The 72,089-nt window shown below is 34.0% G+C and overlaps 6 protein-coding genes and 1 pseudogene across 8 annotated transcripts; 3 read left to right on the top strand and 4 right to left on the bottom strand.

The window, feature by feature from the left end:
• The first annotated feature begins 8,748 nt into the window (after positions 1-8,748).
• On the top strand, positions 8,749-16,050 carry LOC136205753 (Golgi apparatus membrane protein-like protein ECHIDNA). Its single transcript, XM_065996502.1, has 6 exons — positions 8,749-8,929; positions 10,303-10,359; positions 10,451-10,654; positions 10,798-10,857; positions 12,033-12,159; positions 15,625-16,050. Exons 1-6 carry the CDS (start codon positions 8,915-8,917, stop codon positions 15,711-15,713), a joined length of 552 nt encoding a protein of 183 aa, XP_065852574.1. The 5' UTR covers positions 8,749-8,914; the 3' UTR covers positions 15,714-16,050.
• Positions 16,051-16,226: 176 nt separating this feature from the next.
• On the bottom strand, positions 16,227-22,572 carry LOC136205751 (psbP domain-containing protein 1, chloroplastic). 3 transcript variants are annotated; one of them, XM_065996499.1, is made up of 3 exons: positions 22,338-22,572; positions 20,308-20,748; positions 16,227-16,618 (listed from the first exon to the last, which is right to left on the bottom strand). In XM_065996499.1, exons 1-3 carry the CDS (start codon positions 22,491-22,493, stop codon positions 16,397-16,399), a joined length of 819 nt encoding a protein of 272 aa, XP_065852571.1. In that variant the 5' UTR covers positions 22,494-22,572; the 3' UTR covers positions 16,227-16,396. The 3 variants fall into 3 exon arrangements, with proteins under 3 accessions (XP_065852571.1, XP_065852573.1, XP_065852572.1); XM_065996501.1 differs by having other exon boundaries at positions 20,308-20,741; XM_065996500.1 differs by having other exon boundaries at positions 20,308-20,732.
• Positions 22,573-32,563: 9,991 nt separating this feature from the next.
• On the top strand, positions 32,564-37,898 carry LOC136205747 (alkaline/neutral invertase A, mitochondrial-like). The gene is made up of 6 exons (XM_065996494.1): positions 32,564-33,663; positions 34,218-34,377; positions 35,073-35,284; positions 35,662-36,155; positions 36,345-36,393; positions 37,332-37,898. The coding sequence occupies exons 1-6, from the start codon at positions 32,845-32,847 to the stop codon at positions 37,656-37,658; spliced, it is 2,061 nt and encodes a 686-aa protein (XP_065852566.1). The 5' UTR covers positions 32,564-32,844; the 3' UTR covers positions 37,659-37,898.
• Positions 37,899-39,676: 1,778 nt separating this feature from the next.
• On the top strand, positions 39,677-43,998 carry LOC136205748 (putative pentatricopeptide repeat-containing protein At1g56570). Its single transcript, XM_065996495.1, has 2 exons — positions 39,677-40,390; positions 41,617-43,998. The coding sequence occupies exons 1-2, from the start codon at positions 39,779-39,781 to the stop codon at positions 42,826-42,828; spliced, it is 1,824 nt and encodes a 607-aa protein (XP_065852567.1). The 5' UTR covers positions 39,677-39,778; the 3' UTR covers positions 42,829-43,998.
• Positions 43,999-44,144: 146 nt separating this feature from the next.
• Positions 44,145-46,068, bottom strand: LOC136206722 (uncharacterized). Its single transcript, XM_065997867.1, has 2 exons — positions 45,190-46,068; positions 44,145-45,035 (listed from the first exon to the last, which is right to left on the bottom strand). Exon 1 carries the CDS (start codon positions 45,947-45,949, stop codon positions 45,212-45,214), a length of 738 nt encoding a protein of 245 aa, XP_065853939.1. The 5' UTR covers positions 45,950-46,068; the 3' UTR covers positions 44,145-45,035; positions 45,190-45,211.
• Positions 46,069-46,977: 909 nt separating this feature from the next.
• Positions 46,978-50,335, bottom strand: LOC136205818 (ADP-ribosylation factor). The gene is made up of 7 exons (XM_065996614.1): positions 50,252-50,335; positions 49,563-49,723; positions 49,392-49,462; positions 47,925-48,044; positions 47,680-47,798; positions 47,504-47,585; positions 46,978-47,211 (listed from the first exon to the last, which is right to left on the bottom strand). Exons 2-7 carry the CDS (start codon positions 49,708-49,710, stop codon positions 47,206-47,208), a joined length of 546 nt encoding a protein of 181 aa, XP_065852686.1. The 5' UTR covers positions 49,711-49,723; positions 50,252-50,335; the 3' UTR covers positions 46,978-47,205.
• A 4,754-nt stretch (positions 50,336-55,089) lies between these two features.
• Positions 55,090-55,960, bottom strand: LOC136207253 (uncharacterized; annotated as a pseudogene).
• Positions 55,961-72,089: the final 16,129 nt, after the last annotated feature.

The following is a 72,089-nucleotide window of genomic DNA, read 5'->3' as shown; positions in this document are numbered from 1 at the left end:
TTAGTAAGGTCCAATGGTCATTGGTGCAATTTACCCCAATTATGTCAATACATTTTCTTAACTCAAATGTTGCAAAAATGGCTAATCTGAAACAATCTCAACCCAATTTAGGTGATGTTCTTTATTAATTAATTTCAACTAGTCGAAACCCGTGTGATGCACGGGATATGAACTTTTTATATAATTTAGATAAATAAATTAATTAACATATTTACTTTTAAGTAATTTTATACCATGCTATGAATTTTTTTTTATATAATGTAAATTTGAAATTAATATTTATTTTTTATTCATCATTCAAATTAAATTAAATTAATTTTGAAAATAATTGATTAACTTTTTATAGAATTTTAATTAAAGGTGAATGATTTATTTATTTTTACAAAATTCAATGATTTGTACTTTTTAATAATTTTAATACGTTTTCATATTTTTTTATAACTGGAATTCTGTGAAATAATAATAATAATAAAATAGAAGATTAATTAAGAAATATATTAGAATATAATGAAAAACCAAAAATTGAATTAAACTACAATTAAAATTAAATATTATATTTACGATACAAAAGAATTACAATCTATGTTAAACAAAAATTGAATTAAACTACAATTAAAATTAAATATTATATCTACGATACAAAAGAATTACAATCTATGTTAAAATGGAAGCAAAATCAATATAGTATGCTATAAACTATTACAATCAATATTTTTCTAATGTTGCACATGAAGAAACTTTATCAATTCAATATGTTACATATAAAAAAAATAAAATTCATAAGAATTAGTCACAAATCCATCTTGATGGTAATCATTTTGCTTGATGGAATTTCATGATCATCAAGTATTCAAATTTAATTATTCATTCCGCTAGAATAGCCCAATATATCTAATTGAATCAGCTTAAGGTGATGATTTCTCCTATTTTAATCTCTTAATATCTCATCAAGACATTCAATCAATTTGTTCTTCATTCTTTCACTATATAGAATATCAGTCAAGCTCGCAGATATCACTTATTCGACGTCATTAATATTTTCTAATAATTATATATTATTGAATTTCATAAGCAAGAAAAACAAACAAAAGAATAGAAAACAAAAATGAAGGGACAAAAAAGATAATTAGGAGAGAACTATCTTCCTCTCCTTTTTTGAAAATAAGAGAGAATGTCAAGATATAAGCATATAAAGAGGAGAGTGGAAATATTTTTTGCCCATTAATTAAATTTTTTATTTTTTCTTAATGAAGTATTAAGTCCATAAATTAATTTTAATTAAATAGAATTAAATCGCAATTGTAACCACTCAGTACAAAAAAAACGTTTTATAATTAATATGTGAAATTAATTCTATTAATTAGAATGATTATGCTCAACATTTGGGAATTTGAAGAGATTCAAGTAATAATATTTTTTAATTAATATTTTTCAGCAACTTATCTTATGATCATGTTTCATTTTCATCTGTTAAAAACTCTTGAAATACTAATAATTTTGTACAAACAATATAATAGTTAAAAACTATATAGCCAATGTTGCAAAAGCAATTATCTCAATATCCCATAATTAATGTACATTTTTAGAATTTTGAGCATCAAATTTTATTTTTATTTACTTTCATTTTGAATTTGTATTTAGCATAATCCAAATTCTTCAAGAATAAACATCTTATCAAGTATATTAGACGCTTACAATCTCTTTGTCTAGAGAACTGGGAAAAAATAACTTCTTGATAATAATAATAATATAACATAATTTATAATTGAAATTAACTTCATTGTAAGTATTATATTTTAATATCTCTTTAATATTTTATTCATATGTCTCAAATTTCAATGAACAACTATTATGTGAAACTGTATATCTATTTGTACCAAAATGCATGAAAATAAAAAATACAATCCATATCAGTTAGATAAACTCAAACTAAAAATATGAGTGGATTTCAATAGGTTCCGAATTAGAAAAATAACATAACTTCAATTAAAGCTAAAAATTGAGTTCATATAAAGCCGAAAATCTAAATTTTAGTTAGAGTTAACAATCGAAACGATAACTCCTAGCAACATATACTAAAAAAGAATGCAAATATATAAAATCTTTATTTTTCTCATTTAAAAAAAAAGACAAATAAAAAAGAAAATATGGATAAGGTAGCGAGAGGTATGGAACCTGGGTAACAACAGAAATGGAATTTCATCTCTGAAAGATGAAACTATAACAACTATTGTTTAATAAAAATAAAACAACAACACAATTGAGAACAAAAATAACTACAACATATAAAAAAAATCGAATAATTACCTTGAGAAACAGAAGAATTTCTTGTAATTTTTGACACTTTTGTGTTTCCCGATTTTAGTTGTTCATGCACCTTCTATTTCTATCGGATTTCTTCAATTGGAGATATCAGTTTGAAAAAAAGACAATTAAAAAAGAAAACATGGATAAGGTAGCGAGCGGTATAGAACCTGGATAACGACAGAAATGGATTTGAAAGATGAAACTATAACAACTATTGTTTAATAAAAATAAAACAACAATACAATTGAGAACAAAATAACTACAACACATGAAAAAAATTGAATAATTACCTTCAGAAATATAATACTATTTATCATACTTTATATAGAAGTTTATTTGTGACTTTTGGATTTCCCTTGCTTTGTGTTTTTTCATCTTCATGTAACTCTTACTTTCTTTTATTATTTTAATTAATGGGCTAGTAATTGTTTAATATATTATAAATATAAATCTATTATTTTTAATTAATTAAATCTTTTTAATTTTGATTTTTTACTACGTTGACAACTCATCAAAAATGCCTCTAAAACACTTCTTCTCATTTCTCTCTGCTTCCGCTATTATATATAGTATAGATATCAATCAGTTCAGTTTAGTAATCAGTTTAGTTCAGTAATTTATTACTTATTATAATTATAATTTTTTTTCATTATTATTATTAGGGAGAATTACAAAATTAGCACCTTTTAGGGGGTTAGTTTTCTTTTCTAACTCCTTTTGAAAAACTCACCAAAACTAACACATTTCAACAAGTAACTTCCAAGTTTACCCTCATCTTCTTCCTTAACATAACTGTGTCTTTGTCTTTCCTCCTCTATCTCTTTCTCACGCTTTCTCTCTCTAAAGAACAGAATAATCTACAGAACGACTTGAATACTACAACAATCAATCCAACCCACAGTTTATATAACAAAATTTCTACAATCATATAAGTTTTTCATTGGGTTTTAGTTTTATTGAAAAGATTTAAAGCTTAGTCCATTCATCGTTATGGTGAACGGCGAACGGAAGAGGAGGAAGAAGTGACCATTTTTTTTCCAGCAATCTCGTCCCAATATATATTGTTTCTCTTCCCTTTTCATGTTTTTCCTGGTCGTGCGAATCCAAAAAACAGTGGCATTGTTATCTGAAAATGGATTTGAGTTGGAATATCAATTTCAGATTTTTTCCCCGACAGTGTCGATATCTGTAGATATTTGTCGATATCCGTAAATATCTGTAGATATCTGTCGATATGTGTAGATATGTGTAGATATGTGTAGATATGTGTTGTAGATATTTGTAGATATGTGTTGTCGATATCTGCAGATATCGACACATATCGACAAATATCTACAACACATATCTACAGATATCTACACATATCGACACATATCGACACATATCTACAAATATCGACAGATATCTACACATATCTACAAATATCTACACATATCTACAAATATCTACAAATATCTACACATATCTACAAATATCTACACATATCTACAAATATCGACAGATATCTACACATATCTACAAATATCTACAAATATCGACAAATATCTACAGATATCGACACTGTCGGGGAAAAAATCTGAAATTGATATTCCAACTAAAATCCATTTTCAGATAACAATGCCACTGTTTTTTGGATTCGCACGACCAGGAAAAACATGAAAAAGGAAGAGAAACAATATATATTGGGACGAAATTGCCGAAAAAAAATGGTCGCTTCTTCCTCCTCTTCCGTTCGCCGTTCACCATAACGATGAATGGACTAAGCTTTAAATATTTTCAATAAAACTAAAACCCAATGAAAAACTTATATGATTGTAGAAATTTTGTTATATAAACTGTGGGTTGGATTGATTGTTGTAGTATTCAAGTCGTTCTGTAGATTATTCTGTTCTTTAGAGAGAGAAAGCGTGAGAAAGAGATAGAGGAGGAAAGACAAAGACATAGTTATGTTAAGGAAGAAGATAAGGGTAAACTTGGAAGTTACTTGTTGAAATGTGTTAGTTTTGGTGAGTTTTTCAAAAGGAGTTAGAAAAGAAAACTAACACCTTAAACTGTGCTAGTTTTGTAATTGTCCCTTATTATTATCACTATTATTAGAACCATTATTAATTTTATCAAATTTTTATTTTAATTATTGCTATTTTTAAAAAATTATATTACTATTTCAGTTTCAATAGAATTTAATTCAATTCAGTTTTTTTCAGTTATAAAGAACAGAGTCTTAACCTTTTAAAACCTTGTTCTTGAATGGCGTAAATTGTATTAGCCCATTGTTCGTGAGTTCCATTTTTTTATGGGGTAGTTACATTTAGGGTTGTAAATGAACAGAGCCGCTCATGAGCGGCTCGGTGATCGGCTCGATAAAAGCTTGGCTCAACTCGGCTCGATTTGTAAACGAGCCGCTCCTAAACACGATTTACTGGCTCGGTTCGTAAATGAGCCAAGCTTGAGCAGGCTAAAGCTCGGCTCAAAAGCTCGCGAGCAGGCTCGATTAGAACATTTATGAACAAATTTTAGTTTTGTAGAAAACTATATAGTTTTGTGTTAGTTCACAAATATCTAAACTTAATATTATTTCATTTTCTATTAGATGAGTTCGTTCACAAACATAATAAATGAGTAATAGACGAACTATTTGTAAGCATCTTGTTTATTTATTCACGAACTTTGCTTGTGAGCTTGTTTATGTACACAATTAAAGAGTTATTTGCGAGCAAACTTTACAAATATAATTAACAATTTACTCACAAACAATTCATGGTTAGATAATTTTTTTAACGAACCAAGTCCAAAAGAGGATTTTGGGCTCGAAGCTCGGCACAAGCTCGTTGAGCAAGCCAAAGCTCAGCTCGGATTCGGCTCGTTAATTTTATAGCAAGCTCGGCTCTGGCTCGAGCTCGTTAATTTTATAGCGAGCCGAGTTTGAACAGGCCAAAGCTCGGCTCGGCTCGGCTCGATTACAGCCCTAGTTACATTTATGACCTACTAATTATAGGATAAAGTTTCAAAAAAAATTATAAAATAAAAAGTTTCAATATTCATTAGATTAGGGACTGGATGATTACTAAATTGTTTTTATCCGATATAGTCACTAAAATAATAAATTTGTATCAATAAAATCATGGGAGAATTACAAAACTAACACTTTTCAAGGGGGTAGTTTACATTTCTAGCTCCTTTTAAAAAACTAACCAAAATTAACACATTTCAACAAGTAACTTCCAAGTTTGCCCTCATCATTCCTAAACAGAACTTCATCTCTCTAATGTATCAAACGATGCGATAGGAAGAGGGGGTAGAACGAGAAGTGACGGCGGCACACTCAAAGGGGTGGAGAAGTGAAAGGCGGCGATAGGAAGAGGAGGAGAAGCGAACGGCGAGGAGAAAGAAGAAGAAGCGAATGGCGGCGATAGGAAGAGGAGGAGAAGAAGGCGAACGGCGAACGAAAGAGGAGGAAGAAGGCGACCCTTTTTCCGGCAATCTCGTCCCAATATATATTGTTTCTCTTCCTTTTTCATGTTTTTTCTGGTTGTGCGAACCCCAAAAACAGTGGCATTGTTATCTGAAAATGCATTTTGGTTGGAATATCAGTTTCAGATTTTTTCCCCGACAATGTCGATATCTGTAGATATTTGTCGATATTTGTAGATATTTATAGATATCTGTAGATATTTATCGATATCTGTAGATATTTGTCGATATCGACAAATATTGTAGATATCTGTAGATATGTGTTGTCGATATCTACAAATATCTACAGATATCTACAGTGTCGATATCTGTCAGATATCGATACTGTCGGGGAAAAATGTCTGAAACTGATATTCCAACCAAAATGTATTTTCAGACAATAATGCCATTGTTTTTGGGGTTCACACAATCAGTAAAAATATGGAAAATGAAGAGAAACAATATACATTGGGTTGTAGAGAAACAACTTGCTAGATCTTAACGATGAATGGACTAAACTTTAAATCTTTTCAATGAATCTAAAAACCAATGAAAAACTTATATGATTGTAGAAATTTTGTTGTATGAACTGTGGGTTGGATTGATTGTTGTAGTATTCATAGTCGTTCTGTAGATTGTTCTGTTTTTTAGAGAGAGAACGCGAGAAAGAGAGAGGGAGAGGGAAAGACAAAGACACACGGTTATGTTAAGAAAGAAGATGAAGGTAAACTTGGAAGTTACTTGTTGAAATGTGTTAGTTTTGATTAGTTTTTTAAAATGAGCTAGAAATGTAAACTGCCCCTTAAAAAGGGTTAGTTTTGTAATTCTCCCTGAAAATCATTATAATAGGATATAACTATTCAAACCATAGAAAACTTGTTACAACTACTATATCAACAACATTTATAATGTCTGTCACATATTGCCATAAAAATTTAAATTAAAATAATAAAAAATGAATTAGATCAATTTGAAATACGAGTTATCTTCATAAATTTTTTTAATTATCATGTATTACCATGTGGTTGTCACGTTACAACAAATGTTAAACATATTATGAAATATTGTTGATATATAAGTCATGTCAGCTTTTTGGTAGTTTAGATCATCCGGGTGACTTTATTTGGTAAAAACTCACTTTAGTGATCACCGGTACACACAGCTCTTATTTTAGTGACCATATAAATGTTTACCCATATACAATATAGCTCTACTAACATTATTATTCTTAAATTTCATTTTTTTTATATAAATTTTGTTGAAACTTATATTAATGTAACATTAAATTCCAATAAAAAATTAACTAAATGATGAGTTAGTAATATGGATAAAAAAGTTCATCAAAAAAAAATATGGATAAAAACAGAAGTCAATACTATAATATAATCAAATTTATACAAGTTATCATTTTGTTAGTTTTTATAAAGATTTTTGTTTATTTAAAAAAAATAAACAAATTTTTTGTTTACTTTAATATTATGGTAACATAATTTTTTTAAAAATTATATAAGCATAGATTTTTTTTTTTTCTTAATATGTAAAATTTGGGGGAGTGCATGAAACCATGATCAATGATATTAGTCACATTTGACAAAAGGTTATTAATTTTTTTTTAAATTAAAATATATATATATATATATATATATATATATTTAGATAGATACTATGTTACTTTGTTTTTAATAAAATAATAATTATTTTGTTTTTTTCATTGGACAATGACTTTGCTTTTTTTCACTATTGGATTAATTTTCTATCTTATCATTTAACAATGAAAAAAACAAAGTAATGGTTAAATAGCTTACACCATTAATTTATTTAATATAGGGTTAAGGTGTAAAAATACTCATAACGTTTTGGACCAAGAGCAATTTTACCCCTAACGTCTAAAATGGTGCAATTTTACCCCTAACGTTGGAAGCCAAGAGCAATTTTACCCCTAACGTTAATAAATTGGGTCAATTTGAGAAATAATTCATCAAACTGTCTTCTCGGTCATGAATCTTGTCATCTACATTTCATACATGTGTCATTTTTATCAGTAACAAATCATAAATATACGTTGGAATGTGAAATAAATAAATAAATAAATAAATATACTGTCTTTTTTGTACGAATTAGACAAAATAAATTCAAAAAATTCACCAAATTTATAAATATTAATCTCAAATTCTATTATTAAATTATAAAAAACATGAAATCCTTTTTTCAGAACGAATTGTTATGCAATTTGTGCTGAATAAGAAACAAAAATATATGTGTTTTATAATAGTGTCTGAAATTGACCCACTTTATTAACGTTGGGGGTAAAATTGCTCTTGACTTCCAACGTTAGGGGCAAAATTGCACCATTTTAGACGTTAGGGGTAAAATTGCTCCTGACTCAAAACGTTAGGGGTATTTTTACACCTTAACCCTTTAATATAAGTATAGAAACACATGAATTTTCACATGCACCTGCAAGTGAATTTGCTCATTCACTGTTAGATATAGACTTATTAAATCTAAGCCTCAGGATGCTTTGAATCTCCACCTTAGGATTCTAATAAGGCTAGATCCAACGGTGAATGAGCAAATTCTACATGCTCATTAAGATGCATGTGATCAAGACTGATAGAAACAATAGATATGTAGAATGTGAGTCATCCTATAATAAAAAAATTTGTACACTATTATCCTTATTAGAAATTTTTGCTCAATTTTACTTTATTTATGCAAAAACTTAAAAAAAAAAAAAAAGGAGCTAATGAAATTCTTGAAAACCTTAGAGAAAAAATTGCTGGAATATTGTTGGTATTTTACCTTATCCTTATTTTTAAAGCCCAAAAAGTATAATAGTTATTCTACTTAGGCAAATGTGCAAGAGATAGGAAAAGAAAAGGGAAAACTGATATTTCATAAAGTAGGAGGGGCTCTTCCATAAATATGAGAAACTATCAAATATTAGATTTTGGATCTACGAGGAATATAAGCCCATTTCCTGAGCGAGAAAATAGAATAGCCTTTCTGCTTCTTCCTTGTCTCTCTCAATCGAACGAAACAAAGCTCAGAAGAGGAGGAAGAAGACGAAGAAAAGGAAGCTTCATTTTAGCGTCTTCACATAAACAGCAGAACAAGGAGTTTTCGAAATCGTGATATATTGCTGATTCTTCCTCTAATGGATCCAAACCAGGTGAGTTGACTCGGCCTCATTCTCTCGCTGTGTTAAAATTGTCAATTAGCGACGTTAGAATCATTGGTTTATCTGACTTCTTGTTAGGTCTATATGAAACTGCTTACAGTTCTTTTGTTTATAGATCCGCTGCGTAGTGAATGATTCAAGCTTTCGTTGTGAAAATTAGCTAATTGTATCTTCATTTGATGTTCCGTTTTAGAAACCGGGAGAGGGAGAGAAGAAAAAAATGCCTCGTATTGCATTTGGATTCAATCGGGATCCATTTATGTAGTGAGAAAATATAGATATTCCCTTTGGGGATTGGGGCGTGAATTTCAAATTATGCATTTCTGGTTAAGTATTAATTGGTTGTTTAAGTGTGAAAAGTGTTCTGGTAATGCTGAGGTGAGATTTCTCAGCTATGGCTTTGCCATTTGGCATTTGCCAATTAAGGATCCTTGTATCAGGGGCTTAATTGACCAGTTTTGGAGTCTGTTTCATAAAGTGGTTGAACTTCATTTTCTTTCAAAAAAAAAATCACTGAACTTCATATTTGATTTCAATAGTTATTCCGGCCAGCCAACTTGTGTATAAAAACTCACTGGATTATTGACGTGACACATACAGACTAAGCGCTATATTGGACAAGGATATCTTAAAACAATAGCTTAGGATGTGCTCCATTGTCATGTGGCTGCCACATCAGCAGTAAAAGTCGGATACTCAATAGTCAATAATTGGCTTTAGTCAGTAGTATTATGTGCTAGGTGGGGCATGTCAACCTTCCTGTGAACTTTTCTAGACAAATTGACTGGACTGGAATGACCTTATTGAAATTAATTGTAGAGCTCAATGATATTATTGAAAGAAAATGAAGTTTAGTTACCTTTGTGAAACAGACCTTAAACTTGAGTAATGGGCGGTTCATTTTATTCGGTATCAGGGGAAAATGTTTTCTCTTCCCTTTTTGGAATATGGTTAATGTCCAAAATGATAGGTGCTCATTTAGAGTTTATGATTTAGAAATGTTGACAACATGGTATCTCTAGTTTAGAAATGTAAGTACATTGTTTTACAAGTTGTTATTGGTAAGGAAGGATTCTGCTATCAACTGTATCTTATGATGGAAGAGAAGCTCAAGAACTTTAATTTCTATTAGAGCGTTTAAAATTCATCAAATAATCTAATGCTTAATGTTAAAAAATTTAACATTCCTCTTGTAAGTATGATATAATAAGGAGACAAAGCCATGAAGCTTCCTATTCTTTAGACTATGGAGCTTCTTCTGTCCATTTTTCTTAATTATTAGTTCTATGAAGTAGGAGTGTTGTTCTAATGAGGACATTCATATAGATTCCTCTTCTCAAATTTTATTACTGTGATTTTGACAGCCTCCTGGAGAGAATTATGCCAACCCAAGGACATGCTTCTTTCATGTTATCTTCAAGGTATGTCACTGTCACATCCAATTGTCTTCATAAATTTTAGCTTTATGATCACACTTCATTTTTGTGATCTTGTCTTTCTTGTATGTGACAGGCTGCAGCTTTGGCATTTTACATACTTTCTGCTCTGTTCATTAATAATTTTGTCATCCTTTTTGTGGTGACTGTTCTTCTTGCTGCTCTTGATTTTTGGGTGGTCAAGAATGTGAGTGGCAGGATTTTAGTTGGACTTAGGTGGTGGAATGAGATAAATGATTTGGGTGAGAGTGTGTGGAAATTTGAATCCCTTGACCAAGAGGTAAGTATTATCATACATACATTCTTCCTCCTTTCATGAAATTGTAGATTTTTCTGAAGTGTCTGTTCAATTGCTTTTATGATTTTTTTTTTTTTTTTGCACGCCTTGAATCTCATACATGCTTATCTTGTTTTCTGTACTAGTCATTGGCTCGTCTGAACAAGAAAGATTCATGGTTATTTTGGTGGACTCTTTATATAACGGTAAGTAAGTGGAATTTTTATATTCCAGGTTATTGTTACTTTATCCTTGGCATATAGTGTTTTTAAAAGAGTTGGATATTTTTATGATTTTGAATAACTGAAGAAAGAACAGCATTGTAGTTATCAAAGAGGCGTGTCTCTGGCACGAAAGGCCCTAGGCGCAATATTATAAAGCAAATTTTTAAGGTTCCAAGTTAAAAAAGGATTGTTAATCTCAACCTTTCCCTATCTATATCATCTAAGGTTGAAATTAAATTAGGACAAAAACAAATAAATAGAAGAGGAAAGAAGTTTTGAATGGAAGAAATATCGGAAAGTTTGATGAGTGATGAATATGGAATATGGATACTTTAGTCTTGATGAAATATTAGTTATTTAACTTAGGATTTGGTTGAACTTTAGTCTATTGATTTAGAATTTATTATTATGATTTATGATCATGGAAAGGTTAGTAATTAATTAGAATTTATTTCATGCTAAAGTTCATGATTAAGATTATGGATAATTGGATATAACTTAGTATTTGACTATTTGTTGCATTTTAGAAATGTTAACTGTTGTTATTTATGATTTTGTTTATTATGTTTGCATACTTTATTATCCAAGTGGATAATTGCCATTTTTGTATGAGATCCTCATTGAAGCATCTGAAGACACACATAATCGTAGTGAATGTGAGGGTGTTATATATGGGCAGTGCTTTGTTTGATTATAGTTTATCTGATTTTGATATATGATCTATTAGTTTTCATTTTTTTGTAAATATAGCCATGCCCCTGAACTATAGCCTATTAACATTATGGCCCCAAAACATTTTTTGATATAAAAATCTTTGAACTTCACATTATTGTAATATTAAAGTCCAAATCAACAAAAATCCGTAAAAAAAATTAACAAAAAGATGACCTGGTCAAGTTTGACTACATCATTAACTCTCTTTTTTATCCATATCACCAAATATTATTGTCAAATACCTATTTTACCCTCATCATTTCATTAACTTTTTAACGGATTTTTGTTGATTAGGACTTCAATGTTATAGTAATCTAAAATTTAAATTTTTTATATCAATAAATGAAGTTTAAGGGCCAGGGCCATAATGTTAGTAGCGTTATAGTTCTGCAATTTGCCCTTTCACCTTCTACATATAATGTTGTTGTCCATCAAATCAACAGGCCGTTGCATGGATTATTCTTGGAATTTTCTCGCTGATCCGGTTTCAAGCAGATTACTGCCTCATTATTGGAGTTTGTTTGACTCTCAGTGTTGCAAACATCATTGGCTTCACTAAATGCCGCAAAGGTGAGACAGAAAATCTATTTGAATTCTTGCATAGGTATTATTTGCTTGAGTATGGCCTTTAGCATTGATCTTCTTCATGCTTGTTAAAGATATTTACTATTTTGTTAAAACCAGCAGCAGTATGAGGAAGAAACAAAAATAATTGCCCATTGACCATGTAGATCTATATCCGGAAAACAGCATTGGTAGAGGGAAAAAATGCCTTCGAATCCATTCCTTTCTCTTTGTTTTTCGATTTTACCCTAAAAGTGTATTATGGGGAGTGTCTAGTCAAATCTTATAAAGTAGATAAAGTTGAGCTAGTTTTTTTTTAACTTAACAGTTGGTATGAGATTTCAATATATTGGATGAAATAGGATAAGTGCCTGTGGCAGCAACTCCTATAGGTGCCAATTATGTACATGACCTGCCAATATGACTGTCAGGACTAAGTTCTGACAGAAGAATTCCAGAATTAGAATAGGAAGAAAAGAATAGAGGTGAGGTCAGGAAGAAGAAGGAAGAGATTTAGGAGGAGAATGTTTCATAATTAATTGCATAAAAACTAATACAGAGATGCTTCTCTTAAATAGAGAAGAAGATAAAAACAGTTACAAAAGCAGGACCACTACAGGAAAGGTGGCCACCACTTCCTTGCCCACTTCCTTGCCCTAACTGCTACACACACATCTCCTAATAGAGCTTTTCTTTAGGGAAAACAAATAACAATAAAAAGCAATCCCATGTGACAGAATTAATTAACAAAAGTAAAATTACTAGGTCCTTCTACTTAATTCGGCGTCTGTATGTGACAATTAAACTCTCTCAACACGAATAAGTGGTTAGTATTTTATTATATAAGTAATGGGTCATTTTTGGGCTGACCCGAAACTAACACGGAAACTTTTGTATCAGGTAATGTTTGACTTGCTAACCCAAAATCGACACAAATATTTAAAACTATTATTATATGATCCTTTATTTTTACATGTTACCTTTAACAAAGGTAGTAAAAGTATATTTAACCTATGAGCACAACACGAACCTCCCATATTTTTACATGTCATCATTAATAAAGGTAGTAAAAATAGCGGTTTGTTAAATAGGTTTTAGGTCGGTCAGAGTTAACCTGCTAACACAAAACTTATGTGAATATTTAATATTATTATTATATCCTCTCATAGTTTTATATGTCATGCTTAATACAACAACAACAACAACAAAGCCTTAGTCCCGAAATGATTTGGGGTCGGCTAACATGAACCATCATATAAAACCGTGAAATCAAGTCGTGTCAGCGACACAAATTCGCTCCCTCCACTCCGTCCTATCCACTGCCATATTTTCCTCAATTCCCAGTAAACTCATATCACTCTCGATCACCCTCCTCCAAGTTTGCTTAGGTCTTCCCCTACCCCTCACCACTACATCCCTTTGCCACTCTTCGGTCCTCCTAACCTGCGCATCAAGCGCTCTACGTCTCACATGGCCAAACCACCTTAGTCCGTTTTCTCTCATTTTATTCTCAATAGATGTAACCCCTACTTTTGTCCTAATTATTTCATTACTCACCCGATCCTTTCTCGTATGACCACACATCCATCTCAACATACGCATCTCCGCCACCGACATCTTATGGATGTGACAGTGTTTCACTGCCCAACACTCCGTACCGTATAACAATGTTGGTCTGATTGCCGTGCGGTAAAATTTTCCCTTCAATCTATTAGGCATGTCGGGGTCACAAAGGAAACCCGTAGCACTCTTCCACTTCGACCAACCAGATTTAATCCTATGAGCAACATCTCCATCTACTTCTCCATCCGTTTGGATAATAGATCCTAAATACTGGAAGCAATCCGAGGCCTGAACAACTCTCCCATCTAGGGTGATTGTCCCTACCTCCCTACTCCTATGGCCGTTAAACTTACACTCCAAATATTCTGTCTTACTTCGGCTCAACTTAAAGCCTCTAGATTCTAGAGTTTGTCTCCATAGTTCCAACTTCCTCTCCACTCCTTCTTTCGTCTCATCAACCAACACAATATCATCTGCAAACAACATGCACCATGGTATACCATCTTGAAGTGAACTTGTTAGTTCATCCATAACGATGGCAAAAAGAAATGGGCTTAGTGCGGAACCTTGATGCACTCCAATCGTAATAGGGAACTCTTCAGTCTTCCCAACACTAGTACGTACACTCGTGCATGCTCCTCATACATGTCCTTTATGATGTCAATATATTTCCGCGAAATGCCTTTCCTTATCAAGGCCCACCAAAGTACTTCCCTTGGTACCTTATCATATGCTTTCTCCAAGTCAATGAAAACCATATGCAAGTCTTTCTTCTTATTTCGATAGTGCTCCATTAATTGTCTTATTAGATGGATGGCTTCCATAATTGATCTTCCCGGCATAAAGCCAAACTGGTTTTCCGAGATCTTCACCGTCCTTCTTAGCCTTTGTTCGATAGTGCTCCATTAATTGTCTCATGCTTAATAATGGTAGTAAAATTATATGTGACTCGCAAACATGACATGGATCCGATTGGATTGATTTGATTATAACCCAATTTCTTTTGGTTCGATTAGGGTTACTTATTGAGCACTAACCCAATAGTCGACATGACACTAACACAGCCTATTTACACAAATTGCCACCCCTAGCAAGTCCTATTCAGTGCTCAATAATGTGCTGTTCCTGCATGAAAAACACCTTCTGTAGTATACCTCTGTTATTCTATTGAACTGCTTCACACCTATGTTGCACATAAACGGACACCGGAAAATGTTATTAAAAAAAATATAGCTAGGAAACGGTATTAGCAGGGGAACGGAAACAGGCACGAAACGCTAGTGACATAGCTTCACGCTTATCATCTACCAATTAAAGTAGAGTCAAGAGTGCATGTTCTGCAATTAATTTGAATTGAAAAATCTATTGGAAATATGAAGAATTGCATGTAAGCACGTACGATATATCTAAATCGTTCATATTTATAGTAAGGCTGAATACATACACATGCCTCTCCAAGTTGGTCATAATAGTCCACTGCCCCCCTCCCCTGATCTTTAAAAATGACCGAGTAACTCCTTACACTTGCTTAATGTGATCTATTAGCTCCCTGAACTTGCTTAATAGACCTATTAGTCTTCCAAACTTACTTAAAGTGATACGCCCTTGAACTTGTATAAATCTCCACTTGCTCTGTCACCTAGGACTTAGGTAGTTAATGATATCATTTAAAGTAACTTCAAGCGGTAATCGATCCTTTTTAAAGCTGAAGGGGTCTTAGACTTTTCTAGACAAGTTTGGGAGCTAAGAATGTATTAGGTCTTATAGTAACGTTGAGAATATTCCCGATGTTGTTGCCTCATTCCGAGGTATCGATGACATTGTCTCATGATCCGTATTCAAATTCCGTTTTCCTTAAGTTGATTCTGACCATGTGAAAAAATAAAAATGGAATTGTGTTCTCTGCAGATGCTAAGAAGCAGCTTCAACAGTTCGCATCACAGACTATTGCAAATCAATTCTCATCAACCCTTCAGTCGGCATTCAGCGTCGTATGAGTCATACGAACTCTGAATTGAAGCTCTGGTTTTGTGCGTAAAACATCGAAAAGTGGTTCTTATGCTTGAATTGCTGAAAGTGACAAGTCATAGATGATTTTGTATGATCTTACTTTACTTGTATGGTTACGAGGATAAATGATGCCTAGGATAATAATAATTTTCCACTTTCATTGTGCAGTACATTTGACAATTAACAATCACGGTACACATTTTTTTGTTTTCTGTAAGCATATATATTCATTGTATAGGAAGGCAGGAGTTACAGCTTGTCTAATTTTTGACACGATACGATAATATGATAAATGATTTTACAACGACAATCCATTTGACACTATTGTTACTATTGTTATTTTTGTTTTACTTATATCATATATAATATGATTATGATACAACAATCTATTTCTAGTGTTATTAATAGTTTTTTTCAATAAAAAAAATTGTCTTTTGCAAATAGAGAAAAACTCAAACATGCATTTGCAAACTTTTAAATTCCAAAAACGACTTTGAATATGCAAACTCATAAGATTTTTATTATTATTATTATTATTATTGTGAATGCATATTTAATGAGAATTAAATCTAAAACTGCAAATATAAGAAAGTGAGAAAGAGTAATCGCAAAACACGCAATCCTAACATACAAAACGAAACGCAAGATGAAACGATGAGAACTCAACAACTCAAGCAGTCACTTTGTTGACTCTGAAAGAATCCATAACATCTCGAAGATCATTCTCCTCTTCCACAAATACATTTTCCGGTGTTTGTAGTCTCAACTCATATAGCCTATTGTTTTCAACTCCGAGAACTGATAAATACCGTCTATTCCATTCGAGTCGGACTACTCTGTCTTTCGGCATCACCGCCATCTCATTGTTATTTGCATACGACTTTATGTTCACCTGATATCAAAACAACATAGGGGTATCATTACTTTTTGTCACTTAACACAATCTGTTCGACACAATTATCATTCTTGTTACATTTATATCTTATATAATTATGTGAAATATATGGATCATATAACACGAATATGACAAATAACCGTTGTAACAACTCTATAAAATTTTCAATCCCAAATACATCCATAATCCTTAATTCTAATTTCAAGAGAAAAATGTCAACTTTTGGTCTCTGTATTGTAGAATAAAAAAAAATTATCTAAAAAGACAAACATTATGGAACGGATGAAGTATTTACTAAACTATGGATAAAATACATCCATAGCTCCTGAACTATAGTATTATTATCATTGTGGTCACTAAACTCCATTTTTTTGATATAAAATTCTTGAACTGGACGTTGTTGTAACATTATCGTCCAAATCAACGAAAGTCCATTAAAAAGTTCACAAAATGATGATCTGAACAACTTTGATTACATCATCAGGGCCGGCCCTGGGCTATGAAATGAGAGGCGCCCGCCCAGGGCCCATAATATTAAGAGGCCCAAAAAAATATTTTATATTGTAGATATATAGAACCGAGATGCATAGATAACACAAAAAGTAATTGGTTCAGTTGGTATAAGCAAGAGGCTTGTATTTTTAATTAAGCCTTGTGTGGTTGGAGGTTCGAACCTCCTCCTCATTTTTATTATTATCAAATATTTTTTCCCTTCCCACCCCATTTTATCACTATCATTTTTTATTTTTTTTATTAAATCAAAATTATCAATTTATTTATGTATTCAATAAGAAAAATAACCATTTAATCTTTTCTAAAAAAAAATTTATTATCTATTTCAAATTTTTTTCTTAAATTTATTTGTCAATATATTGAATATGAAAAATAATATATTTACAGCAAAAAGCATAATTAAACTCTGAACTTTGGCTGTTTTAAGGATTAAGCCCCTAATCATTTATTTTTCCACATTGAATTCTTGATCATTGATTCTATTATGGATTAGGCCCTTATTTAACTTTAGAATCGCCAAATCGATCTTCTCATCTACTAAACTCGACGAAAAAGTTAAATAAAGACCAAATCCATAACAAAATCAATGATAAAGGATTCAATGTAAAAAAATAATCGATCAGCAGTTTGATCCTTAAAACAGGTAAAGTTCAGGGGCTTAATTATGCTTTCTGCCAATATTTATTTACTTCTTTCAACATGACATGGATACTTGTTATTTTAGTACATAAATAATTCTAGTTAGTATACTCACTACTAGTGCACTACCAATTTAGCTTTTATGTAGAAAATATTACAATTTTAAATAACATTTTACGAGTTGGTGCAATTTCAAGTCTAGTTGATTAAAAATGAGTTCTTTTCATTAACATGAAATGTGCAAATTCAAACCATATTGGGTGACTAGAACAATGGAGGTTGGAGCGAGGATAGAACAAGAAATTACATATAAAAAACCTCATTTTTGTCAATTAAGTTCGAAACTGTACCAATTGATAAACGTTAGGTTTAAAATTGCACTATTTTATGCATGAATGATGATTGTTCTCTCCTAATAACCATATGACTAAATTTGTACTTTATCTTTGTAATAATAAAAAAAATCATCTGGCCTACAAATTAAAAAAAAAGTAGAACGTACATATGGGGGCCCAAATTATCATCTCGCCCCGGGCCTCTAAAAGGTCAGGAACAGCACTGTACATCATTAAATCTTTCTTTATCTATATCACTATAAACTAATGATCTTTCATATATGAGAATAAAATAGCTGTATGGCCATAAGTTATGGTGACACCGACACGAATGAAAAAAGAGAGTCGGTAATATGGTCAAAGTTGTCCAAATCGGCATTTCACTTAATATCTTATAGATTTTTGTCAATTTAGACTTTAATGCAAAGTTCGAAGATTTTAACCTTTTCTTTTTCGAAATATTTAGCTCTTTAGTTAATATGGCCCTTCAACTTGATATTGACTAAGGTGCTGTTTGATAAAACTGAAAATTAAGTGCTGAAAAAATAAGTACTGAATTTTAAGTGCTGAATATTATAAGTGCTGAAAATATTGAATGATTTAATTTTTAAAAAAGTTTGAGTTGATAATGTTTAACTTAAAATGATAAGTTAAATATTTTGACTTATCAAAATAAGTGGTTTTTAACTTAATTAACTAATTTAAGTGGTGGAAAAATAACCATTATCAAACGCACTTAAATTAAATAAGTGCTTAACATTTTAATTTAAGCAATTAAGTGCTTTATCAAACAAGGCCTAAGATCAAGTTCCGATGTCATCCGTGTTATTTTAAACTAATTTAAGTTGAAGAGTATTGATACATAAAATCCACATGGACCCAAGTTTAAAAACCGATTGTGTTTCTGAACTTTGAAAACTACCAATTAACTTCTCAAATTTGTTTAAATTGCCTTATTGATCCTTTGGACTTGCTTAAAATAATCTATTGATTTTTTGGACTGATTTAAAACGATGTGCACTTCAACGTATTCAAATCTCTACTTGCTCTACTACATAGAACTTAAAGAAGTTAATCATGGCAGTTAAGCAAGTTCAGAGGAAACCAATCCATCGTTTTTAAAATTGTGACATAGAATGCGTCGTGACTCACGTGGCTACCACGTTTCTACGATGTCGACCATAAAAGTCAAACATGTCGACCATAAAAGTCAAACATGTCCGATATTAACACTTAATTGGCATATTTCAACAAAAGTTCGTGCCACATCAATATTCTGGTGTGTTTTGTACACAAATTGATTGGAATGATATTATTAAAATCAAATGTGAAGTTCATTGAGTTTATTAAAAACAAAATGAAATTCATTAACTTTTATGAAACGCGATAAAGTACAAAACTAGCCCTATGGTTATTTGGGACTCCACGTATAAAACCGTGTAATATTAGTATTAGCATTTTATAGATATAGTAATTTTAGACTCCATTAACGACAGATCTAACAGAAACTCATCCTACACCACCTAATTAAGCTCCACTAGCATCCACGCATAACCAAAGTGCTAATATTACACGGTTCTATACGTGGAGTCAAAATTTGATTTTTACTATATCTTCCGTCAATAGAGTCTAAAATTCCTCGATCTATAAAAAATTAGTGCGAACATTGCACACGTCAAATTTGTTCTCCTCCATAACCATATAGTACTAAATTTGAACCTAATCCATTTACCAAAAAGACCTCAAACTTCAATGGTTGTTGACGGATTTTACCCAACAAAATAGCAGAGGGATAATAAAGTATCAAAATAGCCTCAAGGTTTTTAGGAAAGTGCCAATTTAGCACAGCGTACACAGCACCATTTTAGCATCAAAGTTTGTGAAATTATGTAATTATAGCCCTAGATAACGAAACTTGTGGTTAAATTAGTACCATTTCACAAACATTGAGGCGTCAAGTTCCGTCACCTAGTGGAACGTACAAAATAGCATCATTTTAGCATCAACATTTGTGAAACTATGCAATTATATCCCTAGATAACGAAACTTGTGGTTAAATTTGTACCATTTCACAAACATTGAGGCGTCAAGTTCCATCACCTAGCGTTATAATTGCACTAACATTGAGACTAAAATGATGTTATTTTGTGGGCTAAAATTAACACTTATCCAAGTAGCAAATAGAAATTGTTGACTAACCTCAACTTGGTAATAGAGTTTACCATCATCAGCAACTCTAGAAGAAGTAGAAACAACATTAGATTCACGCCTAACTCCAAGTCTTGTGGACATGAACTCTGTCAAATACTGTTTCAACACTTTCTTCCCAGCTTCTTGGGGAGGTCCCAAATCTTGCACACTCTTATAATTAGATGATGAAGGAGAAGACATCTCAACAGAAATATTCTCATCAAGAATAAAAGGGTCTCTGAAGAATATATCAGCACCTGCACCTTTCACTTGAATCCAGTTTTTTGGGTACTTAAAAGAATATCCATCAAATGTATCAATGTATTCTCTCAATCCAATAACTGATTGAGCCAGTGAAGTGTTTTGATTTCCAATTTCTGAGATTATAGAAGTGGATAAGATTAGCCCCATTCCCATTGCCATTCTTCTTGGAACTGCAAAAGCTTTAGTCTTTGTATATGATCAAACAGATTTTCATTAGATGTAAGTATTGGGTGTGTAATAAAGGGTTAATTTGGGGACTAAATTTGAATTTGTGAAATTAATTTGGACAAAATGAAGTTTAAGTAATAATTTTAGGAATTGCAATTTCTGACACGGTAACACAATTTATAAGGGGATAAAAGGGCGGCCCGGTCGCATTACGCGTCCCCGCTGAGCGAGGGTCCGGGGAGGGGTCCCACCACAAGGGTGTATTGGGGGCAAGCCTTCCCTTGCCAATTTAATTGACAAGAGGCTGCCCCTAAGACTCGAACCCGTGACCAATTTAATCTCAACGTACAAAATAGCATGTGAAATGATACCGATTTAACCTAGAATAATGAAAATTGATGCCTCAATGTTTGTGAAATGGTGCCAATTTAGCCTCAAGTTCCGTCATCCAATACTAAATTGATATCATTTCACAAAAATTGAGATTAAAATGACGTTATTTTATACATTGGGCTAAATTGACACATCCCTGAAAAACCTTGAACCCACTTTAGTACTTTTTACCATTTACAAAGATAATTTAATGACATTATAACATGATTTATAGTAATAATTTGATGGTTTTATACATCACGAATCTCCTAAAATTGGCTTAGAAAAATCGATTAATCCCCTAAATTTTAAGAATATCTCATTAATCATTATTAGCCATGTAAACTTGTTTATAGTAACATAATTAACCCGTAAATGCTACATCGCATAATAAGGGGGGATATGTTTAACATGATTATCATTTTTATTGCATTTATATAATATATAATCGTATAAAATCTATAGATAATATAATATGATCATAAGATAAAATACATCCATAGTCCCTGAACTATAGAATTACTAATATTATGCCCCCGAACTTCATTTTGTGACATGAAATAAAAATCCTTAAAATGTGTATATACTAATATCAAAATACAATTAAAAAATCAGTTAAAGTCTAAATAAAAAAGATATTCATTAAAATTAACTAAATGATGACTTGAATAAATTTGATTATATCATTCGTTTTCTTTTCTTTCTTTTTTTATCTGTAACACCAAATTTATGGACAAATTTAACTACATTATTCACTCTCTCTTTTTTATCAATACCATTGTAATTACAGTCAAATATCTATTTCCATGTCATCATTTGGTTGATTAAGGAATAAGATGCAAAAAATTTAAAAGTTAGGTCTATTTGATAAATAATTCATCAAACATTGTCTTCCAAGTATAAATTTTAGCATCTTCACAGCATACATCATTTTGAATGTTAGTATATAATGTTTTCATGTCACAAAATGAAATTTAGATGCTAGTAGAATAGTAGAACTATATTGCAGGTGCTACTGAATGTATTTTACTCGACGACTATGACACTAAAAACCTGAATTAATGGCCTTGTAACTTGACATTTAGCGACAAATTAGTCCAAATGTAACTACAAATGCTAGCCAGATTGAATATCCAAATTGACCCTTCATCCAATTTCATCATATATAAGCAATAGGTACATAACACGGCCACATTTTTAAATCAAATGGATATTAAAAGTGGATTTGAAATTACCGGCTGATTTTTACAGGATACGGAGGAGCAGCGAGTGGAATCGGTGGAGATCGGAATTGAGCAGCCGAGCCATCTAGGTTGACTGGAAGGAGGCGATGGAGAAGAAGAAAGGTGAAGTAGAGTTGGAATTGAGTCTTGAATTGTCGCCATTTTCATAGTTTTGAAAAGTGGAGGTCGAAGTTGCAGAGAATTTGGGGAAGAAGATAGAGAGATAAGAGATAGAAAGAAGATTGTGATTCTGTTGCATCTGAGGAGTTTATAGGCTGGGTTTAATGGGCCCTTTTGGATAATTAGCATTAGGCCCTTTGGGCTTTTTATGATCCATAAACGTTAGAGGAAATTACATGCATCATCACATATGATTTTAATGAGGAAATTACATAAAGGTTTTAACATTTATTTATATTACCACAATTAAAATTGGTTTGAGTGGTTAGAGATCATATCATTTAAATTAGGTCTAATACACAAATAACTCCTTGAACTTGTTCAAATATTGCAACTGTCCCCTCCATCTTTCAATTGTAACAATTTATCCCTTAAACTTGTCCAATTGTAAAACATAACCCCAAATTGAGAATTTTTTTGCCCCGTACTTGAAGCAACTGTAAAAACGTTTCCCCAGATTCGTATCACGCCAAAGACCTGATTATCACACTCCACGAGCATTGCAGCTTTTGTATTTTACATGTTTCTTCAATTGCAATCTATATCAGCAATTTGGGGTTATGTTTTACAATTGGACAAATTTGAGTGGTAAGTTGTTACAACTGAAAGTTTAGGGGGACAGTTGCAATATTTGAACAAGTTCATGAGGTTATTTGTGTATTAGGCTTTTAAATTATACCTTGAGTTCGAGTTCTAGTTTACATTAAAAACTTTAATTAGAAAAAGATCTATCTAAAGGGTGTTTGTTGACTCTCGAACCAAAAAATCGAATAAACTATAAAAAAAACATTTATTTATATTTATCAGAAACTTTTTTTCTCCATGATTTTAAATCTTAATATATTATAAATTTATAAATTTATTTTTACTTTTATCAAATTTTTTGTAAGAAAAAATTTATAAAAATGTGATAGTTTGATAAAAAAAAATTTATAATAATGCTAATATTTCATTAAGTAGTAAAATTGCAAGTACAGGATGAAATCAGTAAGGAATAAAACCTCACATACATCTAGGCTAAGCCTATTATATAATCCACTAGGGCAAGAAAGTGACTACTAAAAGCAAAAAGAGCTATTAAAGGCACATCAAACATAAACAACAGTTGAAACATATAATCAGTGTTGTAAAAATCGGTCAAGTCGGCGACTAATCGGCCGATATATCGGTGATTTTTACAATACCAACCGATTTTATATAACTGGTCGGCATAAGTCGGGAGCCCGATTTTCTTCCGCCTAGGCGGTTCAAATCGGATTAAGTTAGAGAAGTCGGGTTAGGCAGGAAAAATCGGTCTAGGCAGAAAAAATCAGCTGAAACAGGTTAAAATCGGCTGAAATTGGTTAAAATCGATCCAATTTATAAATTACAATTAGTAAAAAATAATACAAGTAATTAGTATAGTATTAACTAATAACTATTTTATTATTTATTTAAAATAAATATTTATATTTTTCTATTATATAATATTTATTATTATTATTTTTAGATAGTATAATTTACATTTTAAATGTGTTTATATAATATTTATTTAATATAAATCTAAAAAATAGAAAAATACAAATCCGATTAATCACCGATTAATCTTCGACTAATCCCCGATTAATCTTTGGAGGTCTTGTCCGCCCGACTAGCGCCTAGCGACTTTTACAACACTGTATATAATGATCGTAACTCCAAATTCGTCGTACAGCAACTGCAGACCAATCTTCAACATTTGAATCATTCCGAATCTTCGGATTTAAGTCCTTTCATTTGCAACCACATAGATCCAGTGATCTGCGAATAAAATCTACCGTTCTTGTCCTTGCTAAAATAGAAAATGTTATAAAAACAAAGATTTTAGCCCGCAAATGTAGTTCAAACGGATCCAGAGATCCGATAAAATATATAGGATCCAACTAAAAGTCAATACAAACAAAAAAAACAACTATGAAAACGAAAAATAAAAAACGGTGAGAGAAGGAAGAAGGAACAACAGTAAAAAGGAAGGGAGCCAAAGAAAAAGGGTTCGGCGGTTTGGGATGGGGCAAAGGAAAAAGAAAGAGATGAAAAGGTGGGAGACGGTGGTGGATGAAGGAAGGAGATCTAAATCCTCGAGAGAAGGCAGCGCTTCTCTCACCTACTTGATAAATTTAGGGTGTTGTTAAACCCAGCCCCATTTTCCCACCCCTAGCCCCGTGAAAGGACGAAATTACCCTTTCATAGGTTTTAGGGTAGAAAATTCACTTTTTTTTCCTCTCTCGATGCAAGGGCGTATGGGCATCACGCCTCACCACATGGTGGGGCGTGTGAAGATCACGCCTTCCCGTGTGGCCGGGCGTGATAGCCCTACGCCTCACCGAGTGGTCGGACGTATGAGTATCACGCCCGACCACTCGGTGAGGCGTAGGGCTATCACGTCCGGCCACACGGGAAGGCGTGATCTTCACACGTCCGTGTATCGAGAGAGCAAAAAATTGTGTTATATATCCCGTAAAATTGTGTTATGTATCCCGTATATATGCCGTTAAACCCGTAAATAGTCCGTTAAATGTACTTAACAAAAAAAATTTAAAAACATAAAAATTAAAATAAACATTAATAAACATAAACATTTATAAACGTAATATATACAACAAAAAGTGTTCAAATATATGAGTATCTAGTTCGCCCGACGCCACGCATCCATAAACGCATCCATCTCCCTCTTAATGCGTGGAACATCCTCGTCAGATCGGTGGGTAGCCGCTAGTTGGGTGACACGCCACAACCAGCTAACCCACTGCAAAAAAAATGTATAAATAAATATTTAAAATTATACACATATAAACCAATATAAAATAATAATATTAAAAAATAATAAACTTACCAATTCGCTGTTGGCGCGAGAATGCTGTACCGGTCCAGCCTGTGGTGCATGAAGGAGATGGGGATGCGAATACTGCATATACCAACCCATATAAGCAGGATCACAGGCAGTGGGATCGTATCCGACTGGTCGGCATCTCCTCCGATCGATGCCCCGAGCCGATGGAAATCTCCGCCAGGTATCCTCAACTGTGACTAAGGAATGCGTGAGCTTGTACGATAACGACTTCCATGGTCGTACTGCTTTATCAGGTCTAATACGCTCAGCTGGGATAGGCTGAGTATATCCGACCTGTCGCAGCGCTCGGTCGGGCATATACGGCTCGACGATGTCTCTACACCGTATCCAACCGGCGTAGGACACCCGAAGCCGATCATCATCAGCGACAGGACCATAAGGCAACCACGTCACCTGGAAAAAAGTAATACTCAATTATAAAAATAATATACTATAAATAATAATTAAATAAATTCTAGAATTTTATAAATTACCTCTGCCGCCGTCATACGATCCAGCTGCCCCCGAAAGGTATCTAGTCGGGCGGTCGTCTTGCCTGGGACCCCGACCTCCCTTCTCAGTGCACGGGCATGGTCAGCTGGGATCAGGTGAGCTCCTCTATGCGGCCGGAAAACCGGAAAATACTCATATATCCATGCCTGCAGTAGGGTCAAACATCCGCATATACCGGAGCAATCTCCTCTGCTCGCTATCCCCAGCTGCCGGTACAACATGGCTAATGTGGTAGACCCCCATGATAGTCCAGCTGCCCCGCTGACACCGCTGTAAACCTCATGAAGATGGGCCGGCCTAATCCTATCTCCACTCTTGTCAACAAACAGAGTGGATCCAAGCATAAGCCACATCCACGCCGCTACCCGAGTAGCGTCATCCCTACCCTCACCCAGCAGATGACGAGCAGATGACGGGATGGATTTTCCACCCCTAGTAGGCCGCTCCGTCTACATAAAAAAAATTATACTAAGTTAATAAAATTGTAAATATACTATAATTATAAAATTATAATAAATTATACTAAAGTTTTAATCAATTTATACCAAAATTATAAAATTACCCTAAATTAATAAAATTGTAAAAATCATGCTAATACTATACTAAAATTAAACTAAAATTAATAAAATGTTAAATAATATAAATTAAACTAAATTAATAAAATTTTAAATAATATAAAAATTTAAAAACCCACGTGGGCGTAAGGGAATCACGCCCGAACCATTGGTCGGGCGTATGAGAATCACGCCCTACCAATGGTTCGGACGTGATATCACCACGCCCTCCCTACGGTTCGGGCGTATGAGTATCACGCACTACCGTTGGTGAGGGCGTATGGCAATCACGCCCTCACCAACGGTAGGGCGTGATACTCATACGCCCGAACCGTAGGGAGGGCGTGATACTCATACGCCCGACCTGCGATTCCGGCGAATTCCAACAAAAACCAAACAGATTCGTTACGAGCTCGAATTCAACGAAATAAAGCGGTGAATCTTACCATTTTATCTTTTCCTTTACGTCTTCTCTCGCCATCCATGATTCGGTTCAATGTGTTGTCCGGATTTGAGCAAAAAACGTTTAGGGTTCTAGAGAGGTTTTGGAATTTTTGAAATTTAGTCCAAAGGGTATTTCGGTCAATTCTAGGGGCTAGAGGTGGGAATTAGTGGCTAGGTTTAGTAATCCACTAAATTTATTTTAGAGTATGAGATACTTGTAAATAAATTCACATTGTTTAACTTATCTGATTTTTATTTGGCTTAATATATCTTTAACCTCTTATATTTGTCTAAAAAATTCAATTGTTTTCATATATTTTAAAATGTTCAATTTACCTTCAACTTGTTTAAAGTTATGACAATGTAATAGGAGATTTTAAAAATTTACAAGGGCTAATTACAAATCTAGCCCAACTAAGAGGTGTCATTTACATATCTAACCTACTTTGCTTCCATCTAACCAAATTAGACACTTTCAACCATTTTGGACAAAATTACCCTTAGTTCCTTCTTCTTCTTCTTCTTCTTCTTCTTCTTCGTTTCAACTTCTTCTTCAATTTCTGATACCAATCGTTAGCGATTTTTGAGATTATTAACGTATTATGTTCAATTTTCCGTAAAAATTGTATGCTTTTAGCTTATACGTCTGCTTTTCTCGTTGGTCTTGCCTCTTTCTTCATCTGTAATGGTATCGTTTCAATTTCCTCTATTTCCCACAATTTTTCTCCATTTTTCTCCATTGTTGTCGTATTTGTGACGAACTTTGTCGCATTTCGTCACAAATGCGACAATAGTTGCCATATTTCGTCACAAATGCGACAAGAGTTGTCGCATTTATGACCAAATGCGACAAGAGTTGTCGCATTTACGACGAAATACGAGAACTCTTATCGCATTTGTGACAAAATGCGACAAATGCGACAAGAGTTGTCGCATTTGTGACGAAATGCGACAAATTTCGTCAGAAATGCGACAACAATGGATGAGGAAAATGGAAAAAAATTGTGGAAAATAGAGAAAATTGAAACGATACCATTACAGATGAAGAAAGAGACAAAACCATTGAGAAAAGTAAGCGTATAAGCTAAAAACATACCATTTGTACGGGAAATTGAACATAATACGTCAATAATTTCAAAAATCGCTAACGATTGGTATGAGAAATTGAAGAAGATGAACCCAAGAAGAAGAAAAAGAAAAAGAACCAGAAGAAGAAGCGGATGAAACGGAAGAAGAAGAAGAAGCATGAGTAGATCGATCGATTGATCGAATAGAACTAAGGGTAATTTTGTCCAAAGTGGTTGAAAGTGTCTAATTTGGTAAGATGGAAGCAAAGTGGGTTAGATGTGTAAATGACCTCTTTTAATTGGGCTAGATTTGTAATTAGTCCAATTTACAATTGGTACATCTTAAATAAATTTAGAAGTCTAATATATGATTTTAAGAGAATTTAAGGAGCTAATAGATATTTTCAGAATTGATTCTTTGTAAATAGAACATTTTTAAAATACATGTAGCAATTGACCTTTTGAACGAATACAAGGGTGAAAGATGCTATGCCATTTTAATGAATTTGTACGTCTTTCCATGTTTTATCAACTAAATATTTTTTTTAATTATATTATCAAAACCCTGTATTCCATTTTACTTTTGTCAAATTAAAACGGTTATTGGTTGTTGCCGTGTGACCTGAGGTCACGGGTTCGAGTCTTAGGAGCGGCCTCTTGCCAATTAAATTGGCAAGGGAAGGCTTGCCCCCAATACACCCTTGTGGTGGGACCCCTCCCCGGACCCTCGCTCAGCGGGGACGCGTAATGCGACCGGGCCGCCCTTTTTTATTGGTTATTGTGGAATTAAACAATACATATTTTACTTTAAAAAAATATCACATATTCTCCAACTTTAGGTTTTTTCCGTATCAATTTTCTTAATTGCACCAACTAGATTTTAGCTATAAATAGAGAATTATGGTCTCTAGGATATAAGCATTCTAAATCTACCGTCTCTCCCATCAAATTGTAAACATGCTAAGTTGCTTCTAGTCCTAAAAAGTCAGTCAACATAAGGTATTTCTGATTCCGTTCAATCCGTTGTACTATAAATTCAGGTATGTTTTCGTTTTCGATCTTCAATTAATTAACATGAGTTTATGATCATATGGTTATATATGTGGATCTAATTCCAACAATATAGTTTATAAAGAACCAATTCAAAGAAAATTTTAATTGTTTTAAAGTTTTCTATGAGAAAGGTCCAATTCGTTTCATATGCTTCAAGAATCATTAAAAGGGAAATGATAAACGCATGGTGATTAAACTACTTAATCATACAATGATTAAAATAATCAAAGGGAAATACTAAATGCACGGTGATTAAACGCATTGAGTGAGTGAGTGACTGAGTGAGTGAGAGTCCATTTCTAACTTCAATTAAATTGGTAGAAAGTGTTGTTTGATAAAGCTGAAAAGTAAATGCTGAAAAAATATGTATTGGATTTTAAGTGCTGAATATTACGAGTGCTGAAAATATTGAATGATTTAATTTTTATAAAAATATTAGTTGATAATTCTTAACTTAAAATGTTAAGTTAAATATTTTGACTTAACAAAATAAGTGATTTTTAACTTAATTAACTAATTTAAGTGGTGGAGAAACAACTGTTATCAAACGCACTTAAATTAAATAAATGCTTAAGCAATTAAGTGGTTTATCAAACAAAGTGAGATACGATTTTTGGCTAAGGTTTCAGAGTGAGATTCGATTCTTGGTTAGAGTGAGATTCGATTTTTGGTTAGGACTGATAAGAATGAAATGAGAAATTAGATTTTGGAATGCCTGATTTATGAGAAGGTATGAGATTTTGTCCCATTTGGGCTCTTATTAGGGGATGTTGGTTTAGCATATTGCCCATTATGAATTTCTGCAAACCAATGACGAAATTAGTAACTAATCTATCGATTTTATTTTGTAAAAAAATCGGTAAATTCTCTATCAATTTCGTAATAAAAAAAAATATTTTTTTTAATTTTCAGTGGAAATCGGTAGCTAGTCTATCGGTTCCACTTAAAATATATTAAAAAATATATAAAAGTTAAGCTTTATATATGTTTTTAAGATTATAAAGAGAAATTACAAAGAGGGTGGCTTATATAGCTCTCTCAAAATTAAAGACAAAATACCAAAATACCTAGTTAGGGTTACAAATAATAGAGAGTGAGAGGGGTAGAATGGGAAGGGAGAACACAAATGACATTTAGGTCATTAACCCAAAATGACAAAACAGTGATTACATGAGTGGCAAAGTAGTAATTTCTAGAGTGGCAAAAAACTGGCAAAAATGTTACACGGTATTTTTTGGTGCAGGAAACACCACACACGGCGTGAGTGAACACACACGGCGTGTGGGTTACTCCACATGGCGTGTGGCGGAGCTTCTGCCTCCGTGCGCGACTTCGCTCATCCAAACTCCTCGTGGCAACCTTCCCCGGGCTAGACCCCACTCTACATGACTTGTGGGATAGGTGGCACGCAGTGTGGGAGCTATTTTGTCCATTTTCTCGCCGTGTTCTCGCCCGTGCTTCGTTCCTCCTCCGACTCTCTCGTTCAGACTCGAACCCTTGAAGAACTACCCCACATCAACTTGACTCCAACCTTATACATGAATCCACTCCATTGGCATACGCGTCGATAGTTGTATATATTAGCTTTTAGGAATTCAAAGCCAACAAATGCGACACCAAAAAGCCTTATGAACAAAAGAGCAGAGATTTTCTTTATGATTAGAGCAAGTATAGTGGATGTTATTTTGATGTTATTTGAAAAAAAAAAAAAAGTAAAAACCAAATAGTATTTTACTGGTTATCTATTTTGTTTTGTTATCAACTCTCACTTTCGAAAATCCAAACAACTTATTAAATAAGGGAAAGTGGAGACCACTGATGCGTTAGCTGCGCTGCATCTGGTGCGTGTCAGACACACGCCAGATATGGCACATCTGATGCCATCCGAACATATGGTCCCTTCACTTTTTTAACTTTCTCAAATTACATTTCTGATCCATTTATTTTATTTATAATTTTTTGTACCCATAATATTGTAAACATTCATTTAACTTTAATGACATGTTATTTTTGTGCGTATTTAGCAAATAATTAGATTATTTATTATAAAGTTAGTGTTATTTACTAGATTTGAATGAACTCAATTTATCTACCAAAAACTTTTAACAAGTGGTCATACGATCAATGAAATGAATGTACAGAAAAAAGTTAGACCATTAATGTGTGCTAAAAAGTATTTTGAGGCCCTTTTTTTATGATTAAATCTTTTTATTTTTTATTTGGATACTTTGAATTCATCATTTTTTATTTTCTATCCCATTAAGTTTTTGTTTCTCAAATTGGTTAGTTGTGAATATTTAATATAATTTAAAAAATATTATTAATTTTATTTATATTTGAAATTATATTTTTTACAGTTCAAAATAAGGTTTTTAAAGTTTTCCTATAATCATATGACATAAATTAAAATTGTTTCAAACTATTAAAAACAAAAATTTATAAGATAGATTAAATGAATAACATTCTATTAATCAAGTTTTATATTCAAAAGGCCTAATACACAAATAATCCCCTGAACTTGTCCAAATGTTGCAACTGTCCCCTCCAACTTTTAATTATAATAACTTACCCCTCAAACTTGTCTAATTGTAAAATATAACTCCAAATTGTTGATATGGACTGCAATTGAAGAAATACGTGAAATACAAAAGTTGCAACGCTCGTGGAGTGTGATAATCAGATCTTTGGCGTGATACGAATCCGAAGAAACGTTTTTACGGTTGCTTCAAGTACGGGGTAATTTTTTTTTTCAATTTGGGGTTATGTTTTACAATTGGACAAATTTAAAGGGTAAGTTGTTACAATTGAAAGTTGAAGGGGGCAGTTGCAATATTTGGACAAGTTCAGGAAGTTATTTGTGTATAGGCCTATTCAAAACTAATTTTTATGGTTATAATGTGTCAAAATAAAAGATCAAAGGTCTAATGCATAAAAAAAATAAAAGATTCGGAACCTTAAGATGCCTTTTGCCTATTTTTTATAAATTAATTAATATATATTTTACACAACATCACAAATGATTAAATTGAGTAATAATAATTATTTAAATAATAATAATTATTTATCTTAAATTATTACAAATTATTTATTGTTTTAATTACGTTTATAACTAACTTTTAATATAAATTATTTGATGACACGATGATAATAATATATGTAAAATAAGAATAAAATATTAAATAAAGAATTATTTTAAATGGAATAAATATATTATATATATTTATTTATTATTGAAATGATGGAGTGGATCGGAGGAAAAATAGAAATTAATGATTGATAAAATCAAGATTTAAGATAGATAAGTAACCAATCTATTTAAAGGAAAAATTAATTAATATTTATCAGCAACAACAAACGTGATTATATACTTTAAAATAAATCATAAAATTTAATTGAAATAGTAATTTCCTTTTGAAAATATAATTACATTTTAATTCATATAATTGCAAAAAAAAAAAAAAAAAATCTTTTTACTTTAAAATAAGTAGCTTGAATTTTCATTGTAATTCAAAAATAAAAACCTATTTACATGGTGGGGATATTCTGTTCATTACATAATTACAAAAATAAATGGCTCTAAGAGAAAGATCGTTGCCCCTTTTCTTCACCGCCTCTATATAAAAAGTAATTTTCTAATTCAAACCAATCTTTCCTTTTCTTTCTTCTTTCATTTTCGTGCTCAATTTTTCCATCGCAATTATTTCCATCGCAGATCTCCTTGTTATCCTCTGCATCTCTGTAAGTTCTAATTATTATCAAATTTAATCTACATCATTGGAGTTTCTCGATTCGCTCGCTTGTGAATTGGAATTTTTTGTTCATATGAATCTCTGCCCAATTTGTATTTCATTGTTGATTTCATGATTTCAATCGGTTTCTTTAGCAATTTCACCATGAAACCGTCGTGTAGATTCGTTATGGCTCGAAGAAGCCCTTCTTTTTTGGGGTCTGCGAAGTATAACCATACATTAACCAACAATTTATCAAGGAATAAGTTTGATTTTGATCGGAACCAACGATTTTCCACTTACCCTTTTCGAATTTTGCAATTTCGAAGTATAATCTATAATGCCCCAAAATCTTTTTCGGCATCCAATTCAATATTTTGCCATTCGAGGCTTATATCAGGGTCCTCTTTTGGTGCTCCTTTTGGTGTTTGTGCAAATAGAAGAATAAATAAGGGGATCTCGATTATTGCTAGTGCTTCTCGAGAATTGAGAAATTATTCAACTTCTGTTGAAACCAGAGTGAATGATAAGAATTTTGAGAGAATTTATGTGCAGAATGGGATTGGTGGTGTTAAGCCTTTGGTAGTTGAGAAAATTGATAAAGATGAGAATGTTGTAGGAGAGGAGACATATAGGATAGGAAATGCTGTTGCTGATGGTGAAGATGTAAATAGAGAGGATTTGGAGGGTACTAGGGGACTTGAGATTGTGAGTCCCAAAAGGGAGGAATCAGATATTGAAAAAGAGGCATGGAAGTTGTTGAATGATGCAGTTGTTAATTATTGTGGGAGTCCTGTAGGAACAGTAGCTGCAAATGATCCAGGAGATAAGCTACCATTGAACTATGATCAGGTTTTCATCCGGGATTTCGTTCCTTCTGCTCTTGCATTCTTGCTCAAGGGAGAAGGAGAAATTGTCAAAAATTTCCTGCTTCATACCTTGCAATTGCAGGTGAAGGTTTCATAATCTTTTTTATATTTTCATTTATATATATTCTTGTATGCTGTTGTAATATGATTTATTTGAGAATTTTTTTTTCTAAGTAGTCTGATTTCGATCCAACATTAAAATCTGATCTTTAACCTAGGGCTGTCAATTTTTGAGAACACAATTTAATTAAACAAACTGGTTGGCACGACCCATTTGACACAATTATCTTTTTTTTTGTTTTGTTTTGTTTTTTGTCTTTTATCATATATAATCATGTGGAATTTATAGATCATTATGGTTAACCGTTTTGACACCCCTACTTTAACCTAAATTTTATTTGGTTCTTTGATGCAACTGGTTTGCGTGTGAAGATGGCTGTTGTGGTTTGCTTCCGTAGTCCTGAAACTCGAAAGAGAACAACCATGTATCTTTAATACAATTCATGGTGTTGAGGATAACCATTTAATGTATGGTTTTGCGGTTTAATCGTTGACACCAACTCAATACTTGTTATATGCATCAGTGGATTAGTTTTGTTGTTTTGGTACTGAAAATTTTGCTTGCTTTTATCTTAGAGTTGGGAGAAAACCGTGGATTGCTATAGTCCTGGACAAGGGTTGATGCCTGCTAGTTTTAAAGTCAGGACTGTGCCTCTTGATGACAATAAATTTGAAGAAGTTCTTGATCCAGATTTTGGCGAATCAGCCATTGGTCGAGTTGCTCCTGTGGATTCTGGTTTGTATATTGCACCATTCTGAGTTATGCATTTCTTTAAAAATATATACAACAATTTTTATGGTATTTTGGCCTATATGCTATATTGTTCTTTTTGGGTCAAAAGTTATAGAATAGAGGTATTTGAATTGGTGATCATTGAAGTTGTTTTTTAGACAATAAAGTCACTAAAGTAGCACATCTGTGTCAATAAAGTCACTATGGCCAGATGGCTCGGATCCATAGACTTGCTCCACTGAAAAGCTGGCGAGGCCAATGACACGTTAGAATCCAACTTGAAGGGGGTGTCCGCTTGATGTCCACCCGGCAAAATAAATTAAAAGCTGAGGATTTTTTTGTCGGCTTTTAATTTTATTCTGCGACATGGCAGCCACGTGGACCACACATGGCTGCCAGTGGGCGACTCTTAAATTTGGATTCTGACATGTTGCTGAGGTGGTTGCTTAAGTCAGCTTTCCGGTGGAGCAAGTCGCCAAATCCGGCCATAGTGACTTTATTGACACGGATGTGCTACTTTAGTGATTTTATTTTCTCGAAAACGACTTTAGTGACACTGGTGCAAATACCCCCCCCCTACTTCTCTGTTTTTTTTTTTTACCCTTGTTCTTTTCCCTGAACTCCAGAAGTTAAAAAAGTAACTTCTGTTCTGATAGTTCATATCAAAATATTGCATCTGAATTTGTTTCTTTGAATAGGGTTGTGGTGGATCATTTTATTGCGAGCATATGGAAAAATCACTGGAGACTACAAATTGCAAGAAAGGGTGGATGTTCAGACAGGCATAAAACTCATATTGAACTTATGCTTAACTGATGGGTTTGATATGTTTCCTTCACTCTTAGTCACTGATGGCTCTTGCATGATAGATCGACGAATGGGTATTCATGGTCATCCCCTAGAGATCCAAGTAAGTTTACGTGTTCACATTTTTTTCGGTTCATAGTTATTAAAGGCGCAAACGCACGCGCGCTTGAGCGACACAAGACACACTACACTAACATATAGTCCATATTCATCACTCATCTAACTTTACGATATTTTTGCCTTTCAAAGCTTCTTTCCTCTTTTATTTCTGCCGTAAATGATATAGATGAGGGAAGGATTGAGATTAAAATAGCCACTTTTTAACTTAGAACCCTAAAAATAGTCTTCCTTGTAAAATTGTGCCTACTCGCTCTTTTGGCAAGGCTCTGAAAGCGTGCTGGTGCCTGCCTTTTGGCTTCTCAGAATATGGTTTAGTTATTTGCTTGATTGATTCACCTTGTAACAATTCTGTTTCCGCAGGCCTTATTTTACTCTGCTTTAAGGAGTGCACGGGAGATGCTGACTGTAAATGATGGTTCCAAGAACTTGGTGAGGGCCATTAACAATAGACTCAGTGCACTTTCATTCCATATTAGAGAATACTATTGGGTTGATATTAAAAAGATCAATGAGATATACCGTTACAAAACGGAAGAGTATTCCATGGATGCAACCAACAAGTTCAATATTTATCCTGAACAAATTTCTACATGGCTCATGGACTGGATACCAGAGGAAGGAGGATATCTTCTTGGGAATCTACAGCCAGCTCACATGGATTTTAGGTTCTTCACTCTCGGAAATCTTTGGTCTATTGTTTCGTCTTTGGGTACACCAAAACAGAACAAAGCTATTCTGAATCTGATTGAAGCTAAATGGGATGATATAATTGGGCGTATGCCTCTTAAAATATGCTATCCTGCTCTTGAGAATGAAGAGTGGCGGATAATCACTGGCAGTGACCCGAAAAACACGTGAGTCTTCTTTATACAATTTTACTTATGCCCATCTCCACGATTTATAGAGAGAACCCATCTGTCATGACACGATTGTCATATTTCTTGCATTTATATTATATCGTATATGATCATATGAAACATAAAACTAACATTAATTTCACTGTTTTACCAACTAAAGTTCTATTTTTGGTGGATCCTTTGCAGCCCTTGGTCATATCATAATGGTGGATCCTGGCCGACACTTCTTTGGCAGGTGAGCTTTATATGAACTTAGACTCATCGGTTATTCACTTGGAGGATTCCGGTTTGATATTCGTCTATTGCATCCCTAATATTTTTTAGTCCTAATGTAGAAAATATTAAAATCTTTGGCTTAACGTTTCTAACTAGAAGCAATGTTTGGTCCAATTAACGGGTATCTTTATGGGTTCCATTTCTTGGCCTAACATTGTTCCTGGTTCGAAATGTGAGCCCAAAATTTTGCTATTTCCTACGTTAAAGGGTATATACGCATTTCTCCAAAAGCGCTAGGAGAAAATTTGGATCTTATCTCAAGTAAATACGAGAGCATTCAATTTAAAATGAATGGTTGAGATTTGACTATCTAATAAAGGGCGGCCCGGTGCAATACGCGTCCCCGCTGAGCGAGGGTCCGTGGAGGGGTCCCATCACAAGGGTGTACTGGGTAATCTTATCTCAAGTAAATACGAGAGCATTCAATTTAAAATGAATGGTTGAGATTTGACTATCTAATAAAGGGCGGCCCGATGCACTACGCGTCCCCGCTGAGCGAAGGTCCGGGGAGGGGTCCCACCACAGGGTGTACTGGGGGCAAGCCTTTCCCTGCCAATTTATTTGGCAAGAGGCCGCTCCTAAGACTCGAACCCGTGACCTCTTGGTCACACGACAACAACGTTTACCGTTGCGCCAAGGCTCGCCCTCAGATTTGACTATCTAATAAATGAAAAAATAATTGAGTCATTAATTTTTCACTGGATGGTTTAGGATAATCAGCGGGGCTGTCAATTTTGACACAATTTTCAGAGACCGCCCTTTTGACACGACCCGTTTGACACGATTATGGCATGAAAACATTGATCATAACCATCCCATATTGTGGGAGTATTGTGCATATGAATTTTGATTACTGCTATTGAATCCTAAAACTTCATCTTAATTTACTCGTTTCAGTTCACATTGGCTTGTATAAAGATGAACCGACTAGACTTAGCTCAGAAGGCAGTTGCTACAGCTGAAGCGAAGCTTCACGCCGACCGTTGGCCCGAGTATTATGACACACGTACCGGAAAGTTTATCGGAAAGCAATCGCGACTTTATCAAACCTGGACAATTGCTGGGTTCTTGACATCGAAAATTCTCTTAGAGAACCCGGAGATGGCATCGATGCTATTATTTGAAGAAGACTATGAGTTGCTCGAAATCTGCGTTTGTGCACTTAGCAAGACTGGCCGGAAAAAGTGCTCTCGGGGTGCTGCTAAATCGCAGATTCTCGTGTAGGAAACATTGGCCATTGAATTTTCTGTACAGCTCCCAAGTTTAGGAGAGGGAATTTTTTCAACCTCAAATATAGCAAATCTCTTACACGTTAACTGTATAAAGTCTTAAGTTTTACCATTTTGATCAATTTGTTAAGTTGATCAGTTGAATTTTTTGATTAAGTTTTACAAATTATATTTTGTTTCATTTTACTGTAACTGTATGTATAATAATATAAAACACTAATCTCTTTAGTATTTAGTATTTTATTATAATTGAATTTTTAAAGACGTACGTTATTGAATTTAGTTAATTTCATTACTCGGTTAGAGGCTAGTTAGTTAATATTTAGGTACGGCTTCGTCCTAAATTCAACCTATTAAGCTTATATATCAAAAGTACGAATGCCCTCGTTGAGTTAACTGTGAGGGCCGATCTTGGGATCACGATTGGCATCAGCCATAGCTAGAGGCGGATTCTTCTATTGTGGTTGAGCTTTTTAGCATAGATCAGTCTCCGTTTTGTAGGAGATTAGACGGAGATTAGGCAAGATTGGATGCATTGTCTTTCTTTAATGAGGAAATTACATGTAAAATCAAGTTTTATTTTTATTTTACAGTTAGATATCTCCTTTTTCTGACTATTATCATTTTCTATTTTTATTTGAAGTTTTTATCAAATTTTCATCTTTTATTTCTAGATTTGTTATTTTGTATGATTTTAACTGTCCCACTTCTGATATTTGGTTGTCCTCCTCTTTCTCATCTTCCTTTTTCGATTTTTATTCTCTGGTTATGAAAAGCATAAGAAAAAGAAGGGGAAGAAGTTTTTCAAAGCTTTTAAAGACATAATTGCTTCTTGTCTAGATCAAGATCCATCAAAGAGACTTTTTTCTTGAGAAATTACTAAAAAATCAATATTTTTAGAATCACAAAAGCGTCAGGTAAAACTTTGAATGCAGAAGAAGAGGACATGGAAGGAGAAGCAGGCGATGAAGTTGTGAAGATTAGAAGAATTAGTTGGTGGAATTTTAATGAGGAAGGCTTTAAACTTGAACCGATTTATAACTGAGTTAAGACAATTCGACATGAAATGAAAATAAAAATTAGTCAGATGAGAGTTCACCAGATAGAAGAATTGATAATGAGACAATTGTAGGAGAATTAATGGTGCTGAAGAATAGTTTAAATGAGCAAAGGCAGGTGGTATTAAATTTAATTGTGATGTTGGGAGGGGTAGTTCAGAAAATGGAGATGCAAGAAAAAGTTTAAGATGGATCTCTATCGATCAGATACTGAAAATCATGAAAGTTTCATGGTTTGATGATAAAATCAGTTTTATTTTTGAAATATTTGACATTTTAAGAATTTTTTTTGGAATGTTAGAGAGTTGTAAATAGTTAACGAAATAATGAGTAATATGTAACTAACCCGTTCGGGTGGTTTTTTGTTTTTGTCTCTAACATTTTTCTTTTATTTTAGTGATATCTTAACCTGGTTCAAAGTTGCTTCACGAAGTGCCAATTTAGTCGGAATGTTCTATCTTTCGACTTGCATCTTTTAATAAAAAATATATATTAAAAACGTGGATCGCTAAATATCGTCCCCTAATTACTTATCACCGTCCCCATTGTGACGTTTTTGCCCTTGTCATTTTTTTCTACTAAAACTTCTCATTCTATTTCTAATATTTCCAAATATCACAAACCCCTATACGAAAATCATGGCGGGAAATTACGGCAAATTTACTGAAAATTTACTTTTTTTTTTTTTTTGTTTAAATTTTCGGATTTGGAGACGGAACTCGTCATCTGCCTACTAGGTGAATGAACTTCCCGCCTGGCCTTTGGGCAGGTGGGAGAATCTCCCACCTAGATTCTTCCACATGTCCAAAGACCAGGCGGGAAGTTCATTCGTGGGATCAAATAAAATGAGAAGGGTAAAATTGTCAAATAAAAACGGTAATACCATTAAAAACACATCCTACTTAATTACAGCAACAACTTTCTATCTACTCATACCTTCTATCCGGTCCATGAAGCAACAAAGTACAGTTTACACTAAACAATAGTAAAATTCGCCAAATTCAATTTCTTCTGCGCCGAATTTAAAAAAAATAAAAATAGAAACTTTGATGCCCACATGAGTTCAAGAAGATTACAGTCCGTCCCCAATTTCCAGCCATTCTCTTCAGTAATCAAAAACTGTTTCAGATGGACTCAACACACTCCAATCCAATCAAACACATCTTACACACCAAAGTCTCCCGCCTTTTTAGCCACTGATCTCATCAATTCATACTTCCAAAAAGGTTTAATTCAAGAAGCACGCACACTGTTCGACGAAATGCCTGAAAGAGACGTTGTAGCCTGGACGACTATGATTGCCGGCTTTGCTTCTCGCAACGACCCAATTTCAGCTTGGGATGTGTTCCGCAATATGTTAAGGAGTGAAGTGAAACCAAATGCGTATACAATGTCAAGTGTTTTGAAGGCTTGTAAAGGGATGAAGAACGTTTATTTTGGGGCTTTGGTTCATGGGTATTCTATCAAGAATGGAATTGTGGGGTTTATTTATGTGGATAATGCATTGATGGATATGTATGGTGCTTGTTGTGTTAGTATGAGGGAGGCTTGCTTGGTTTTCTGTAGTATAGAGGTGAAAAATGCTGTGTCTTGGACTAGTTTGATCTCTGGTTTTACTCATAGAGGTCATGGTCGTCTTGCTCTGCAAATCTTCCAGCTAATGTTACAGGTAGGCGAATAAAACAAGTATTTACTGGTTTATTATGAACAAAAGCAATCTAGGAGCTTTGGTCTTTCCGGTTTTTACACATTTAGCTCTCAATTCAGTTTATCAATTATGATTGCAAACATTAAGTACTTAACTAGAAAGTTAGTTGTGAACATCAAACTCGATTAAGTGCCCATTTTGTTGGCCTTTTTGTAGTTCCTTTTTGCTGTTTTACTTCAAAGTTCAAGCAATAGATATAGAGTCTTTGGTTAGGATTGAGAAACTTTTGGTTATAGCCAGTGGCGAATACAGGGGGGGTGGGCCAATTTTGGATTTAGATAGGACTTAATGGGACCTGGGCCAATTTTGGGTACTAATATAGCACCTGAGCTAAATGTCTTGGAAACTGGGGGACCGGAATCACCACAACCTTAAATTTTTTGGAGACAGGGGGCCGAAACTACTGGCCATGGTGGTTCCGGCGGCCGGAGGGGGCCGCCCCTCTATCTCTGCCCCTGGTTATAGCTATTTTGGAAGGAAAATGAACTAATATCTACCAGCTACCAACAACACCGAACAACAAACAACAGAACTAAACCAATCATTTCTCAATGAGGTGGTATACATCTCAATTTTCATTGTTCGGGTCCATTTCATCCAATCCACCATATTCTTGAATTAGAGGCCCCCCTAAATGGAGGCCCTAGTCCGGCTCCCCTTAGAGCCGTCCATGTTAATATCTAATAGCTACCTACAACAACAGAGCTGAACCAAACAAGTCCTAAAAGTGTGTGGTTTCATCTGCTTGTGATGTGAATTATACGACATTTTTTAGCATGGGAGGATAACAAGTCAAAAATTCAAATCCAAACGTAGTTGAAATGAGTCGCCTTTTTAACTGAGTTTGAAGTTTGTGCAGTTAACTGGGGGCTTATTGAGTGCTGTATGTGTCAAATTAAAAGATTAATGTTTAAGGGCGGCCCGGTGCACTACGCGTCCTCGCTAAGCGAGGGTCTGGGGAGAGGTCCCACCACAATGGTATATTGGGGGAAAGCCTTCCCTTGCCAATTTTTTTGGCAAGAGGCTGCTCCTAAGACTCGAACCCTTGACCTTTCGGTCACACAACAACAACGTTTTACCATTGCGCCAAGGCTCGCCCTCTAAAAGATTAATGCTTAATGAGTAAAAAATTGAAAGGAGTCTATTACTGATGGACTAAATAGTATTTTTGATGTATTTCCTAACAGGAGGGAGCAGAATGCAACCCTTATAGCCTTTCAATTGCTGTTAGAGCTTGTGCTTCAACTGGTTCACAGAAGTATGGCAAACAGGTACACGCAATAGTAGTTAAACACGGTTGTGAATCCAGTCTTGCTGTTATGAATTCTATGCTAGACATGTATTGTAGGTGTGGTTGTTTGTCTGAGGCAAATCAACACTTCCATGAGATGACTGAAAAGAATTTGATTACATGGAACACATTAATAGCTGGATACGAGAGATCGAATTCTATCGAGTCCCTTGTCATATTTTCACAAATGGAATCATACGGATTTCAGCCAGATTGCAACACTTATACTAGTGTAACATCAGCCTGTGCTAATCTAGCAGTTTTAAGTTGTGGAGAACAGGTTCATGGAGGCATTATTTGCCGGGGCCTTGACGGGAACTTAGCATTGGCTAATTCCTTGATTAATATGTATGCCAAGTGTGGTAATATTGCAGACGCGCATAAGATTTTTAGTGAACTTTCCTACAAAGATTTGGTTTCTTGGACTTCTATGATGATCGGATACGGATCACATGGATATGGAAAAGAGGCTGTTGAGTTGTTTGATCAGATGGTCAATTCAGGTATCAAGCCTGATCGTATAGTATTTATGGCGGTTTTGAGTGCTTGTAGTCATGCTGGATTAGTAGACGAGGGCTTCGGCTACTTCCATTCAATGATGGACGATTATAACATCAAACCGGATCAAGAAATTTATGGCTGTCTAGTGGATTTGTTAGGTAGAGCAGGGAGAATTGAGGAGGCATATAGACTAATACAGAGTATGCCGTTCCTGCCGGATGAATTGGTTTGGGGAGCACTTCTTGGTGCTTGTAGAGCTCATGGTTATTCCGAGTTAGGAAAATTGGCCGCCGAGCAACTATTCAGTTTGAGACCGAAATTGGTTGGGACGTATGTGATGCTGTCAAATATATATGCAGCTGAAGGTAAGTGGGGGGAATGCGCAAGAATGCGGAAGTTGATGAAGGGAATGGAAGGTAAAAAAGAAGTTGGGAGGAGTTGGGTTGAAGTTAGAGACCAAGTTTATAGTTTTGTTGTGAAAGATAAGGTAGGTCCTCATATAGGGTGTGTTTATGGAGTTTTGGGATGGCTACTTCAGCATATGAATGAAGCAGGTTATGCAGCTGACTTAAATTGTCTGATTCATGACCTGGAAGATGGAACTTGAAGTTGTGAAAAACAGGTGCATGGCTCGGTAGATAATTTGATAATCCATGTTTCAGAATACGGTTAACCAACATGTTAACTAATCAATTGCGATAAATTGGATCGGATTTTGCAGTTTTTCTCTTCTGCAGTACCTCAAGGGGTTCTCGAGAATCTGTTTTCCTTTTATAAGGGCTATTAAAATCATTTATTTTGGCTTTTTGACCCCATATTGTAGGGTGGATCTCGAAAGATATGAAAGACTTCCCTCCAAGCCGTGCATCCGACTTCCATCGAATACGGCTTTCCACAGAGTTGTTCCCATTATTTATTCGATTTTTTTCGGATTCGAGCTAAGAGGCGCTCGAAAGTGCAAGCTCTCCCAACAACTGTTTTCAATGTACACAAGACGCAAATGTGATATCTTACTACTCCAACTAATAAGTTTCCAAAGATCATTCAAAATCTGATAATTTGATGAGAATTTCAATGAATTTTTTTGCTGAGGAGCTCATTTTATTAAATCCAGGAAGAAGATGAAGAAATGGTTTGTATCATTCTACAGTTTGAAGGCATATGGCAACTTGGCTTCAACTATTGGCATTGTTTGTGAACTTTACGCATTATTTGCTCGGGTCAAATGCACCATTGGTTAGTGAACTTTATGGTTGTCTCAAAATGATCACTCAACTTCAATCTGTTTCAATAAAATCATTCAATTTTGAATTTTGTGTCAATAAAGTCACTCCGGCGACTTCAATGGCAAAAAGACACCGGAAAGGTGATGCGGCTTCCACATCAACCACACTCTCAATAGAAAAAATCATTGACACGTGGCAGCAGCCATGTGTCCTTTCGGTCCCCACTGAAAGTTGACTACCGCTGATGTGGCAGATAGTCACTTTTTCGGTGTCTTTTTGCTCTTGAAGTTGTCGGAGTGATTTTATTGAGACAAAATTCAAAATTGAATGATTTTATCGTGACAATTTGAAGTTGAGTGACCATTTTAAAAAAATGATAGAAATCCAGTGACCAACTCTTATTTTCTCAGGAATATCTTATAGTGCCTCAAGAATGTAAATTGTAAGCCATAGAGTAGAAATATATGTTCTGCACAATTTTTGGAAATTTTTTCCATTTTCGATAATGGAATTAATAGTGTAGAAAACTAGAATTGCTTGTTTTTTTTAATACTATATACAAAAGAGAGAACATACTCTAATAAAAATTAGAGGGATATTACGATTTCATAACATTGTAAAATCTAAGATGGATATATTATCTTTCATTTCATAAAAAAACAGAAAAAAAAAAATCCAAATTGAGTGTTTATGGGAAAAGATTGAAGCTTTCAAAGTACTAGTTTGAATATAAGAAAAAAACACTTGTATTAAAGAGCCAAATAACTACGATCAAAAAAACACATAATGAAAAATCTTCTATAAGAATTTCCATTTCACAAAGAGAACTTGCCCCTGCTGTTAAAGAATGTGCCACTATATTAGTTTTATTCATAAATTATAGGGATAAGGTACCAAAATAGGCTTAAGGTTTTTGGGAAAGTACCAATTTAGGCTCAACGTTCAAAATAGCATCAATATAGGCTTAACGTTTACAACATAATATCAATTTAGGCTTAACGTTTACAATAAAGCATCAATTTAGGCCTCACGTACAAAATAGCACTAATATAGGATTAACGTTTACAAAATAATACGAATTTAAGCTTAACGTTTACAAAATATATCCAATTTAAACTAAACATTACAATTAAATTAACCATATTATATTCTTTTCCTATTTAGTTTAAATTGGATATATTTTGTAAACGTTAAGCTTAAATTCGTATTATTTTGTAAACGTTAAGCCTATATTAGTGCTATTTTGTACGTGAGGCCTAAATTGATGCTATATTGTAAACGTTAAACCTAAATTGATATTATGTTGTAAACGTTAAGCCTATATTGATGCTATTTTGAACGTTGAGCCTAAATTGGTACTTTCCTAAAAACCTTAGGCCTATTTTGGTACCTTATCCCTAAATTATATGGATACGAAAGATCGGCAACCTCATAAATATCATCAATAATAATGCCCAACCAATTTGCTAATTGTTGACCCCTCTCAGCAATGGAATTGCAGATGCGGAATCGGATGCTACCAAGATTGAATGAAATCCACAATCACAATCACGAACAACTCGCAATGAATTCAAAATCGCTATTAATTCTGCATGAAGAAGAGCTGACATAGTTAATTCTATAGGCCCATCTCTTGAGAGATAAACTAATCCATAACAGTCACGAACCACCAGTTCAAAAGATCCTCTAAAAGTGCGAACAGAGAATGTCGCATCACAATTTAACTTGAAACAAAATGTTACCGGTGGCTGCCAAAAGATTGAATCAGAACCTGCCAAGCCTGTCCACAGCACCATCCCGCCTGACAGCATCAGCAGCGACAGTATCACCAGCAACAACGGTCTGAGCAGAAGCACTAGTATCACCAGCAGCGACTTCCCGAGCAATAGCAGCAATGTCGCCAGATACAACATTACCTGCAGTACCTGAAACCGAAGTGAATCTGGAACTGTCTTCAACAGCTTTCCCAAAAATTGGACCTTTGGCAAAACCATCAATTGTTTCTTGAACCACGATTGAGAGGACATAACCCAATCTCTTCTTTCTATGAATTATCTTATTCCTTTCATACCAAATGGATGAGATTAAGCCACTGAAAATTGTCATTTCTTTCCATGATAACAGGTTAAAAGTAGTAGCAAACCATTCAAGACAGTCAGAACCTAGAATTTTATACACCGGATACAACAGATTTGTCTGCTTCCAATACAATCTAGTGACTTTGCAAACCTTGAATAAATGGAGAAGAGTCTCAACATTTGAACCACAAAAGCAACGCATTCCTTCCACATTTATCCCTTTAGTCGATAAATTATTATAGCAAGGAAGAACATTTTTCGCAACACACCATACAGTATGAATATATTTAGCCAAACTCCAGAAATGATTACCACCCATAGAAGGAGCGGCTAAATTTGAAAATGCTTTCACCATCCCAAGAGCAACCTTATATCCAGATTTAACAAGATATTGAGTAAACTCAAAACAAAGAATCGGATACATTCCGCCTATTTAATGGAATCCTCAGAATAACATTTGCTACATCAGTAGAGAAACAGAAACATATTAACTCCTTTTTCCAACTAAAGTTGTCAAAATCAATCAGACAAAAGGTTAGAAGGAATTTGATTTAATCAATAAAGAGGGCGGTTACAGGGAACATCAGGAATCCATCTGGAATTTAGCAAATTAACTGAACGGCTTTCTCCTATTCTCCATCAATTATTACTTGCATAATACCCCACTGTTGCATTCATTACCCCACTCCTAGGAAAATAAAACTTGTGAACAATTATTACTTGCATAATACCCCACTGTTGCATTCATTACCCCACTCCTAGGAAAATAAAACTTGTGAACAAAGTGAATTAGGATATTCAATCAGCCTGTTTCGTCAGGAGAGTATGATTAAAAGCATTAATTTCCTCTAATTAATTGTACCCATGGATACAAAATTATTGAGTTCGTATTATATCAATTATTAAATTAGGTGTTAATTAATTGTATCCATGGAATTTACCAATCTCGCATGAAGGATACTCTAATTAATTGTAACCATGGACGTTATAATTATTATGTCAATTATTTATGTCAATGATTAGATTATTAGACTTATGTCAATGATTAGATTAGCGTTAGTGATTAGTGTATACTATCTGCTTAAGGATTATATAAGAAAATATAAAAAGTTCAAATCCTATTTACATGTAATAATTGTGACAAATTAATTTAAATAACTAAAACGACATTTAGAAAATATTTTTTAATATGATAATAATTTTAATTTTTATGTCATTTCAAGTTTAGTAGACCATAATCCAACCCAAAAATGCATTTGCATGTATACACAAATGCACGTATACACAGCAACTCAAGTGTCTTAAAAAGAAAATGACACCAATTAAAATTAAGCCGAGTAGCTTAAATGAAAATTGTCGAATTACAGACTTTAATTGGGAAAAAAAACTACCTAAAACGTGACCGAACAATTATAAACCAATTAATCGATCTAATTACAAAATAAAATAATGGGCACTCAAAATTCACTTGCTATTATCAGGGCAGATGTATGAACTGTGAATCATGCATTATTTAAACATCTACAAGAACAATTTTTGCCGTTTTCTATTACAGTAACAAATATCTAAGAAAAATACATTCTCTTCATCAATTACACCGGATAAGCAATCCACAGATACCAAATAACCAATTTCAAGCAACGTGCATTCCAAAAGTTCGCGGTGACTTCAGCAATCCCACTATGCCTGTCGAAATCAAAACAAAACTAAGATCAAACCCGAAACAATAACAAAGAATTCGACTTCACAGCTATTATGTTGTACCGGAATCAGTTTCAAAAACTAAAACTCTTGGAAACTTGTAAGAAAAGTTTTGTGCCCCATTTCCATATACATTCTTATAGTTTTAAAATTTTATAGATGATATAAACAATTCCACAAAGTTTGTTTCCGTTTCCTATATTTTTTACAGATATAGTTTTCCCAATTTCTGTATTCGTTTCCATGTAATATGGCTATAGTTAGAATAAAATCATACCTTGTTAGCAATATTGTTGGAGAGCCAGTCCAGTCCTTCATATAAACCTTCACCAGAAGTGGCACACGTGCTCTGGATATACCTGCAACAAACACGGACAGAGATCAGTCATATTTTTTCGCAGATAGATAAGCTAGATGTAAGTTTATGCTTGACAGTGTAAATTATATACGTACCAATGGCGTTGACGAAGTGAATGAAGGCCAAGCTTATCAGTAATTTCAGCAGCATTCATAGCATTTGGAAGATCTTGTTTGTTAGCAAACACAAGCAGCACTGCATCCCTTAATTCGTCCTATGCATAGAAAAAAAAAATATTTACTTGTATTCTTCAAGTATTCTTCAAGTCAAAACATCGTAGAACACCAGACAGATTCTTTTACTTCTCAAATTTGCTACCGGAAACCTTAGAAATATGTACCTCATTCAGCATACGATGCAGCTCATCACGGGCCTCAACTACACGGTCACGGTCATTACTGTCAACCACAAAAATCAGCCCCTGAGTGTTCTGGAAGTAGTGTCTCCATAAAGGTCGAATCTGGCCACACAAGAGACAAAAGACTGTCCATAAATAGATATTTCAAACAGTTCGATGGATAATAATATGAACTATTCTTTTGCATTTCATCAGAGTGAAGAACTTCTATTTCAGTGAATAAAGTGATTAGGCAAAAGACTATACATTCACAAAAATGCATGGTACCGTTTCAGAAGCAACTTATCCTCAATATTCTACAAGGAATAACACGAGGCAATATATAGAGGCAATTGTGGATACATGATAAGGAGCAAAGTTAGACTAAAAGACACATGAAGCTCCCACAACGAATGAATTTGAATTGATCAAGTCAACAAACAAACATGCCACTAAATAAACTGCCCTATGCAAGTTTAGCACCAGCAACAACTGACACGCACACGTGCACACAGAAAAATAAAAACATCAGTGAATAACTAAAATCATGAATACAGGAAATGTATGCCCCAGCATGGATAGCCTTTCCTCCCTGAATCAAAGGAAAAACTTGAAAGACAAGGATGGCTCTAGTCACTGTAGCTTATGATTTAGTTATGTGCAGTCAACAAAGCATGTAACAGCACAAGACCGTCAATAAGCACATTAATCACCAACAGCACAACCAAACAATTGAATTGTTTGCCACAACTCAGGTCGGCCGTTTCCATCACAACCAGAGAAGGCCAACTTCAATGAGATGATAGCAAATGTACTTTAGCTTAGGTTTATGTTATGTACTGATGGAGTAGCATCAAATCAGCACAAGACCGTCCATAAGCACATGTACTACAAATAGGTGTATGAAAGATTACACATGAACTCATGAAATTTGAATTCAGTTACAACTGTTAGCCTATCCATGCAAGAAAACAGAAGACAGTCAATAAGCACATTAATCACCAACAGCACAACCAAACAAAAAATACCAAACAATTGAATTGTTTGCCACAACTCAGGTTGGCCGTTTCCATCACAACTAGAGAAGGCCAACTTCAATGGGATGATAGCAAATTTTACTTTAGCTTAGGTTTATGTTATGTACTGATGGAGTAGCATCAAATCAGCACAAGACCGTCCATAAGCACATGTACTAGAAATAGGTGTATGAAAGATGACATGAACTCGTGGAGACCCAAAATATCAAGAGGCTCTCAAACAGATGTATGTAGCTTATTAGCTTGTCCTAAGCTGATTAAGTATATCTAATCAGAAGAAGTCCCTCTTGTGGACAGCTACAAAACACCAAATATACAGCAGTAAAATTTGATGGCTCACAGAAAAACATTCAAATGCATCATAAAATGTGTTTCGCTAAGTTTGCTAGTTGATTATATCTCCTCTTAAACTACAGAAGTTACAGAATTATACCTTGTCCTGACCTCCAACATCCCAGACAGTGAAGCTAATATTCTTGTATTCAACAGTCTCCACATTAAATCCTGGTACAAAAAACAATAATCAGCCACAATATGAAAAAAAAACCCCACGATGAACAAAACACATTGGAATCCTAATGCGTGGTGAAAGAAAGAATCATACCAATGGTAGGAATGGTCGTCACAATCTCTCCCAGCTTGAGCTTATACAAGATGGTGGTCTTACCAGCTGCATCGAGACCGACCATAAGAATTCGCATCTCTTTCTTAGCAAAGAGCCGACTGAAAAGCTTGGTGAAAGAGAGCCCCATCTTCTTATCTCAGCTGAATACAAAATCAGGAAACTAACATAAGATTCCGCACATTAACATCTTTCAAAAATCATCATCATCCAAACAATCAACATGAATAAGTTATATGTTAGATCTGGAGATTCATTGCATAAAAATTACACTCAATACAAATGTCGATTGCCTTATATTTCCTCCTTGATTCGCATTCCTTACTTTCATTTCATTTCGACAATCACTCACGCATTCATAGATTTGATTTCCCCATTTTATCAGAAACCGCATGCATCTACATATATATAATTCTGTTTTCCGCATACAAAGCACGCAAAAATCACAAATTAACTACCTCAGATCTATGGAAAACACGAAGAGATGAGTAAAAATCAAGAGATTATACACTGAAATGACCTCAAAATGAATAAAGAAATGAAGGATCAGATCCAGATCTAAATCCAGATCAATGGAGGAAACCCAAACTTAACATGAAAATGATATAACAGCCATAGAGATTCAAATACAAACAAAGATAGGAAGAGAGATAGGGAGAGATTCAACTTACAGAGACGCAGATAAGGGGAAGGAGAGGTAGAGAGAGAGAGAGAGAGAGAGAGCGAGGAGAGTGCAATGAATAAATGAAGAACATACCATAATAGTCGATATATAAATCAAAGATGGAGATAACGGGCGTTTTTAACGACGTTAATGTTAACGATTGTGGTGGCACTAACCGTTAGGGCAAGTGAGATTTTGCATTACGTGCGGAGCGGCGGGTAAATTATACTAATATTTATTACCTTTTGAAATGAAAATAAATATTTTTTTTTAAAGAAATGAAAATAAATATTTTTTCGAAAAGAAATGAAAATAAATATTAAAAAATGTAAATAAACATATTTAAATATTAAACTTAGGTAAATTCTATGATTACTTTGTTGGAAAACAAAGTAGTTATACTTTATTTTAATATCCAATAGTAATTGGACATTTGTTAATAAAAATAAGATTAATTAAAATTAATAAAAAAAGTAACCTGCTATAGTAGGTAATATTTAATTATAAAAATTATTAATTACAAGGTAAATAATATATGAGTCCTTATATTTTAATCTAATCACTATTTAGTCATTATATGTTAATAATACACTATTTAGTTCTTAATTTTAGCTCAATTCAACAGTTTAGTCTCTTATAAAAGGATTAATTTGTTCAATAATTTAAAAATTTAAGTGACAAAACTGTTGATCAAAATAAAAAATAACAATTAAACAATATGTTAGATATTTAACATAGGGACTGATAAAATAAAAGATTTATGTAAAACTCTATTTTCATAAGGTTTGTGAATTTTTTCTCCTAAAATAAAAAGGTTACGTAAATTTAGTCAAATTATACGTAAATTATGTCTAAAAATAAAAGATTTACATAAAATTCATAGGTTTTACGTAAAACTCTATTTTCACAAGGTTTGTGAATTTTTTTCTCCTAAAATAAAAAAGTTACGTAAATTTAGTCAAACTATACGTTAAATTATATCTAAAAATAAAATATTTACGTAAAGTTCAAAGGTTTTACGTAAAACCCTAATTTTCCAAGGTTTGTGGATTTTTCTTCTAAAGTAAAAGGCTTACGTAAATTTAATCAAACCTTACATAAATTAAATCTAAAAATAAAAGATTACGTAAAATTCATAGGTTTTACGTAAAACTCTATTTTCACAAGGTTTGTGAATTTTTTTTCTCCTAAAATAAAAAGGTTACGTAAATTTAGTCAAACTATACGTAAATTATATCTAAAAATAAAATATTTACGTAAAGTTCAAAGGTTTTACGTAAAACTCTAATTTTCACAATTTTTGTGAATTTTTCTCCTAAAATAAAAGGGTTACATAAATTTAGTCAAACCTTACGTAAATTATGTCTAAAAATAAAAGATTTACGAAAAATTATAGGTTTTACGTAAAACTCTATTTTCAGAAGGTTTTTGAATTTTTTCTCCTAAAATAAAAATGTTACGTAAATTTAGTCAAACTATACGTATTTTATATCTAAAAATAAAATATTTACGTAAAGTTCAAAGGTTTTACGTAAAATTCTAATTTTCACAATGTTTGTTGATTTTTCTCCTAAAGTAAAAGGGTTACGTAAACTTAGTCAAACCTTACGTAAATTATGTCTAAAAATAAAAGATTTACGTAAAATTTATAGGTTTTACGTAAAACTCTATTTTCACAAGGTTTGTGAATTTTTTTCTCCTAAAATAAAAAGGTTACGTAAATCTAGTCAAACTATACGTAAATTGTATCTAAAAATAAAATATTTACGTAAAGTTCAAAGGTTTTACGTAAAACTCTAATTTTCACAAGGTTTGTGTATTTTTCTCCTAAAGTAAAAGGGTTACGTAAATTTAGTCAAATCTTAAGTAAATTATGTCTAAAAATAAAAGATTTACGTAAAATTCATAGATTTCACGTAAAACTCTATATTCACAAGGTTTGTGATTTTTTTTCTTCTAAAATAAAAAGGTTACGTAAATTTAGTCAAACTATACGTTAAATTATATCTAAAAATAAAATATTTACGTAAAGTTCAAAGGTTTTACGTAAAACTCTAATTTTCACAAGGTTTGTGGATTTTTCTTCTAAAGTGAAAGGCTTAGGTAGTCAAACCTTACGTAAATTATGTCTAAAAATAAAAGATTTACGTAAAATTCATAGGTTTTACGTAAAACTCTATTTTCACAAGGTTTGTGATTTTTCTCCTAAAATAAAAATGTTACCTAAATTTAATCAAACTATACGTAAATTATGTCTAAAAATAAAAGATTTACGTAACGTTTAAAGGTTTTACGTAAAACTCTAATTTTCACAAAGTTTGTGGATTTTTTCTTCTAAAATAACATGGTTACATAAATTTAGTCAAACTTTATGTAAATTATGTCTAAAAATAAAAAATTTACGTAAAGTTCAAAGGTTTTACGTAAAACTCTATTTTTCAAAAGGTTTGTGGATTTTTTCTTATAAAATAACAAAGTTACGTAAATTTAGTTCAATTTTACATAAATTATACCCAGAAATAAAAGATTCAGGTAATTACATAAAATTTAAAGGTTTTACGTAAAACTCTATTTTGACACATGGTTTATGGATTTTTTCTTATAAAATTATAAAAACGTAAATTATGTCTAAAAACAAAAGATTTACGTAAATTTAATCTCACTTTAAACTTATCGTTTAGTTCGTAAGTTGTACTTCCATCAATTGAAATGAGAGACTTCTATGGAAATTTCAGATAGGTTATGCAAATCATAAAAATTAATTCAAAATAATACTTCTCCAGTGTTGCCATAAAAAAAAAGTGAAAACTTTGATCAAGAGGACACTACAAAAAAAAAGTCCTTTAGCGACAGAATTTTCTGCTTTAGTGACGGTTAAAACCGTGGGATATGTGTAGTTAATGCTGCCATTGCTACTGTCACCGACGTTTTATAGGACGTCGGGGTAGGGTTTTTAGTAGCGACGCTTTCTAGCCACAGTTTAAACCGCCTCTACAATGGTTTACACACTTAAAAAGAAAGCATTACGGTGGCCAATCTGTCGGTACTTCATATTAATCCGTCCGTAGCTAAAAGATTTTTACCAGCTTTATAATTTTACGACGAATTTTCTGTCCGCAAATTCCTAATTTGGGAGATCCAAGGCAGCAAAAAGAAGATAAAACATACATAAATTTCATTCAAAAACAATATCAGTACAATTAGCCTCATCTTGGCACCAAAGTCGTCATAATTAAAACTGAAAATAACAAAATCCAAAATAACATAAACAATATCATCAACCTAATCAGGATCAACCTCATATTGTTTGTGAACTATACGCTAAAATCGCATTTGCTGTTTCGATATCATCAGTCACTTCTATCTCATCCTCAAGTTTCATCACCATTGCCACTTGTGATAGATCGGCTTCAAGGATCTAAAGCAGAACAAACACATCAGAGATAGTCAAACTATCATCCCAGCAAAGAGATTATCAGGTGGGTCAGTTAAATAATCATGAAATGATTCTTCATGTTCTGATTAAAAGAGCTACATGGAATTCTCTACACATTATATTACAATCTTGAACCTTGACTAGAAGGCACACAATAAATTAACAGTTCACATTTGCAGCAGAAACATTAACCAGTTACCTTGTAAGTGTAGACACGTACTGGTGAGCTCCTTTGATCACCTGAAAAATAAAAGGATATGATGCCATTATAGTTATGGAACTAAGATAAAAAAAAAAGGCCTAGAATCAAATCATGAAGGTCCTCACAGCTCATCTTTTGATCATTTTCAGCATCAGCAAACAGGTCTCTGACATTTTTTTTCAGTTTCACCAACAAACTTACTCGGGACATCAGGGCCATTAACAATCTAGCGAAGTTTTCACCAAAGCATTTTACAGTCTAATATACTCCTAGTGCCATTTAGTATTGATATACTCTTTATCTCCCGTTTCAAATCAAGAGTTCAAATTTCAGTTTTCACTCAAATTCATGCAAATATAACATATAGTATAAATATAGTATAATAATAGAAAAGATTAAAATCTCTTACAATAAGAGTTAGAGAAAGGGGTGTTCAATAAATATGGTTTCATAACAATGATTTAAAAACTAGCAGAGGAATTTTGATTCCAGAATTCTATTTTCACAACACAAATAACATTTACCATGAAAGCCTTTTATTGTGACACTCTACAACAATATCTCAATACATAAAAAATCATTGAACAACTAATTAGCATAGTCTCAGAATTGCAGTAATGTTCAGTTTGATACGTCTGAGCGTTCAGAAAAAAATAAATACTTATAACTACCAATCAATCAAGAAGGTTCATTATTTTGTATCTTAATTAGATAAAGGGATTGAAAACTTCCAGAATTATGAGAAGGCCAAACAATTCCATCAAAGGATTCTTTACTAAAGCTAAAACCAATACAATATGAGCAGAAGAAGAATTTCAATCATGAACGATCGAATTCAGTTTTCAATGGGAAAGTAAAGGCATCTTAATCCAAACTAACCAGAATTATGAAATGAAGGTCTCAGATGTGCATTTGAGCGACTATCGCTTCTCTTTCATTATATAGTGGGAATTCCTCTTCTATCATCTCAATACACTAAATCAGGAGACAATGGAAACTGCGAGCGATGGGAACATCTCCTCTTGGTACTCTGATCACGTTGAGAATAATTTAATCTAATCTGATAGTTTGAGATGTAATAAGGGTTTTAGATTTATTTAAGTGATATTTTTGTGTGAGTAATATTGGAGGAAAGCAAGTAATGAAGAGATTGATTGCAGAATAAAAAAGCATGAAAATTTCATTACTCTCTTCTTGTGTTCAAACATTAAGCAGAAGAGGCAGAGCCAGAGCCAGAAAAGTGGAAGACAACAAGATAGAATCCAGGCTCATCCACATAGTGAGTTAGTTGGAAAGAATTATGAGCAGCAATGTTGAGCAGGCTCGTTTTATCAGGCAATTCAGAAACAATAACATCTTCGTATTCTTTCCTTTGCTGCTCTAATACTTCTCTTCCTTCTGCCTGGCTAATCACCACTCTTCCACCTATTATTATTATTAGTCAATTCAGACACACAAAAATTTGCATTCATAATACCAATTTGACAAACAATGGCATACCTTTCTTCAAGCAATGTTTTGCAAGTTTCCCAAACACCTCATCCAGTTCAAAGGGAAAAGCTGGCACAAAATATATAAATACAATATCCAAAAGACCCCATTTTTTTGGCAGGTCATTCACATCTCCTTGCCAACATTTTACTTTCTCATATTTTTCCTTTAAGCAAGCTAATATAAAAAGGTGAATCATGAACAACCAGCAAAAGACTGCAAGCAAGGTGATTTTCAACCAACTCATCTACAAATTCTTCTGACCCAATTGAAACCATAACCTTTGAACTCTCTTCAATCTTCCTAGCACAAATTATTCGACTCATCTTTTTCTTATGCTCTTCTCTGGATTTTAAGTCATTGAAATCTAGAAATGACCAATCTTTTTCAACAAAATCTTCAAATGCTATTAAGGATTCGTCATTAGGAGCAACTGATGACTGGTGACAGTGTAAGCTGGATGAAAATGAAGGAGAACCAGAACGAGAAGAGAAGAATGGAACATGATGACAGATTCTACTAGTGGAAGGTTGTAAATGATGATGAGGTTGAGGAATGGGAGAACAAGGCAATAAGATTGAATTCATTGTCCTACCTAGTAGATGTAAAACTGATTAAGATGAGCAGTCTTGGCTAATTCCTGTCAAAAGTTCAAGACTAATTCCATTACTTAATAGGAAAGACCAGAATCAAAACATCAATTTTATATGTCTAACATATGATTTAGCAGGTATTTGAACCCTTCACCTTAAAAAAAACAATGTGAAGAAAGACTAAAACTGCAAAACCAAATCAATCCTATGCCCAAAAATAATAAAAATAGAAACCGAGAACGAATCCAGTGAAAAGGAAGTAAAACCCTAAACTGAATTTAGAAAAACATACACACAACTTGAAATTAATAAAAAGAAACCCAAAACAGAATTTAGAAAAACATACACACAACTTGAAATTAATGAAACTTGGTAGCGAACACTATCACGATTGATGCTTTAAAACTAATTCGATTTTAAACCTCTTTTCAAGGGCTAAAGTGAAGCAGAAGCAAAGAAATTGCAAGAAAAGACGAGTAACAGGGATAGAAGAGAAAAGAAGCTCACCTCCGCCTGACACTCCCAACACTCCACAATATCGGATCAATACAATCTGCTTTCAGATATAAATTTCTAAATTTAGAAGACAGAGTCGATGAATTACAGGTAGAAAGAAAAATATCAGTTGAGTCGATCAAGACCAGTGATGAAGACCAAGAGTCCATGAATTACGGAAAGAGTTAATATACAGCAAGAGTGCCGAGTTGATGAAGACGATCTCGATGTTCAATGGCGAATAAAAAGTGGAAACCGGGAGAATAAGTTAACAGGTTAAATATCTGGAAAATCTTTACAATAAATTGAATGGTTTAGATTAAGCATAATCGCAATGAAAGGCAGATCCAACAAAGTAATTTTTACTTTGTTTTTCAACACAGTGAGGATAGCCTACACCTTAAACTTATTACTGCAAAAAAAATATTAAATTTATTAACTAAATTTTATTTTACATTAGTACTCCTTATATTATGTAAATATTTAACGATCTCAGAAATAAAATAAAATTAGTATTGTTACCGCATGTTATGCGGATTGATTAAAGTTTTGTACAAAAGTTTAACATATTAATATTTTTTAATTATATATCATTTAACATATAATGATAATAATTTTTTGTTTTAAAATAATTTAAATTTACAAAAGAAATTGTTTTAAAAAATAACCTTTGACTCCCGAATCCTCGTTGGTCCTTTTGACATAACATTTTCGCCCGCCATCTTATGATACAATCAAATCAAAGCAAAGCAAAAGTGCCTTGCATCTCCGTCTCTGTATCTTGTGTTTATCCTTGTTGTTGAAAATTACTATGAGTATTTTTTTTCGGTAAATTACACTCATGGCCACTGAACTATATCCATTTTCACATTGTGACCACTGAACTTTAATTCTTCCCGGTATGGCCATTGAACTTTATACTTTGTTACACCGGTGGCCACTATCACTGTTGACCAGCCTTTTTCAACTGTTGACTCTCATTTTAACCGGTTGTCTCTCTCCTTTCACTCTTCTAAAACCTAAAATTACCATTTTACCCTTCTTTTCTTTCGCTTTCTCTTTCTCTATCTAGAGATAAGAAAAAGGTAAATGGACACTTATAGCCATAGCGGGGGAAGACCTCCAAGAACATCACCAAGTACACCAGTTTTGCTCTAAGGACCAACTTCAACTCCAACAAAGACCAAATTCATCCCTGGAACTTCCCCGCAAACAATAGTGGGAGATGGAGACATAGATGGATCTCACAATTTTGATTTTATCAAACATGTTGATGGATCTCAAACCAGAGTGAGTAATGGCATGGGTTCTAAGACCGATCTGAGCTAAATTAGCCTTAGTTTCTGAGCCATGGCTAGACACTAAATGAGCAGCTGTAATTGTCACCATTGTAGTACCTCTATGGCTTAATGATGTCATCAAATTAAACAAAGAGACAAAATAAGCGATCATAAAAATTAAACAGGAAGAACGAGATAATCAAGAGTGAGTCTGAAACAACAATAACAACAACATTAATTAACAAATCATGCTTCAAATTCAATAGGATGAATGTTTAGTTTCGTGGAGATTGAAATCCATTACGTTCTCAGATTAATTCTAGTCTTTCCGAAAAAGCATATGGTTTTTTATTTAAGTTGTTTTTGTAGAAATTTTTCATTTTTATGTATCTATTTGAAGTGGTAATGATACCTAATATGTTCTTTATAACTTTCTTATTGATCATCTCTGTTATAATATATTACAAAATTGTATTACTAGAGAGATAAAGGATAGCTAGAGATATGTACTTTTTAGAGAGAGAATTGATTTATGAAGATGGAGAAGGATGAGAAGAAATAGAAGGGTAAAATTGGTATAAAATATTTCAGAAAGAGGAAAGGAGAGATAACAGGTTAAAAAGGTGAGTTAAAGGTCACAAAAGGTTGGTCAACGGTGACAGTGGCTGCCGGTTTAACAAAGTGTAAAGTTTAATGGACATACTGGGACGAATTGAAGTTTAGTGGACACAATGTGAAAATGGGTATAATTCAGTGGCCATGGGTGTAATTTATCCTATTTTTTTCCTTCCTCTGATCACATGCCCAACCGATTCAATCTCATATGAGGTAAGCCTGTCAAAGATAGGCTATGTCGATGTATAATTTTTGGTTCTTCAAAAGAAAAATTAACGACAGATTTAATGTGTGTATAGTGATTGTATTGAAAGTAATATTTTTTATTAGTTATATTATAAAGTAAAGTAATAAGTAGCTAATATTTTAATCTATTAGAAAAACGGAACATAAGTATAACTCGGAGCTTCTCCACCTTATTGACCCAACCAATGCGAGAAGAACCAAACGAAACTTGTTCACTCGAAGCTTCTCCACCTTATTGACTCAACCAATGCGAGAAGAACCAAACGAAACTTGTTCAATGTGGCTTGACTAATGACATTCATTTGGCTTCCTCCGTCGACTATCACCTCACATTTATTCTCGAGAACTAAACATTGAGTTATAAATAATTGATGTTGTGGATCATGCTCTTCTTCACTAGATATTAGTACCCTCGTCAACAAATACACAAATCACTCATCTCCATCATCATCACCTGCATAGGTATCTTCATTTTGGCACCACTCAACATTCTCTGACTGATGGGTGTCGAAACCATCAAAAATAATATCGACTTTTCCTTAACAAAATAATTAGTAGACAGAGCAAGTAGAGGTCGAACTCAAGCGAATATTACTGACTCAAAAACAATTATGACTTGATAAGTAAGCAAAGTAAATTAACAGGGGGTTTTGATTTGTAAGACTTAACCAATTGTAAATAGAACTCAGATCAAATAAGCAAGAGTAAATATGATTTTATAAACGATGTTTGGAGAAATCCGATCAAGGGGTTCACAGGTAGGTAATTCACTCAATATCGATCATTGACGGATAAAATATACTTTTATACACATACTATATCGGTTTGTAGTATCTTTCCTTAATATTAAACTGATCAAGCATGGCAAATAACTAGTTCCTAACCAATAAATAATCCATCCTCAGCTGTCAAGATTCAATCTATTGACAGCCTTATGGATTAGAAGAACCCGACCTTAGCCAACCGACACTCAACGTCGACGATTCAAAAACTAAATTTCTTGTTCATTCGACTCAAATAAATCTAATTACTTTTGTATTAATGTCACGTGAAAGACAATCTTAGGTTATCAAATCTAAATGTATTCTTTCAAATACAAAACTAGCTTAATTTATATTGTCGATTGCTACCATGATTGGTTCACTCAGGTGAACTCTAACTTTACCAATTCAGCCGTATGAAATCCAATTCAAAGAAATGTTGAGAACTTTAACCTAATTGAAAGAAATAGAACTCAAACCGATGGATCAAATGATGACTCTGTTTTATTAGAAATAACGTTGGCTTTAAATAGCCATGCAAAATATTATCCAATCTTAACAGAAAAGATATAGCAGCCTACTTAGCAAAAATAAAGGAACGTAAATAATAAAATTAAAAAACAACTCAATATCCCTAAAGACTAGGTCTTTATCCAACAGACTTCTAACTGAACTCAATTCCTTCATTCCTTCTCTTAAACTAAGTGCTGAAAAAGCCATTAGTTTACATTAGAAATTTCACGTACTCCTAGAAAATGTCACAGCCTTTGAAAAACTTCAAGCTTCAATGGTTTTGTCATTATGTCTGCTACCTGACCTTGACTCATATAATAAGCTAATTCAATTGCACCCTCCTTTGCAAGATTCTGTAAGAAGTGGTACCTTACATCAATATGTTTGCTGCAACCATGCATAACTGGGTTTTTAGATAGTTTGATGGTTGAACTATTGCCACACATTATAGTAGCACAACCTTCATCAGAATGCCCCAGCGCCTTTAAAATTCTTTTCATCCAGATTCCTTGACAGGCACAATTGGTTGCTTCTTTGAACACCATGAAACAACACTTGAATTTATTAAAAACACGTAACCAGATGTACTCTTTCTGTCTTCCATATCTCCAGCATAATCACTATTTGTGAATGCTAATAGCTTGCCATCTCCTCCTCTTTTATAATGAATTCAATAGTTTGTTGTCCCTTTTAAGTACTAAATTGCTCTCTTAGCTGCTCGTAGATGTAACTCTATTGGTTTAGCCATATATTGACTTATGAGACATGTAACAAACATCATGTCAGGCCGTGTAGCAGTAAGATACATTAAGTTGCCCAACAGCTGCTTATAATATGTCTCATCAATATTGGTTTAGCCATATATCGACTTTTGAAACCTGGAATTGTTGGACTACCCACTGAATTGCTTTCCATCATACCAAACCTTTTCAAAACTTCTAATGCATATATTCTTTTGGCATATAGAAATACCATCAGGTTTTTGTAGAACCTCAATCCCAAGAAAAAACCTCATTATCCCTAAATCAGACATGCCAAACTCTCTTAATATAGAGCATTTAAATTCTGACATCATCACTTCATCATTACCAGTAAAAATTAAATCATCAACATAAACACTTACAATGACAAATTTTCCCTCCCTGCTTCGCTTTGTGAATAGTGTTTGCTCACTATCGCACTTTGAAAAACCTTCTGCAATGAAATGTGTTTCAATCCGACTAAACCAAGCTCGTGGAGCTTGTTTTAATCCATATAGGGCTTTGTGTAGCTTGTAAACTATGTGCTCTTTATCATTTTTTCATATCCTCTTGGATGTTCCACATAGACTTCTTCACTTAGTGCGCCATGAAGAAAAGTCGACTTAACATCTAACTGAAAATTTGTCCAATTCTTCTGTGCTGCAAGAGCAATAATCATCCTTACGGTATCCATTATTGCCATTGGTGCAAAAACTTCTATATAATCCACTCCATATTTCTGAAAATATCCCTTCACAACCAAACGACCCTTGTATTTATCGATTTGTCCATGCTCATTGTATTTGGTTTTAAAAACCCACTTTAGCCCTATTTTCTTAGCTCCAGTTGGTAACTCAGTGAGAGTCCATGTTTGATTTTTTTCGATGGAATTGATTTCATTCTTCATGGCCAATCTCCAATTTTCACTCTTCACATCTTCCTCAAAGTAATATGGATCAACAGACATTTCAAGTGCCATATGAACTTCATCCTCGCTTAAATCTTCACCACTAACATAATCCTCCATCCACACAAGAGGTTGCCTCTCACGTGATGGTCTCAACTCCCTCACTCTCCCTTCACTCTCATTAGGGTCATCTTCCTCTTCACTCACACCCCCATCACTAACATTATTTTCTTCATTCTCATTTTCACCATTTTCTCTCACCCCATTTTCATAATTTTCACTCACCTCTTCATCATTCTCACCATTACTATCACTCCATTCTAAATCAATAGCCATTGATTTTTTATAATTTACATCCGAATCCCAATCCATCTCTTCTTCAAAAATTACATCTCTACTAAAAAAACTCTCTTAGCTATAAGATCGAATAGCTTATAACCTTTTGATTCCTCATTTATTCCCAAGAGTACACAAGCAATGCTTCAGTTGTTAAGTTTGGTCCTCCTTTCTGCTGGAACATGAGCATGTGCAATGCAGCCAGAGACCTGAAAATGATATACTGATGGTTTCACTCCACTCCAAGCCTCTTATGGTGTAACATTTTTTACCGTCAATGTAGGGCACCTGTTTAGGACATAAATAGTCCACTTCACTGCTTTTGGCCAAAAACTTTTGGGAATTTTCTTGGCTGATAGCATAGAACGAACCATGTTCATTACGGTTTTATTCTTTCGTTCAACGACTCCATTCTGCTACGGAGTGTAAGCGGTCGTCAACTGCCTTTTGATTCCAATTTGTTGGCAAAAATCATTAAATTCATTTGAATTGAATTCTCCCCCTCTATCGATGCGAAGACATTTAATAAACAGTCCTGTTTCTTTCTCAACCACAGTCTTAAAGCATTTAAAATAATTAAAAGCTTCTGACTTTTCTACCAACAAGTATACCCATGCTTTTTCTACTAAAATCATCAATAAATAACAAAAGATACCTCTTATTGCTATTAGATGCTGGAGTGATCGGACCAAAAATATCAGCATGAATAAGGTCCAATTTTTGACTTGCTCTCCATGTACTCTTTTGTGGAATAGGATCACGGTGTTGCTTCCATTGATGCAATCAGTGCATGTTTCATTTGAAAGAGATAGTTGAGGCAGTCCATGTACCATGTTTTTACACAACAAAGTGTTCAAACCCTGGTAGCTTAGATGGCCATACCTCTGATGCCATAGATGAGATAAAATTTGAGTACTGGAGTGAAGACAATGATCAGATTGCATTTGCGATTGAGCTTGAGATTGAGGCAATAAGACAAACATCCGATTAGAGTTCATTGTAGTTAAAATTATCAACCCCTTCTCAGGATGAAATATCTTACATATCCCTTCCTTGATCAAAATAGTCAGGCCTCTTTCTTGCATTTGCCCTATGCTCAAGAGATTATTTTTTAAGTCTGGTATAAAATATACATCAACAACAACATGTATGACACCATTCAGCAGTAGCTCCACACTTCCTTTTCCAAGCACATCCATTTTCATGTTGTTTCCTAACTTTACAGAATGATGAAATGTTTCATCGAGTTCATTGAATAGAGTTCGATTACCAAACATGTGATTTGAACACCTTGAATCAAGGAACCATGCATATTCCCTTTTGCTTTTATACTCCTCCACGTAAGACATCAAAAGTATTTCTTCTTCCTCAGCAAATTCTGTATAATTTGCTTCTTTATTTCTACTTGAACATTCATATTCAAAATGTCCAAGTTGGTGACAACGGTAACACTCCACAATTGCTTTGTTGAAATTAGCTCGACCTCTCCCTTTTCCTCTTCCTCGGTATGTACCTCGACCGCGACCTCTTCCTCATGTGTTTGATGTCACTTTTAAAGCCCGTTCCTCATCATTGCTTCTCTGGAATTTTTGTTCATGTACAATGAATGAGATTTTTAACTCATCAATAGTAAGAGTATTGATGTCCTGTGACTCCTCAATAGAACAAACGATATAGTTAAACCTCTCAGTTAGATAGCATAGATTTGTTTCTACCACTTTGACATCCTACATCTCCTCTCCATAAATCCGCATCTTGTTGGCCACAGTCATGACCCTAGAGAAATACTCCATCACCTTTGCACCAGTTTCATGTCAAGAGTTTCGAACTCTCTGTGGAGAGCTTGAAGATGTGATCTTTTGACCATTGCATTTCCTTCAAATTTCGTTTTCATGGCATCCTATATGTCTTTAGTAGTATCCTTCTTCAGAATAGTGTCAAGGACAGCTTGATCGATCGCCTAGAAGAGACAATTTTTCACTTTCAGATCCTTCAACTTCATTTCATCATTTTTCTTTCGTTGTGCTTCTATTTGCACTAAATCACTTGCTGGCTCAGTATATCCAAACTCCACCAGCCCCCAAAACTCTTTAGATTGCAAGAAATTTTCCATCAGCATACTCCAATGGTCATAATGACCATCAAAATAAGGAATGGTCGACTGAACAAAACTCCATTCTATAGTCATAATGAAAGACTGATGTTTTGATTAATTTAGCCTAGTGTTGGCTCTGATACCAAATGTTGAGAACTTTAACCTAATTGAAAGAAATAGAACTCAAACAGATGGATCAAATGATGACTCTGTTTTATTAGAAATAATGATGGCTTTAAATAGCCATACAAAATATTATCCAATCTTAACAGAAAAGATATAGCGGCCTACTTAGCAAAAATAAAGGAACGTAAATAATAAAATTCAAAAACAACTCAATATCCCTAAAGACTAGGTCTTTATCCAACAGACTTCTAACTGAACTCAATTCTTTCAAGAACAACCTGCAGTTATAATTCAAAGAACGAACAATTAATTGAGAATAAATCCATATAACACAAAACAATAAGTTTAATAAGAAGAATTAAAGCACAATAGTTTCACGATAATGAAGAAAAACCTCCTTTGAATTAACCCTTAACCGAATATAGAAGTTTAGCTATGAATAGCCATGGAGAACAACATCTTTTTGATTCAAAAAGGGAATAGAAATAAGAACTAAAAGCTAAACCTAAACCGATTGAAAACTGGTAGCCCTAAATGTAAAGTTATATGTTTAAATAACAATAATCTCTTTCTAAAAGATAGTTAAGGATAATTAGTAAATAATAGAATTTCAATCACATTAGAATTCTTCATAATCTGCCATATCTTCTAATTTCGTGCATACCTTATCATCTATTGTTGTCCATGTTCATTCTTGATAGAATAGGAAAAGAGTATTAGACAAACGATTACTTCTGTTTTAAGAATGTTAGATTCTTAAGAAAATAATCTGTCTATCTTAAGAATGTTAGAACATTCTCTTTGGAAAATCAGAAAAACAAAAAACAAAAACTAATGTCTTAAGAATGTTAGACAAACGATTACGTCTGTCTTAATAATGTTAGATGTGATTAACCAAAAACAAAACGAACACAGAAAAATATACGAATAATAAAACAAGAAATTAAAAGAAAAACGTTAGACAAATCTGAGGCATGTATTAGCAGTTTCCTTAAGACAGATGTCGTCGCTATTGACGATCGTCTCCCAGGATACAACAGATTACGCAAACGAACTCAAATCGTGTGTAGGCTCGTTATCACCGGAGTAGGAAAACAAGAACAATATGAACAAACAAAAAGTTTTTTCAACAACTTCAACAACTGATATTTCAATAACTTTTTTCAATCACTTATGAATTTGACAATCCATTCTATATAAATAGAACTCCAAAGGATATGTATTTTCACGAATGAATATGACTGTACACGGACAGACATGACTGTTCACGTACAGACACAATTGTTCACGAAGGACACGACTGTTCATGAAAGGAGGTGTTTGTTGGTATTTAAATTAATGTATAATTTTATTCAATTTTTTTGCAACAAAGAGTCATTGTCAATTCAGAAATCTGCAATCCTGAATCCTTAGTCTTGAGCAAGACTAGCTCCGATTCAGAAAAATCCACCAACTCAGCTCCAAATCACGATCCAACTCCAATTTATCCAAAAATAGGCCCAAATCAGCCCCTTTTACTCACCAAGGCCCTGTAGAGGTAAAGATACCAAAACAAGCAATAAAACTCATGATAACAATCAAACTAGCTAACAAATAAGCATAAGAAGTGGGTATTTTATCGCTGAAATAGACACTTATCACCGACTCATCATCATAATGGAATCAGTCTTCATCATCTTCATAAGTATCCTTGTGTTGATTCGAATCTTCCGAAGCTCATCCTCGTCATTATAGAAGTCATCTTCATCATCCTCGTAAGTAGCCTCGTGTTAATTCCACTCAATATTCTGAAGCTCATCCTCGTCATTATAGAACCCATCTTCATCATCTTCGTAAGTAGCCTCATGTTAATTCCACTCAATATTCCAAAGCTCATCCTTATTATGATAGAACCCATCTTCATCATCTTCATAGTTGACCTCGTGTTGGTTTCGCTCAAGATTCTGAAACTCATCCTCATTATGGTAAATTCCATCATTTTCATTATAATCATATTCATTTGCATCATGATGAAATTCACCATCATCAAATAGTTCATTCTCGGAATCATTCTCTCTCTTCACCATTCCTGAACTCACTCTCATCATAGTCAAGTTCATCATTTCTTTCTAGCTCATTCTCGGGTTGGTTCTCCTCTTTATCAATCTCCTATTCGAGTTCATCTTCTTCATGATCATATTCAAATTCGTTACCCTCGTCGTCAATAACCCATTATTTCCCATTACCTCTCGCTTCCATCCATTCCTCCTTATAGTTTAAGTCAATTACTTCATTTACTAAGTTGTCCGACTCAAATGACATGCTACATCCCAACATGGTTGAACCACCAACATCTCTCCCATCACCATAGCCATCAACCTCCACTCATAAAATGATTTCATCATTCTCCTCAAAGAGATTGTCAAGTCCAAAATCACTATCAACTTCTTCAAGATTAAATCTATCACCTTCCTTAAGTATACAAGTGAAAGTTTGCCTAAAGGGCAGTTCATCAAACACATAGTATGCACTCTTTTCAACTTGAGCTTCCTTAATGTTCCTACCTACTAAGATTCATTCCTCCTTATTTATACATGAGTTGAAATCTTCATTCACAATTTCATTATCAACAAGATCACAATGAGAATCTAAATCACCATCCACATCACAAACATCCAACTTTTCACTAGTAATTTGATTACCCATAACTCCAACATGAGAAATTGAAAGTGTAGCCATTATCCCTTGAATGTGTAGTGAAGGAAAGATTAGTGAAGATTCTTTAGAAGGCAACATTAGGTCTTCTTCATTTCTTCTACATTAAGCTCTATGGCATCGTCGCCGGATTCTTCGGGTTCCTTCTTTGTAATCTTTCCATATTTTCATGTTCCATGTTTTCTCTCGTCTTTCTCACAGACTCACCAAGCTCAAACTCCGTCTCTCTGATTTTGGCTTGCCATTCTTCAAGGCTCTTGGCTACAAATTCCTTTAATTCTTGTGATAAACTCGTATGAACCATTACCGAAGAAGTCTCAGGTTAGGAAAATGATCAACTCTGATACCAACTGATATGAATTTTTGACAAATGAGTTGGTTTTGATTATAAATCAACAAAGAGGTTCTTTACTAGCTAAAACTAGAAGAATTGAATCCCAATATTTCACGAGCTAAACCCATAGGAATTGTAAAATCCCCATCGTACAATAGATGAACCCTAACACAAGCTCTTAAAGAGAAAATTAATATTGATTGATAAAAAGATAAGTCTTAAAAAGAAAGAGATGACTTTATATCATCTCAAAAACTAAATATGAAATTCCAATAAAAGGTAAATACATATACTAAATATATATAAAGCTTAAAAGGGTAAAATGGGGTAAGGATAAATGTTTGACATGAGTTGTAAATAAGGGGTTTCATGAGTTATAAATAAGGGGTGGTAAAATTGTAATTAGGAGAAAGCTGGAGTGAGGGGCAAGACTGATTTGTAAGGCTCTTTAAAAAGTCCATATTGTTGAAACACCTTTCCACATGATTTTGATTTGACAAAATTATTTAAGATAATCCATGATTAAGACAATTAAATTTAAGTGCTTTGATTTGATTGTACTAATGTGTTTGTTCAATGTTGAGTATAATTATAAATGAGAACAGAAATAAAAAGGTACGACAGAATGAAGTCAGCATGAGGCACGGAAGCTGAGTAGAACAACGACTCAGCATCATAGAAGAAAAGTCTTCTTCAGAACAAATGCTTGAAGATGAAGCTGACCGAAGAAGCTGAGTAGAACGTGACTCAGCCTCGCCAGAGACAAAGATCGAAGGCAACGTCTATTAGAGTCAAGATGAGTGTTCGATAAGACAACGCGAATGATCCGTTTACTAAAAGACAAGATCCGACATGAGTCTGCGCCAATACAGAAGCCTTGGAATTATGCAAGGAGACAGTTTCGAGACGCATGGGTCAACTGGCCTTTGACTAAAAGACGAAACTGGTGCTAGAAGACGAACCTGGTGGAAGAAGACAAGCCTGACGCCTGCTAAATTTAGACGACAGGATTGGTCTGCAAAACTGTATGCTGACCAGTGAATGACGCAAGAAGACCGTTTGAATTCAACGGATACATCCGAATTCAAATGATTGCAACCTCAGAAATCACTATAAAAGGACAAGTTATTCACTTGGATCTTTTGCCGAAGTACAAAAGAGATAAGCATACATACAAGCATATACAAACAAGAAAAAGCAAATACTTACACCCAATTCCTATTTCTGTGTAAAAGTCTAGATTGAATTTGTATTCATCTAAAGTGTTCTTCATCTAGAAAGAACAAGATCTGTATCAATTGTAAAAGATTGAGAGAGTGGTGCTGAGTACTCGGTTTTAGTACTCAGTGGTAGAGAAAAATCTGAGTGTTTGGTTATAGCACTCAGTAGGGGTTGAGTAGACGAATAGAGGAAGGTACTCTTGCATACTCAATTGCTTGTAAACGGTTTGTGCTCTACCTTTAAAGAGCTCAGTATTGGATTGAAAAAGCCCAGAAGGATTCTGGGGACTGGACGTAGGCGGTGAGGCTGAACCAGGATAAGTCTGCTGAGTAATTTCTCACTTTTTCTCTCAATATATATATGTATGTGTTGCTTGCTTAAATTACTCAGGATATAAATTGTATAAGCTGACACTGAGTAATCAGAGTGGTGAGTTGGAAGCTGACACTCAGGATATATATATTACTCAGGATATATATGTATGTGTTAATTCCCAACTCACAAGTAAAATGGTTCTAGTCAGCCTCTGACTAAAGCTGTCTTACATCTCTCTCGGCCGTGCTGACCAAAACTGAGTTAAGTAATTTAAAGAATTGATTAAGTCAGCATAATTAAGCGAAAAAAGTTACATTAGTTCCTAACCCCCCATTGGAACTAATTACACGGGACCAACAAGTGGTATCAGAGCTCAGTAGCTCTACTCAAAGATAAAACTATCTTGAGCTGATCCCTGTAAATGGCTGAGAACATCACTTATTTCCTTCATGGAAATCAAACAACACAGATACTCCCTGAGGGATTATCTATTAGTCGGCCTCCCTTGTTCTTCGGATCCAATTATACATTTTGGAAGATCAGGATGAAATTTTTTATTCAAGCCACAAACATGAGTGCATGGCTTGCAATAGTTTAAGGCCCGTTTGTGCCTTACAAAATGGTCAACAACGAGAAAGTTGTTAAGAGTGAAACTGAGTGGTCAGAAGATGACCTTAGAAAATTACAAAATAATGCTTCAGCTATCAATATGCTTCACTGTGCGTTAGATGCTGCAGAGTACAACAAAATTTCAGGTTGCGAGTCAGCACAGGAAATATGGAAGAAGCTGGAAGTGACCTATGAAGGTACAAGCAAGGTTAAGGAATCAAAGGTGAACCAACACATGAGATTATATGAGCTGTTCGAGATGAATGACAGTGAAGACATCTCTGAAATGAACGCAAGATTCACCAACATTATAAATGAGCTGAAGAGACTCGGCAAGAACTTCACAAAAGAAGAGCAAGTGAAGAAAATCTTAAGAAGTCTACCCAAGAGCTGGCAAGCTAAGAAGACAGCTGTGGAAGAGGCTCAGGACTTGACCACATACAAATATGACGAGCTGATCGGATCTCTACTGACCCATGAGATCTCCATGAAGAACTTTGAAGCTAAAGAAAATTCAGAGGACAAGAAGCAAAAATCACTTGTCATGAAAGCTGACTCAACAGAAGCTGACTCATCGGATGATGAGGAGATGGCCATGTTCACTAGAAAGATGAAGAAGCTGTTCAGAAAGAATGACAAGAACAGCAAAAGGCCATTCAGAAGAAGCGATAAGTACAAAACTGAGTCCAGCGACAACAGATACAAGAAGGACAGCTCCAAGCCTGTCACATGCTTTGAATGCCATCAGACTGGGCACATTAAATCAAGTTGTCCTACTCTGAAGAAAGAAAAGAAAGGTAATAGAAAAGCAATGGTGGCAACATGGAGTGACAGTGATGAGTCAACCTCATCAGAAGCTGATGCCACGGAGTCTGCAAACATATGCTTTATGGCGGACGAATCTGCTGACCAAGGACGATCCGAGCAAGCTGACCTCTCAGATGACTCTGACCAAGAGGAACACTCCAATAAGGTAACATCCCTTCTTTTGCTTAGAAATGAAATGGTTAATGCCCTGAGTGATCTCTATACACTGACCAAAAAGTGTAATAAGAAAATTATAGCACTCAGCAGGCGATGTGATGAGATCGAGGAAGTCAAACTGAGTGACATCCGACATCTCCTTCAGGACAACACTAGGCAAGATGAAAATTTGAAAATAATGCATAGATTTGTCTCTGAAGTCCAATCAGACTCTAAGAAGCTGAGAAAGGACATCATAACTATACAGAACCAACTGAGTACATCGGGTAAGAAAAGGTTCTATCCCAATGCTGAGTATCAAGGTACTGGTAAACATCGACAGTACACTCAGCAGAAAAGTTAGTGTGACTGTTGTGGAAAGAGAGGACACACTGTAAAAGTGTGTTGGTATGCTCAGCACCATCGTGCTGACCAAAAGAGGAAATACCCTCAAAGGGTAATCTTTTGTGACTATTGTGGTAAATATGGCCACACCATAAATGTATGTCGTCACAAATTAAAATATGATGTGTCACCTGTTTATGCTAACCAACGAGGACCGAAAAGGAATTGGGTACCTAAAGATGAATAGTTTAAAATGCAGGTGAGCCTGAGGAGCGCGAAGAAGTCAAAGCTTTGGTATATTGACAGTGCATGCTCGAGGCATATGACTGCTGATGAAACTCAGTTCATCACACTTGAGTGTAAACGAGGTGGAAGTGTAAGCTTCGGAGACAACAAAAAGGGTAAGATAGTAGGTTCAGGTACTATCGGAGGAAACCCTACTATTGAGTCAGTCTCCTTAGTCAGGGGTCTCAAATATAACCTATTGAGCGTGGCTCAGCTGTGTGATAGCGGTAGAAAGGTTGTATTTGATGCCACTGAGTGTCGGATACTCGAGGGAAAAACAAACGATTTGACTTTAACTGCCCCTCGTGTTGACAATGTGTACATGTTGAGTTTAGAAAAGAATTTTTCGAAAAACATATGCTTAGTGTCAAAGGAGGATAACTCCTGGCTATGGCATAGGAGACTTGGTCATGTAAGCATAGATCTCCTTGCCAAATTAGCAAGAAAGCAATTAGTTGAGGGTTTGCCCAAACTTAGATTTGAGAAAGATCAATTATGTAATGCCTGTCAGCAAGGTAAACAAACCAAAAAGTCTTTTAAAAGTAAAAATATTGTCTCAACCAAGCGTCCATTGGAATTACTACACTTGGATCTTTTCGGACCTGTCCAACCACTCAGCTTGGGCGGTAAGAGATTTTCCTTGGTCATTATGGATGATTTCTCTCGGTACACTTAAGTCATCTTGCTGAGTAGCAAGGATGAAGCTTTTGAGACGTTCTCAACACTGATCAGAAAACTTGAAAATGACAAGGATTTAAAATTACCTCACATCCATAGTGATAATGGCGGAGAATTCAAAAACCAACAGTTTGATGAATTCTGTGAAGTCGGCGGCATTGACCATAATTTTTCTGCTCCTAGAACTCCTCAACAAAATGGGGTGGTTGAGAGGAAGAACGGAACATTAGTTGAAATAGCTAGGACCATGCTGAGTGAGAATAGGCTTCCAAAGTATTTCTGGGGTGAAGCTGCCAACACAACATGCTATATACTCAATAGGGCTTTAGTTAGACCTATTCTTAAGAAAACCCCCTATGAACTTTGGAAAGGACGAAATCCCAACATTGGATACTTTCGTGCTTTTGCTTGTAAATGCTTTATTCTCAATACGAAGGACAACCTTGCCAAATTTGATTCTAAAGCTGACGAAGCGATCTTTCTAGGGTACTCAACTAACAGTAAAGCATATAGGGTGTTCAATAAACGAACTCAAGTAGTAGAAGAGTCTGTCCATATCGAGTTC

Source organism: Euphorbia lathyris, chromosome 9 (genome assembly GCF_963576675.1).
Source record: "Euphorbia lathyris chromosome 9, ddEupLath1.1, whole genome shotgun sequence".
Taxonomy (NCBI): Eukaryota; Viridiplantae; Streptophyta; class Magnoliopsida; order Malpighiales; family Euphorbiaceae; genus Euphorbia; species Euphorbia lathyris.
The sequence above is the reverse complement of the archived record's forward strand: the minus strand, read 5'-3'. Positions and strand labels throughout refer to the sequence as shown.

What these genes read in the sequence shown, in the direction of transcription:
- LOC136205753 (XM_065996502.1), top strand. An exon ending in TTGAATCCCTTGACCAAGAG is followed by an intron (nt 10,655 to 10,797) that starts GTAAGTATTATC and finishes TTTCTGTACTAG; the next exon opens with TCATTGGCTCGTCTGAACAA. An exon ending in CTTCACTAAATGCCGCAAAG is followed by an intron (nt 12,160 to 15,624) that starts GTGAGACAGAAA and finishes TGTTCTCTGCAG; the next exon opens with ATGCTAAGAAGCAGCTTCAA.
- LOC136205748 (XM_065996495.1), top strand. Translation starts at nt 39,779, where the DNA reads ATGAGTTCAAGAAGATTACAGTCCGTCCCCAATTTCCAGCCATTCTCT. An exon ending in TCTTCCAGCTAATGTTACAG is followed by an intron (nt 40,391 to 41,616) that starts GTAGGCGAATAA and finishes ATTTCCTAACAG; the next exon opens with GAGGGAGCAGAATGCAACCC.
- LOC136206722 (XM_065997867.1), bottom strand. Translation starts at nt 45,949, where the DNA reads ATGTATCCGATTCTTTGTTTTGAGTTTACTCAATATCTTGTTAAATCT.
- LOC136205751 (XM_065996499.1), bottom strand. Translation starts at nt 22,493, where the DNA reads ATGAAAATGGCGACAATTCAAGACTCAATTCCAACTCTACTTCACCTT. An exon ending in TATCCTGTAAAAATCAGCCG is followed by an intron (nt 20,749 to 22,337) that starts GTAATTTCAAAT and finishes TCATATACAAAG; the next exon opens with ACTAAAGCTTTTGCAGTTCC. An exon ending in AACTCTATTACCAAGTTGAG is followed by an intron (nt 16,619 to 20,307) that starts GTTAGTCAACAA and finishes TTTTGATATCAG; the next exon opens with GTGAACATAAAGTCGTATGC.
- LOC136205747 (XM_065996494.1), top strand. Translation starts at nt 32,845, where the DNA reads ATGATTTCAATCGGTTTCTTTAGCAATTTCACCATGAAACCGTCGTGT. An exon ending in AGTTGCTCCTGTGGATTCTG is followed by an intron (nt 34,378 to 35,072) that starts GTTTGTATATTG and finishes TTCTTTGAATAG; the next exon opens with GGTTGTGGTGGATCATTTTA. An exon ending in GTCATCCCCTAGAGATCCAA is followed by an intron (nt 35,285 to 35,661) that starts GTAAGTTTACGT and finishes CTGTTTCCGCAG; the next exon opens with GCCTTATTTTACTCTGCTTT.
- LOC136205818 (XM_065996614.1), bottom strand. Translation starts at nt 49,710, where the DNA reads ATGGGGCTCTCTTTCACCAAGCTTTTCAGTCGGCTCTTTGCTAAGAAA. An exon ending in GACGACCATTCCTACCATTG is followed by an intron (nt 49,463 to 49,562) that starts GTATGATTCTTT and finishes TTTTTGTACCAG; the next exon opens with GATTTAATGTGGAGACTGTT. An exon ending in ATGTTGGAGGTCAGGACAAG is followed by an intron (nt 48,045 to 49,391) that starts GTATAATTCTGT and finishes TTGTGTGGCCAG; the next exon opens with ATTCGACCTTTATGGAGACA.